Here is a 72,089-nt window from a genome sequence, read left to right as displayed (position 1 = left end):
GATGCCGCTTGGATGAAGCCTTCTGCCGGTCCGGATGTCCTCTTCTGCCCCGGATAGGATGAAGACTTCTGCCGGTCCAGATGTCCTCTTCTGCCCCATCGTATGAAGACTTCTGCCCGGATCGGATGACCACTGGTGCCCAGCTGGGTGAAGACGGCTCAAGGTAGGGTGATCTTCAATGGGGTAGTGTTAGGTTTTATTAAGGGGGGATTGGGTGGGTTTTAGAGTAGGGGTGTGTGGGTGGTGGGTTGTAATGTTGGGGGGGTATTGTCTTTTTTTTTACAGGTAAAAGAGCTGATTACTTTGGGGCAATGCCCCTGCCCCGCAAAAAGCCCATTTAAGGGCTATTTGTAATTTAGTATAAGGTAGGGCATTTTATTATTTTGGGGGGCTTTTTTATTTTATTAGGGGGATTAGATTAGGTGTAATTAGTTTAAACTTCTTGTAATTTTTTTTATGTAATTTAGTGTGGAGTTTTTTGTACTATAGTTTATTTAATTTAATTGTATTTTATTTTAGCTAATTGTAGTTAATTAAATTTATTTATTGATAGTGTAGTGTTAGGTGTATTTGTAACTTAGGTTAGGATTTATTTTACAGGTAATTTTGTAATTATTTTAACTAGGTAGCTATTAAATAGTTATTAACTATTTAATAGCTATTTTATCTAGTTAAAATAAATACAAAGTTGCCTGTAAAATAAAAATAAACCCTAAAATAGCTACAATGTAATTAATAATTATATTGTAGCTATCTTAGGGTTTATTTTATAGGTAAGTATTTAGTTTTAAATAGGAATAATTTAGTTAATAATAGTAATATTATTTAGATTTATTTAAATAATAATTAAGTTAGGGGGTGTTAGGGGTAGACTTAGGTTTAGGGGTTAATAAATTTAATATAGTGGCGTCGACGTTGGGGGCGGGAGATTAGGGGTTAATAAATTTAATGTAGGTGGTGGCGGTGTAGGGGGGTCAGATTAGGGGTTAATAAATTTAATGTAGGTGGCGGCGGGGTCCGGGAGTGGCGGTTTAGGGATTAAACACTTTATTTAGGTGCGGTGGGGTCCGTGAGCAGCGGTTTAGGGGTTAATACATATAATGTAGGTGGCGGTGGGCTCCGGGAGCAGCGGTTTAGGGGATAATACACTTTATTAGTTATTGCGGTGGGGGATTGCGGTTGACATGTAGATAGACATTGCGCATGCGTTAGGTGTTAGTTTTTTTTTTGCAGGCATTTTAGGGAGTTACGGTGCTCCCATACTCAGCGCAAGGCCTGCTACGGCTGCATTTTATGGCGAGTTGAAAATGGAGTAAGATTTCTCCATTTTCGCCACGTAAGGCCTTGCGCTGGATATTGGATACCGACTTACGACGCGGTCCCATGTTAGCCTTTGGGAGTAAAAATTGCGGGCGACGGGTGAAATATACGGGCGTAACTTGTATGCTATGCCGTATATGTGATACCAAAACAGTGCAAAAAACGGCGTCGCCGGCTTTTGCGGGTGACGCTGCATATCAAATTGGGCCCTAGGTCTGTAAAGTGACAGAAGAACCTTACTATTTCTGCTGCAAATACCTCTTCCAATAGAAATAGTAAGGTTCTTATGCCCCTTTACAGATCATTTGTTAGGCCTCATCTTGAGTATTGTGTGCAGTTCTGGAGACCATATCTCCAGACGTAAGAAACAAATTGTACTTATTTCCTGTCTGTTAGTATTGAATTGAGTAACCTGACCTACGGCAAATACCACTGCATTAATCTATATGAAATATGACATGCAGATAGATTTTGTTGTATGGTAGTTTTTGTTTTTCTATTTATTTTTTTGGTGAAAAAATTATCAGTGATTGCTGAGATATAAAGATTTACAAAAAGTGAAAAAAAGCCAGAGACAAAACCATAAGCGCAGACGTGCAATAAAGCTATGTGTAAGGGAAATTATTTTTACACCATTTCTATTACAGACTCTAGCTTGATACTTCTTGCACATATTATAAGATTTACCCCCATATTTATTTAGCTGTGTACTACTACGCAGGGGCGGGACTACCATTGATGCCGCAGGTGCAGTGGCACCGGGGCCAAAGGGTTAGGGGGCCCCACAGCAGTCAGTCTATAAATTGGCTTGTGCAGAATGTGAACAATCCTAATACAGGTGAGACTTTTATTAGTGTAGGTTGCAGGTGTAGCTACCTATTTATCTATCTATTTATCTATCTATCTATCCTCAAAATCATTATACAAAGTTACCTTTTGCTGGCCTCAAATAAAAATTTGCCCCACTACTGCTACTGAGTTTGTATGAAAGCTTGCACCAGAAATAGTGAGGATTATTTGCATACAGACGCCTAGATTACGAGTTTTGTGCTAAACAGGGTGCGAAACACCAGAAAAATTGCGTTATTGCACTCTCCATATCGCTGCCATTACAAGTTACTGAAAAGCCTCCTTGTGCTGTGCGTTATGGTGCGTTAAGCTCCATACTGCACAAAAGCCAAGGGCTGAGTTTACGTGCTCGTGCACGCTTTCCCCCATAGACATCAATGGTGAGAGAGTGTTAGAAAAAAAACTAACACCTTCGATCGCGGAATGGAGATCGCCATAACGCAACCCCATTGATGTCTATGGGGAAAAGAAAAGTATGTTTAAATCTAACACCCTAACATAAACCCCTAGTCTAAACAACCCTAGTCCGTCGCTCCCCGACATCGCTGACACTAGTAAAAATGATTAACCCCTATTCTGCCGCTCCTGACATCGCCGACACAAAATAAAGTTATTAAACCCTATTCCGCCTCTCCCTGACACTAACAAAAAATGATTAGTCCCTATTCCGCTGCTCCCCGACTTCGCCGACACTAATAAAAATTATTAACTTCTAAACCACTGCCCCCCCATCGCCAATACTATAATAAAGTATTAACCCCTAAACCTCCAGCCCCCCACATCGTAACTACTAAACTAAACCTATTAACCCCTAAACCACCTGCCCCCCCCACATTACTAAACACTATTAACCCCTAAATCCAACACCCCCCTAACTTTAAATTAAAATTACAATATAACTATCTTAAAATAATTAAAAACTTACCTGTGAAATACATTTTTTTTTATTTTAAACTATAAATTAACCTAACATAACTGCTCTAATAAAGCTACCAATTAAAAAATCTAAATTACAAATTTAAAAAAACCTAACACTACGAAAAATTTAAAAAATCTAAAATTACAAAAAATAATAAACGCAAAATTACAAAAAAATCCAAAAAAATCTAAGCTTACAAAAAATAATAAACTAAACTATCAAAAATAAAAACAATTACACCAATTCAAATCAGCTAATAAGATGAAAGCTTCTGAAATTCTGTTCAAAACAGCCAAAAGTATGAGAGCTACTGAAATCCTATTGGTTGATTTGAACAGCCTATAGGATTTCAGTAGCTCTCATCTTATTGGCTGTATTGTAAAATTTTAGTTATGAGTTTTGTGGAACATTTTTGTTTCGCAAAATCCATAACTACTGGTCTCAGATGACGGCATGGCTCGTGTCGGTATAGGCTGTAACGCAAGCATTTTAGCCGGACCGCAAAACCTGTAATACGGCGCTATGGAAATCCCGCACTCAAACGTCATTATTTTGAGTGCGGAATGGACATTGCTTTACAGTCTAAAATGCTTGCGGTATAGCTATACCGCCACAACTCGTAATATGCGTTCCTGGCCATTCCAGCGTAATGGCCAATTTTTCAGCATTAATAGCCGCCTTGCAAAACTTGTAATCTAGCCGAGAGTTTTTTATGTGGACTTAATTCACCTGGTCCTGAAATGGTCCAAGTGGCTAATGATTTTTTTTATTTTGTATCAAAACATAAAAAAAACAATGGGAATAAATGCCAAAAGTCTGCAAAAAGTGTTAACTCAAATGCCTAGTGGAGTCACTGTTAAGTTAATTTCATCATTCACTAAACATTGGGAAGTTTACAATGTTATAGCAAGAACACAGGGCAGAAAGCAGCATCTACCACTGTAAATTATTTTTTCTTTTACATGAAATAAAGAAAAAAACTAGACTGCAATGTACCTACGAGAAGCGAAGATCAGCCTCTTTTTATTTTACACAACTGATGCACTTTCCTCTTAGCAGAGATTCAGCTTCTAAGAAGCATTTTCTTGACATGGCTGGAAATCATGTGTGCAGTCTAGAGACATTGGCATGTATTTATCAAGCCGTCAACCACAAATACGCTGGAATTCCGCAGCGTATTTGTGGCGAGCCTGATTCGCTTTAGTTATCAAACCCTACAAACCGGCAAAAGCAGAATTTGGTGACGTAACATACGATCCACCGGACTCAGTCCGACACAGATCGATGCTTACATCACTACAGATGTTCCGAACGCAAGTTCAGCACAATCTCACTACTTTTGGAAGTTATCAAATATCTACCAGGTATGTTCGGCACTATTCCGGCCCAGCGTACCTGGTTTTCAATCCGCCGCCCTGGAGGCGACGGATGCCATAGGAATTAATGGAAGTCGGAAAGCAGTGAGAGCTCATGTTCGCTGCTGCCCGATATCCCATTGATTCCTATGGGAACGTGTACACCTAACACCTTAACATGTACACCGAGTCTAAACACCCCTAATCTGCCGCCCCCTACACCGCTGCCACCTACATTATACTTATTAACCCCTAATCTGCCCCCTACACCGCCGCCACCTACATTATACTTTTTAACCCCTGATCTGCTGCCCCGACACCGCCGCCACCTATATAAAACGTATTACCCCATATCCCGCCGCTCCCGGACCCTGTCGCAACTAAACTTATTAACCCCTAAACCGCCGCTCCCGGACCCTGCCGCAACTAAATAAACGTATTAACCCCTAAACCACCGCACCCGGACCCCGCTGCAACTAAATAAACTTATTAACCCCTAAACTGCCGCTCCCAGAGCCCACCGCCACCTACATTATACTTATTAACCCCTAATCTGTCCCCCCTACACCGCCGCCACCTACCTACATTTATTAACCCCTAATCTTCCGCCCCCAACGTCGCCGCCACTATATTAAATTTATTAACCACTAAACCTAAGTCTAACCCTAACACCCCCTAACTTAAATATAATTTAAATAAATCTAAATAAATATTACTATCATTAAATAAATTATTCCTATTTAAAACTAAATACTTACCTATAAAATAAACCCTAAATTCTATTGGCTGTTCCAATCAGTGAATAGAATGCGAGCTCAATCCTATTGGCTGATTGGATCAGCCAGTAGGATTGAACTTCAATCCTATTGACTGATTGCGTCAGCCAATAGGATTTTTCCTAATTTAATATCGATTGGCTGATAGAATTCTTTCAGCCAATCGGAATTGAAGGGATGCCATCTTGGATGGCGTCATTTAAAGGAACCTTCATTCTTCAGTTGGACGTCGTTTGAAGAGGATGCTCCGCGTCGGATGTCTTGAAGATGGAGCCGCTCCGCGCCGGATGGATGAAGATAGAAGATGCTGCCTGGATGAAGACTTCTGCCCGTCTGGAGGATCACTTCTGTCCGTCTGGAGGACCACTTCTGCCGGCTTTGTGGAGGACTTCGGCCCGGTTGGGTGAAGACTTCTCAAGGTAGGGTGATCTTCAAGGGGTTAGTGTTAGGTTTTTTTTAAGGGGGGATTGGGGGGGGGTTTAGAGTAGGGTTGGTTGTGGTTTTAATGTTGGGGGGTTTGTATTTTTTTTTTACAGGTAAAAGAGCTGATTACTTTGGGGCAATGCCCCGCAGAAGGCCCTTTTAAGGGCTATTTGTAATTTGGTGTAGGGTAGGGCTTTTTTTATTTTGGGGGGGGGGCTTTTTTATTTTGTTAGGGGAATTAGAGTAGGTGTAATTTTTTTAAAAATCTTGTAATTATTTTATTATTTTCTGTAATTTAGTGGGGTTTTTTTGTACTTTAGATAATTTGTTTTAATTGTATTTAATTGTATTTAGTTTAGGTAATTCATTTAATTATAGTGTAGTGTTAGGTGTAATTGTAACATAGGTTAGGTTTTATTTTACAGGTATATTTGTATTTATTTTAACTAGGAAGTTGTTAAATAGTTAATAACTATTTAATAACTATTGTACCTAGTTAAAATAAATACAAAGTTGCCTGTAAAATAAAAATAAACCCTAAGCTAGCTACAATGTAACTATTAGTTATATTGTAGCTATCTTAGGGTTTATTTTATAGGTAAGTATTTAGTTTTAAATATGAATAATTTATTTAATGATAGTAATATTTATTTAGATTTATTTAAATTATATTTAAGTTAGGGGGTGTAAATTAAGTTATGGGGGTAAATAAATGTAATATAGTGGTGGCGACGTTGGGGGCGGCAGATTAGGGGTTAATAAATGTAGGTAGGTGGCGGTGGTGTAGGGGTGGACAGATTAGGGGTTAATAAATATAATGTAGGTGGCGGCGGTGTAGGGGGGGCAGATTAGGGGTTAATAAATATAATGTAGGTGGCGGCGGTGTAGGGGGGGCAGATCAGGGGGGGGCAGAGTTGTGGTTGGCTTCGGGTGCGGCGGTTTAGGAGTTAATACATTTATTAGAGTTGCGGTGGGCTCCGGGAGCAGCGGTTTAGGGGTTAATACATTTATTAGAGTTGCGGCGGGGTCCGGGAGCGGCGGTATAGGGGGTAAACAGTATAGTATAGTATGGGTGTTTAGTGACAGTGTACCAATAAAGCTGTAAAAAAGCAGAAGAGCAGCGAGTTCGATGACTTTTAGTTAACAACAGTCCGCTGCTCATTGCACCGTACTTGGTGCACGGCTTTTTCACAGCTTTTTTGGTAACTTTGGAGAGCGTATTCAGGTCTGCGGCAGCGATGTTAGGCGATCTTAGGCAAGCGTATTGGTGCCGTCGAATGCAGGTAAGTTGACGGCTTGATAAATAGATGCCATTGGGTTCAATTCTCTAAAGCCCTCTGGTCTGCCAACATTTTATAAAATGCCTTGTCAGTATTACGAAGCCCATCTTAAAGGCAATTTTTACCCTGTGAAAAATTTTGTGTATTCCATTAGCGGGAGTTCACTAATATAATTTAGGAGAGACACTTACTTTACAATGTATGCTCAGAAAGATAAACTGATGATTTCTCCCTATGCTGGCAAGTCTTTGAATGTATTGGTAGAAGCTCATTTATCCAAGTTCACTAAAAAATATATATCTGTAGATCGAAATTTGGACACTGAATAATACCCATCCTGTAGTAACAAGGTCTGTAATTTGCTGGTTCCACAAACATACACACACACACGCATGCATAAACACCAATGGGTAAAACAGAAAGACTAACCCCTGTAGTCAGAGACACTAGTGAAGCATCATGTCATACACATGATATCAGTGCAGGCAGTGGCAGGTCAACGTTTTTTATTAAAAAAAATAATAATTCTTTTTTGAAGCTGGCCCCCACCCTTGGGGGCCCAGTCGCAATTGCAACCTCTGCGCCCCCTGTAGTTTCGCCCCTGGTTGGCGGGTCTAAAAAAATTCTGCTAATAGGGATATATTGCTGTCTTAGAGGGGCAGCAGGACACAGCTCAGAATCAGGGACTGTCCCTCTCAAATAGGGACAGTTGGAAGGTGTATGTAACATTTAGAGTATATCAATACATACAGTATATTTGCTGTTAAAATCAAAACAATTCAAAATATGATGCAGAATGCCACCCATTAATTCATAGAAACTAAAACTTTTTACTTATTTCTTGAATATTTCCTTCAATGCTAAGCCATTTCACATCCATGCAATAGAGCTGTTTTTGGTTGTTTGGGCCTTATTTGAAAGAGGGGATTATAACCTTTCAAATGAGGGGCTACTTGTCTCTTTAGCACCAACACGGAAGCAGATAAAGCCACCCTTCCCTTTAAGTAAACCGCACTTTACGTCTTGGTACAGCATATTGCCATTTGTATAGCAATCACCAGTATCTTACTGGGATATGTGATTCATTAATTGAAATGAGAGGTCTTTTATGATTGTAAGTGGTCTGGGGACTGATATATAGGCTTTCAAAATTCCCGACTTACAACTTGGAATTCCCTGACTCAACAGAGAGAACCTGGTTTACTTTGCGGGGATATAATGACATCCTCGACAGTCTGGGCTTTGTGGGAAGGATGACATTGTGTTGTCCTTTGCAGTCTAGGGTTTAAACAACTAATATAATAAAAAAAATCTGCATATTATTCTCAGCCTATTTCTTTCTTTCTTGGAATCCATCACATCTAGCATTTTTTTGGTGTTTAGTTACCCATTAACTGTAGTGAAACCAGTTCCTCTGTATGCATTTCTTGTTTCAATCGATCTCAAGAATATCTAATCTATATTCCAGTGGCAGAATCACATGCAATAGTTACGGTTTGCAGTAGGAATGCCGTATAAACAGGGTGTGGCCATTTGGCATTTCTTTGGCTCACCTAAAAAAAACTTTCACCAACGTGAAGGAGAGGAGGAAGATTTAAAGTTCAAGGCCAAGGAATGAAAATAAATATAGAGAAAAACCTGCTCACAGTTGGAATATTAAGAAAGTGACACATTTATTTTAACTCAGAAGATTTAGGATCTTCGTGCAGTTATTATTATTATTATTTTAATTTTTTTTAAAAAGATGCTCATATTTTTTTTTTTATAAACAAACTTTATTTGGGGATCAATTTTGGGACATTTTTTCAATTAACCAGAGGTCTGGCCACTAGTTAATTTTGCTTAGTGGAAAGTTTTACCGCAAGCTTGTGGTAGCATTAACCAGGCACTTGTAATGACTGTTTTTTTTAATGTGCACACGTAAACGGGCAGATTTGCCACTATACGGGCGCACATTAAATAGCGCTTCACTTGTAATCTAGCCCAAAGTGTTGTTTTAAAATGAGGAATGTCTCTCAACAAGTGTTAGTGCTGCCATGACAGCTGTAATTCTAAACAAATAATTATTTAAAGTCAGTTCTTGGAGATTTATTTTTTTGTTATGCTGCATATAATTATGTATGCAAATGTACGCTAATGAGCATGGTTGGTATTTTTCTTACAAGAAAGTTGGCAAGCTTAAATAGGGCCCATCAGCTTGGTGTCAGTATGCTCTTATGGGAAATTTCAGCTCGCTGCACCCTGGTTGGGTATAGCTAGCTGACATTTCCCATAAGAGCATACTGACACCATGCTGATGGGCCCTATTTAGGCTTGCCAACTTTCTTGGAAAAACATTGGGGGCCTCTTTTCATTCTTGAACCAAGGCAGCACAATGTTTTGAGTCACTTACTGGTGAGTATTATCTAGGGATATGAGACAAAATATACCCTACTTTGTATTTTATTCTAAATGTAATGTAAATGTAAGTGTAATGCAAAAACACGAGAGTATAAAACAGGAGGGGAGAACAAGTGTAGAAGGTTGTAAATAAATTGTAAATTGGTTTTGTTTGATATCTGTTTTTGATACTTCACTGCCATCTGCTGGCTGCTTTATGTAACTTCTCTTTTATCTTTAGAACAACTTGTTCCACACTTATGATTCTGACTAATAAGTTTTTTGCAACTTCTGGGCCAGATTACTAGTGGCGCGCTATTTAGTGATTTCGCTCCCGGGGCAAAACATTTACGTTAATCCCTAGAGTTTAAGCTCATAATCAAACGTTACAAAGCAAAGAAATTCCCAACTTAAACTGCCCCCGCCCTTGGTGCTTTACATGACATAATCAATTACATCATTGTTTACATCATGCATGAAATTGTTGATGACATTGTCAATGACATCAATAGTGACATCACCTATGACATCATCCTACAGATCAGAGATTTTTTTTTAAAATCATCAATGACATCACTAGTGACATCAATTATGACATCATTAGTGGCATCACTAGTGACATTACCCATAACATCATCCTACAGAAAGAAATTATATTTTCTAAATCATCAATTACATCACTAGTGACATCAATTACATCAGTAATGACATAACCCATCAAATCATTCTTAAAATCAGAAAAAAATCATATTTTATAAAAGTATAACTCACTAACAGCCACCACAATACACAGCAATTTCTTCCTGCTTTTTAACTCTGTTTTCCTCACCCTAGCCTCATCTGTATACACAAGCATTTTATGTACCTGTAATCTGCTGACTTACCCTTCCCACACTAGTCTGTTTTTATCCCTTCCTCCTTCTTTTTCTCATACAATGTCATTCTCATCCTTTCCATTAATCATGTTGTCTTTCTCACCCTCTCATCTTTCTCTCTTATGCACATTAGTCTTCTCATCCTCAAACCGATCTGAGATATACATCCTTTACACTTTCTTGCCCTTATTTCTCAAGCACACATTCCTCTTTTGTCCTCTTGAATTTCCTTGCACAACATCCCTTGTTTAGTTTTCTTAAAGGGATACTAAACCCACATTTTTTTCTTTCATGATTCCGATAGAGCATGCAATTTTAAGCAATTTTCTAATTTACTCCTATTATCAATTTTTCTTCGTTCTCTTGCTATCTTAATTTAAAAAAGAAGGCATCTAATCTAAGTATCCAGCCAATGTTTGGTTCAGAACCCTGGACAGCACCTGTTTAATGGTGGGTAGATTTAGCCACCAATCAGCAAGCACAACCCAGGTTGTGAACCAAAAATGGGCCAGCTTCTAAACTTACATTTTTGCTTTTCAAATAAAGATAGCAAGTGAACGTATAAAAAGTGATAATAGGAGTAAATTAGAACGTTGCTTAAAATTGCATGCTCTATCTGAATCATGAAAGAACAAAATTGGGTTCAGTGTCCCTTTAAGATCACCCTACTTCCCACAGCATTTTTCTCCTGTTCCTTAACATAGAGCATCCTCCTAACCCTCTTACACCTATCATACATAATTTGTCCTTACACAGTTAACACATTTCACACAATCTAAGAAGTCAATACAAACAACATACTAAATATCTTGCTACATTGATACACATTGCTGTACATTATATGTCATGTCATAAACAATATTGCACAGTGTTATCTAACATACATTGAAATACATGTTTTCCTGTATTTCACATTTTTGTAATGTGTAGGATTTTGGCATGAGTTATCTCACTACTGATACCATTGATGATGTCATAGGTGATGTCACTAGTAATGTCATTGATGATTTAAAAAAAGATAATTTCTCTCATCTGTAGGATGATGTCATGGGTTATGTCATTACTGATGCCATTGATGATGTCATAAGTGATGTCACTAGTGATGTCATTTATGATGTCATGCAAAGCACCCAGGGCAGGGGCAGTTTAAGTTGGGAATTTCCTTACTTCTTAACATTTGATTATGAACTTAACTTCTAGGCATTCATGTAGGATTTCTTGTCTATTCATTTCCTATTTTTTTCCTAAGAAATTAAATCAAAGAAGCATATTTACTATATATCTTAGATTAGCTACCTTGCAGTAACAACCAGCAATTAGCTAATGGGCCATATGCAGCCGTTTGTTCATTTTGTTGTGGCCCTCCATCAGAGTCAGATTTCTCAATAGGCCTCACAACGGCATACTGCTCATGGCCTTGGGTCGGCATCCAGATAAAGACACATCTGAACAGCAGACTCCTCCTTCACCCTCCTATTCTACTTTAGGAGTGGTAGTTTGTAACCACTAATTATGTTCAGACTGATCTAGGACCAGCAATGTTGATCTGTTGATGGAAATGTAGTCAAAGCATTCAGGGAGCTGAAACACAGAGCCCCTGAATCAGAGCATGAGGTAAAATTACCCACGTCCTCTTCTCTTCCTTCTTCTGTTTCCTCTTACTTATCTTACCCCTCCCTATCTCTCACTCTCTCTTTAACTCTCCCTACCTATCTCTTACTCTCACTTTCTACCTCCCTATCTCTCTCTCTCTCTTCCTCTCTTCCTCTCTTCCTCTCTTCCTCTCTACCTCTCCCTCCATATCTCTCTCTAAATCTTCATGAATATATCTCTCTCTGACTCTCCTTGCCTATCTCTGACTCTCTAAAAATCCTAACCTGGGGGAACTTCCAGGCAGCGGCCATGATTGGTCGCATAGCTGCATGCTGCTACAGTTGTTTTCTAATAAATTCAGAAATTCACCTTTAAGGCAGAATGATTTGTATAATATTCTACTAGAGCTGACTTACACTTTAGACACTGCATCTATTTTACCTAGTTTTGCAAGAATTGCTGCTGGCATTGGCGCTTGGAGCTGTTACAAGACCTCGGCCTACATCATGCCCCCCCGGCAGGGTACCTTTGGCCCTGTTGTTACGCAGCACTCATAGTGCTACAACTTATAGCATATAGCCTACCAAGCTGACTGATTCAAACATAAGATAGAGTTGCACACATGGGAGACTGAGATGAGGCATCTACTACAGTCCCACTTTGACAAGTTGGGGTATGCTATGTTTGGGGGGGGGAGAGACCCCCTTCGCTACCAACAGAAACAATGGAAGGTCTACTATGAGACGGTCACTCCACAACACTGCAAAGTGATAAGGTGATGCAAACAGAGGAGACATGTGAACTATTCCCGGAGACTGTATTTACTACGCCACCAGACCCTATTGTGCAGATGACATCCCTTGCTGCACCAACTGCCTACATGAGAGCACCCTCTGTAGTATCTTACCTGTGGGAAAAAATGGAAACTGACAAGCCTACATGGGAGGAAGAACTCCAAGCAAAGTCTAGATCAAAGAACTCTCTCCTTTGTCTGACAGTCTTGCATATGTCACAGCAGAATGCAGGAAATTGGATTTTGGGCCGTCCATTGCAGGCGACAGATTGCATGTACAACAGCAAGTATAATTCTGTAGCTGTTCCCCATGGCATTACTCCTGAAAGCATCTTGGTGAGAACTATCCTAAATAAAATAGGTGTCGACTAACTATCCTCTGTGAGTGGGATCACTAAAGAGAACTTGGGCAAGATAGCACTTGGGCAGATAGTTGTTTAAGGAACTATCTCTATGAACAGTTCGGTTGTCTCTATTCATATGTCACACTCCTGTGAGCTGAATACCTATAATGTTTGCATCTCTAGTATTTTGAGTTCTATACATATACGTATGCCTTTCAATGTTACAAGTTATATATTTTCAATTTAATGTGCACTATTGAATGTCACTGGTACCTTCTAACCTATCACTGTCAGTATGTAAACATATGTTTTTATAGGATTCTATATATATTTTTTGTTGCTTCTATGTCTGGTGGACCCACATGTCATATCATATATTACTCTTAATATTGGCTCACTATTTTGCTAAACTTTGTTGATACAAATACACCTAATATTACTTCAGATAGCATTTACTTAAAGTATGATTGTATGCCAGGCCTCCAGTTAAACCTTGAAGTTGGGTTAGCATAAATTTTGAGCAATACACTGCTGACACAAGATTCTATGACAGTCACTGACCTGACATTTTTATCTAGTACTATGGGAATTTACCTCTGCACCAACAGTTTGTCAGGGTTTTTTCCCTGATCTGTTTGCCATGTGCTGCTGGCAGCCATTTTACTCACCTCTCGTCCTGACTCTGGTGCATACTGTGTGATGCTGCTCATTTCCTGCACTTCCTTGTATGGCCAGACTGGTGTACATCATCCGTGTGAGACAGGAAGCAGTCTCAGAATTGTGATGTCATCACTTATTATTTAAAGGGCCTCTGATCAGTATGTTTTGCCCTTGTGTTGTCTCAGACCTGTTTGTGAGAGCTCCTGTGTATTACCTGGCTGTCTGACATCCCTCCTGGTTCCTGATCCCTGGCTTGTTCCTGACTCTGCTGTTCTACTTGTTCCTGATTCCGGCTCGTCTGACTATTCGCTTTGGCTCCTGACTCAGCTCGTCTGACTACCAGTTCTGGTTTTGATTCCTTGCTTGTTATTTGACTTGTGGACTTTTTATTATTTTTTACTATTAATAAAGGTGTGATTATTTTTGCACTTCTTGTCTCAGTCTGATTCCTGGCACCCTGACATTACGCAAGGGCCATGAATCCTGATGGTGCTAATAATCCACCTTTACCAGCCATAATTGTCAGGATGGATGAACAGGATCACCGTTTGGATCAATTTGCACTATCCCTGCAAACCCTGCTGACTTGCCCTGCACATTTGGACCAAAGTGTCCCGCAAGTTATGGCTGCTCCTGTTTTCGCTGCTGCACCTAGTCCTACCAGGAGCATGTCCGGTTCTGCACCTCTACCTCAGCGATATGGAGGTGATCCTAATCAGTGCAGAGGGTTTTTGAACCAGGTGGGCATTTACTTTGAGATGTTACCTCAGGCGTTTCCCTCTGACAGAGCTAAGGTGGGATTTCTCATCTCGTTACTCTCTGACACAGCTCTTGCCTGGGCTAATCCCTTGTGGGAGGCTAATAAACCTGTGATTTTAAATTACCCTGAATTTGTGGCCTCCTCTTGAAGGGTATTTGATTTTCCGGCTCGCTCCTTCTCTGCTGCTTAACGACTCATGTTCATTCAGCAAGGTACAAGATCTGTTGCTCAGTATGCCAATGAGTTCTGTACACTTGCCACAGAGGTAGGTTGGAACAATGAACCCTTGTTGCCTTCTTTCATGGGCTCTCTGATGCGATTAAGGACGAAGTTGCTGCCAGAGATTTACCAGAAGATCTGGAGGCATTGGTGTCTTTTTTGATCCTAATTGACATCAGACTAAGTGAGAGGCCCTCTTTCAAGGAGCGCTTGTGGAAGCATCCTGTTCCATTGTCTCCTACATGTTCGTCCCCATCCATGCCTCCCTCTCCTCCCATGCCTCCTGGTCCCGAGTCACCAGGTACTGCTAAACCGATGCAGTTGGGATTCACGCGTCTCTCCGTGGAGGAGAGGGCCTTTAGGAGGAGGGAGGGGCTCTGCCTCTATTGTGGGTTAAAGGGCCACCTTTTGAAGTCTTGTCCTACACGGCCGGGAAATGCTCACACCTAAGGTCCTGTCAGGGGCAGACCTTGGGTGGTTTATCCTCGTCCCTGGAACTGCTAAAGGAGAAACCTTTGGTCACGGTTGTCCTTTCCTGGGTGGACTCCTCCATAGTCACCCAGGCTCTTGTTGACTCAGGTGCTGCAGGCTATTTCATTGACAGTGCTTTTGTAGCAAAGCACTCCATTCCTGTTTTGCCTCGGTCCATTCCGCTTGCTATTGAGGCCATTGATGGCAGGCCCCTTCAGCCTGCACTCGTTACTCACAAAACTGCTCCGTTATCCATGGCTGTTGGGGCTCTCCATTTTGAAACCCTCCAGTTCCGGTTATTCTGGATTATCCCTGGCTCCAAAAGCACAATCCCAGTCTTGACTGGCGCAGGTCCGAAATTTTGTTGTGGTCTCTGCAATGTATTTCCACTTGTCTTCGGAAACAAGTTAAAGTCTGTGCATGTCTTCGGTATCTCAATTGCCAGAGGAGTACCGAGACTTCCTAGACGTTTTTGACAAGGTGCGTGCCGGTATGTTGCCTCCTCACCGGTCTTATGATTGTGCCATAGACCTGCAACCCAGAGCCATTCCTCCTCGGGGTCGGGTTTACCCTCTGTCTGTTGCGGAGAATTGTGCTATGGAGGAGTATGTTGCCAACGCTCTGTCGCGGGGGATCATCCGCAAATCCTGCTCTCCTGCAGGGGCTGGCTTCTTCTTTGTGAAGAAAAAGGGTGGCGAGTTAAGACCATGCATCGATTATAGGGGTCTTAATCATCTTACCATTAGGAATGCTTACCCTATTCCGCTCATTACGGAACTCTTTGACCACCTCAAGGGAGCTAAGGTCTTTACTAAACTTGATTTGAGAGGAGAATACAATCTCGTTAGGATCAAGGAGGGCCACAAATGGAAATTAGCATTTAACAGCAGGAGCGAGCATTATGAGTATCTTGTAATGCCCTTTGGCCTATGTAATGCTCCTGCTGTTTTCCAGGAATTTATTAATGATGTCCTACAAGATATGTTGCAACAGTGTGTTGTGGTGTACTTAGACGACATCCTCATACACTCACCCACACTTGAGGCTCATCGTTCTGATGTTACACGGGTTCTTCAGAGACTACATGAGAACGGCCTGTCTTGTAAACTCGAGAAATGTGAGTTCCATCAGACTCAAATAACCTTCCTAGGTTATGTTATCTCCATTGCAGGGTTCTCCATGGATCCTGACAAGTTATCTTCAGTTCTGCAGTGGCCTCGCCCAGTTGGTCTTCGGTCTATTCAACGTTTTTTGGGGTTCACCAATTACTATAGAAAGTTTATTAAAAACTTTTCTTCCTTGGTCAAACCTATCACAGACATGACCCGTAAAGAGAATGATCCACTCTATTGGTCACCTACTGCCATTAAGGCCTTTGATAGTCTTAAGACTGCCTTTGCTGCCGCTCCAGTTCTGGATCATCCTAACCCTGTCCTGCCTTTCATTCTTGAGGTCGATGCGTCTGAGACTGGAGTCGGTGCCCTCTTGTCTCAACGTCCTACACATGATGGTTCCTTGTATCCGTGTGGTTTCTTCTCTAAGAAATTGTCTCCAATGGAGTGCAATTATGAAATTGGCGACAGGGAATTACTGGCCATAATTTTGGCACTCAAGGAATGGAGGCATCTTCTCGAGGGTACTAGTGTGAAGCAAAACGTTTGTCGCCCGACAGGCCAGATGGGCACTATTTTTGTCTCGGTTTAATTATGTGGTCTCCTACCTGCCTGGTAGTAAGAATGTTAGGGCTGATGCCCTCTCTCGACAATTTTCTCCTCTGTCCAAGGAGAAGTCTGTACCTACTCCAGTTATACCTCCTGACCATTTTTTGGCTACCATACATACTAATTTGACTTCTCCCTTGGGGGAGGAGATCCTGGCTGCACTAACCAATGCACCTCCTGAGAAACATAGTGTTTTGTTCCTGAGAATCTTCGAACTAAACTTTTGCGCACTTACCACTATCCTAAAGACGCAGATCACCAAGGCAAGAACCAAATGATTTGGTCTGTCACTCGACAATTCTGGTGGCCAGGTCTTCGTTCTGATGTTGCTGCATATGTTGCCCCCTGCTTAGTTTGTGCACAGAATAAGACTCCTCGACATCTTCCTGTGGGTCTTCTTCAACCTATTGCTAATGGTGAGCGTCCTTGGACACATCTTTCCATGGACTTCATTGTCGAGCTCCCTGTTTCCAATGGCAATACTGTTATCCTTATGGTGGTTGACCATTTTTGTAAAATGTCACATTGCATTCCCTTGAAGAGGTTGCCTACCGCTCAGGAGCTTGCTTCAATTTTTGCCTGGGAGGTCTTCCTTTACATGGGTTACCCAAGGAGATAGTGTCGGACCGGGGTAGCCAGTTTGTCTCCAGATTTTGTCCTTCCTTTTGTGCTCAAATGGGGATCCAGCTTTCCTTCTCCTTGGCATATCACCCTCAATCCAATGGGGCTGCAGAATGGTCTAATCAAGCTCTGGAACAGTTCCTCCGTTGCTGTCTCAGATCACCACAATAATTGGTCTGAACTGTTACCTTGGGCAGAGTTTGCTCGTAATAGTGCTATTAATGCTTCCTCCAAGTTATCCCCGTTCATGGCGAATTATGGGTTTTAACCATCCTTGTTGCCCAATTCATTCATGTCTCAGGGTATTCCGGCTTTGGAGGAGCATCTCCGGCAACTCCGTTCCACGTGGGTGCAGATTCAGGATTGCCTTCATCGTTCTATGCAGCGCCAAAAGTTCCAGGCTGATCGTAGGCATCTGCCCGCGGCTTCCTACCAGGTTGGTGAGAGAGTTTGGCTGTCCTCCCACAACTTGCCTTCCAATAAACTGGCTCCCTGTTATGTTGGTCCTTTTCGAATACTCAGACGGGTTAATCTTGTTGCCTACGGTCTTGACCTTCCTCCTGCAATGCGCATCTCCAATGTTTTTCATGTCTCCCTCTTGAAACCATTGGTTTCTAATCGGTTTACCACTGTGTTGCCTCGTACCCGCCCTATCTTTGTTGAGAACCATGAGGAGTATGAGGTCAGCAGCATTATTGACTCTCGTATGTCCAGGGGCCGCGTACTGTATTTGGTTCACTGGAGGGGCTACGGTCCAGGGAAGCGTTCATGGGTTCCCTCCTCTTATGTTCATGCTCCCGCCCTCCTCCGTGCCTTCCATGCCCGTTTCCCCAATAAGCCTTTTGTCCTCCCGTAGGGGAGGGGTCTTCCTGACTCTGGTGCATACTGTGTGATGCTGCTCATTTCCTGCACTTCCTTTTATGGCCAGACTGGTGTACATCATCCTTGTGAGACAGGATGCAGTCTCAGAATTGTGATGTCATCACTTATTATTTAAAGGGCCTCTGTTCAGTATGCTTTTCCCTTGCGTTGTCTCAGACCTGTTTGTGAGAGATCCTGTGTATTACCTGGCTGTCTGACGTCTCTCCTGGTTCCTGATCCCTAGCTTGTTCCTGATTCTGCTGTTCTCTTTGTTCCTGATTCCGGCTCGTCTGACTATTTGCTTTGGCTCCTGACTCGGCTCGTCTGACTACCAGTTCTGGTTTTGATTCCTGGGTTGTTTTTTGACTTGTGGACTTTTTAATACTTTTTGCTATTAATAAATGTGTGATTATTTTTGCACTTCTTGTCTCTGTCTGATTCCTGGCACCCTGACACAGTTTCACGTAAGGCTCCAACCTACAGCTTATAGAGATAATTGCAAGCTTCAACACGCTAGTCTTAATATAATCTCACACCTCAAATACAACTAATTATATTTAGGTACACTAGTGTTGTTAGACTTTATACATCTCCTTTTATATTAATATAGGTTTATATGTTTGTGCCTCTTTAAGCCCCCTTACTTTTTCTATATAATTAACTTGGTATTTACTTGGACAACATGCTTGGACATAATTTAAAAAGGTAATCTACTTTCAACTAAGCCATTGGGCAGGAATTTTCCCTAATCTCCAGTTCTCGCCATTAGCGGCCAAAGATGTGAGAACATAGAATTAAAGTAAACTAATAGTTCTCCCCAATTTACACCAGATTAATTACGTGGATAGGTGAGTTTCCTCTCCTTGTTTACACTATATTACATTGTCACTATAGAAATAATTTTTGCAGACGTGATGACTCTTAACATAGGCACCACCCTTCTATACCTATTTTGGCTTGTGTATTATGTGGTTACCTATGACATGGTGGGATCCCATATAGATCTTTTTTTCTCTTTTATTCTCTATCATCTATAAATAGTATTCAATGCCATGTTGGCTTCGGATACTTGGGCGTATTTGCATAGTATATGCTGACTTGCAGTTAATGTAGGACACAATAGCTTCCAGTTTGTGTTCTGTTTTGAAAAATTGGTGTGGACAAATTTTGTTATTATTTTAAATGTTTACTACCTATATTATATAGATAACAAAAAAAAAAAAAAAATGGAGGTTCGCCAATTGAGATCCAAGAGTGGTCTCCTTTTATTTGGGACTACTTCCTGTAGATTGGTACCCTCTACATTACTAGGAGTTCCAAGAGTGGCCTCAGATATCATCCAGAAGGTATACAGTTTTGATAGGCAAATTATATATAATCCTAAATTTCCATAACATGTCATATAAATAAGTAAACAATTATTCTTTGTATTTTCTAATGACATATACTTGTATGTATGCCTGAAATTAAACCTTAATAAAAAATAAAAAAATAAAAAAACTATCCTTGCCTATCTATAACTCTGTCTCTAACATTACCTGCCTACCTCTTGCCAACTCTCTACCTCTCCCTCCTGATCTCTACCCTTCTTGCTACCTCACCCTCCCTATCTTTCTCTCTTTCTACAACTTCCTTCCTATATTTCTCTTTCTTACTCCCACCCTCTTTCTTTCTCTACTCTACCTCTCCCTTTATATCTTTCTCTACCTCTCCCTCTATATTTCTCTATTGCCTCCTCTCTTACTCTCTCTCTCTCCCTATATCTCTCTCTCCCTACTCCCTCTCTCACCTCTCCCTACCTTTTCCTCTCACTCTACTTCTCCCTCCCTTTCACCCTCCTCTATCTCTTTACCTTTACAACCATATTTCTCTCTCTCTACATGAAAGTATGTGATATTTACATATATGGGGGGGTTCTCCTATTTCTCCATCCCCATCACTCTTCCTCCCTATTTCTTTCTCTACCTCCCTATTTCCCTTTATACCTCTTCTTCCCTATCTCTCTCTGTCCCCCACTCCTTTACCCTTCCTGTATTACTCACAATCTCTACCTCTCCCTCACAATCTCTTTCTTTCATATAGGTGGCGAGAGTCCACAAGCTAGTTTACTGATGGGATATACATTCCTACCAGGAGGGGGCAAAGTTTCCCAAACCTCAAATGCCTATAAATACGCCTCACTCATACCTCAGTTTTAAAAACTTTGCCTCCTTAGGAGATGGTGAAGCATGATGTGTTTGATTTCTTCAGTGAAAAGCACTTCTAAGCATATTGAAGCCCAGTTCCTCTCTAAGTGTAGTGTTTGTCTGAGGAATGTGAAGCGAGTATTGCCTGATGATACCATGTTTTCGCCTATGGGAAAAATTTTCATAAGTCACTCTGTAAATTGGTTGCAGGGATTCATCTGCTGCCTCCCTTTATAGATCCACAATATATTCTTGTACCATTACCTCTGCTGATATGTTTAAGTACTGGTTTGGCTGTCTGCTATATGTGAATGTGTGTCATGGTAAGTATATACTTTAATTATATATAACACTCTCAGCTATGAATTGGGCACTTTTTAAAGGGACATAATACTCATATGCTAAATCACTTTAAACTGATGCAGTATAACTGTAAAAAGCTGACAGGAAAATATCACCTGAGCATCTCTATGTAAAAAAGGAAGATATTTTACCTCACAATTTCCTCAGCTCAGCAGAGTAAGTTCTGTGTAAAAAGTTATACTCAGCTGCAGCCCAGCTGCAGGTAAAAAAAATAATAAATTAAATGAACAGCAGCCAATCAGCATCAGCATTGCTGAGGTCATGAACTCTTTTACTGTGATCTCATGAGATTTCACTTAACTCTCATGAGATTTCATAGCAAACTTCCTTTAAACTGAATAGGGAAATAAGATGAGAGTGCACGTAAGCTCGCCCCTTCCACTGTCCTGGGACAGACATACTAATATGCTGCTTAGAAATCCTTTACAATGGATGTGGCTACTGAGAAACGTTTGAGGTAAAATATCTTTCTTTTTTACCTAGAGATGTTCTGGTGATATTTTCTAGTCAGATTTTTACAGCTATGCTGCATCACTTTCAAGTGTTTAAACATTTGGGTATTATGGCCCTTTAAGTAAAGTTGTTGTATATTATTTGTATACATCCCTTGAGTCAATAATTCAGTGCTCTTTTTTAGCAACTTTAATTAGTGGCTAAATGTTTGTCATGGTAGAGTCTGTGAAACATACAGGTTGTTTTTTTTGAGCTAGTAATCCTATTATATAAAAGGCCAAGTGTGTTTGTCTGAAGCAGTCATGCACAGTAGAGACAGCACGAGGACAAACACACCTGGCCTTAGAGTTCCTACCTGATCTGCTGTTTGCAGCCAGTGCGGGCAGAAGTGGGCATGACCGGACGTGAGCGGGGGGGGGGGGTGACTGGGCATGACAGGGGCGGAGCTGGGTGTGACAGGGGCGGAGCCGGGCGTGGTCGCACACGTGAGATATAGGGGAGAGAGATAGAGAGGGGGGAGAGATAGAAAGAAGGGGATAGAACAAAAGTGATGGGAAAGAGCTAAAGATAGGATAAGAGAGGGTAAAGAGCAAGAGAGGGGGGAGAGAGAGCAAAATAGAGGGGGAGAGAGAAAATAAGAGGGGGAAAGAGAGAGAGCAAAAGAGAGGGGAAAAGAGAGAGCAAAAGAAAAGGGGGAGAGAGAGCAAAAGAAGAGAGGGGGAGAGAGGGGGGAGAGAGAGGGGGAGAAAGAGAGGGGGGAGATAGAGAGAGAAGGGTGAGAGAGAGAGGGGGGAGATAGAGAGAGGGGGGAGAGAGAGGGGGGTAGATAGAGAGAGGGGGGAGTTAGAGAGAGGGGGGAGTTAGAGAGGGGGGGAGATAGAGAGAGGGGGAGAGAGAGAGGGGGAGAGAGAGGGGGGAGAGAGAGGGGGGAGAGAGAGAGAGGGGGAGAGAGAGAGGGGGGGAGAGAGAGGGGGGAGAGAGAGAGAGGGAGAAGAGAGAGGGGGAGAGAGGGGGGAGAGAGAGAGAGGGGGGAGATATAGAGGGGGAGATAGAGAGGGGGAGATAGAGAGAGGGGGGATAGAGAGAGGGGGGATAGAGAGAGGGGGGATAGAGAGAGGGGAGATAGAGAGAGGAGGGAGATAGAGAGAGAGGGGGAGATAGAGAGAGAGGGGGAGATAGAGAGAGGAGGGAGATAGAGAGAGAGGGGGAGATAGAGAGAGAGGTGGAGATAGAGAGAGAGAGGGGGAGATAGAGAGAGGGGGGGAGATAGAGAGAGGGGGGGAGAGAGAGAGAGGGGGGAGATATAGAGGGGGAGATAGAGAGGGGGAGATAGAGAGAGGGGGGATAGAGAGAGGGGGGATAGAGAGAGGGGGGATAGAGAGAGGGGAGATAGAGAGAGGAGGGAGATAGAGAGAGAGGGGGAGATAGAGAGAGAGGGGGAGATAGAGAGAGAGGGGGAGATAGAGAGAGAGGGGGAGATAGAGAGAGAGGGGGAGATAGAGAGAGAGGGGGAGATAGAGAGAGAGGGGGAGATAGAGAGAGAGGGGGAGATAGAGAGAGAGGGGGGAGATAGAGAGAGGGGGGAGATAAAGAGAGAGGGGGGGGAGATAGAGAGAGACAAATTTTGGATCTGAAAACTTTAAATCGTTTTAGTCCCAACTTTCAAGATGGTGACTATAAGGACTATTCTGCCTTACGTTCAGCAAAGTCACTTCATGTCCACAATAGACTTATAGGAGACTTACCTTCACATTCCGATTCATCCAGATCACTATCGATTTCTGAGATTCTCTTTTCTAAACAAGCATTACCAATTTGTCAATCTTCCATTTTTCCTTGCAACAGCACCAAGAATATTCTCAATACTTCTAGGTGCTCTTCTATCTGTAATCAGAGAGCAGGGTATTGCAGTGTTTCCTTATTTGGACGACATCTTGGTACAAGCTCAATCTTTTCATTTTGCAGAATTTCACACAAAACAACTTCTCTTGTTTCTTCAAAAACATGGTTGGAGGATCAATTTACCAAAGAGTTTCTTGATTCCTCAGACAAAGGTCACCTTTTTAGGTTCCCAGATAGATTCAGTGTCCATGACTCTATCCCTAACAGAAAAGAGACGTTTGAGATTGGTTTCAGCTTGTCTAAACCTTCAGTCTCTATCATTCCCTTCAGTGGCTAAGTGCATAGAAGATTTAGGTCTCATGATTGCAGCATCGGACGCCATACCTTTTGCACGTTTTCTTATGAGACCTCTACAGCTTTGCATGTTGCACTAATGGTGCAGGGATTATACTCAGATATCACAACTGATATACTTAAATCCCAACACTCAACTCTCTCTAACTTGATGGTTAAACCATCACCTTATTGTTCAAGTGGCCTCCTTTGTTTGTCCTACCTGGACTGTGATCACAACAGATCCAAGTCTCACAGGTTGGGGAGCTGTTTGGAGGTCTCTGACAGCACAAGGAGTTTGGAATTCTCAAGAGGCGAGGTTACCAATCAATATCTTAGAACTCTGTGCTATTTTAAGAGCTCTTCAGGCTTGGGCTCTATTAATGTCAGTGGTTGGTTAGAATATGTTATATTGATTTCTGTATACCCTGAAAGAGATAGATACACTTCCAATTAGGATTGTGAACCGCAACTGTAGATTTGGTGTTTTTTATATAGTTTGGGTAAGTAGAACCCCAATGTAGTTAAAGAAGTGTGGTAGTACTCCTGCTTACTGGCACATATAGATTGAGTTATGTTAGAATTATATATAACATATGAAGCAGAAACACTCCCTTAATTTAGGTGTTACTCTATACTAGACCTCTATGGCTGTATAGGTGGCAACATTCATGATACGGCAGAGGCTTATATGAGATACACCGTTAGATATAATATGGCATACGTTTGTTTATAAAGCTCAAATCATAAATGCTTACTGTGATGTAAATCTGTGTAAACAGAGCAGTAGGTGTTTGTAGTGGAAAGTAGTTTTGGCGACACGCAACAAGTCACGGGCAAGCTGTTCATGGATGATGTGGATCCTAAATGCAAGCATTAATACATAAGTCCCAAAATCATACACTTCCAATTAGGATTGTGAACCGCAACTGTAGATTTGGTGTTTTTTATATAGTTTGGGTAAGTAGAACCCCAATGTAGTTAAAGAAGTGTGGTAGTACTCCTGCTTACTGGCACATATAGATTGAGTTATGTTAGAATTATATATAACATATGAAGCAGAAACACTCCCTTAATTTAGGTGTTACTCTATACTAGACCTCTATGGCTGTATAGGTGGCAACATTCATGATACGGCAGTGGCATATATGAGTAACACAGTTTGTTATAATATGACATACGTTTGTTTATAAAGCTCAAATCATAAATTCTTACTGTGATGTAAATCTGTGTAAACAGAGCAGTAGGTGTTTGTAGTGGAAAGTAGTTTTGGCGACACGCAACAAGTCACGGGCAAGCTGTTCACGGATGATGTGGATCCTAAATGCAAGCATTAACACATAAGTCCCAAAATCATACCTTGCTGGGGAGAGCTGAATGATCCGTCTAGAAGCAAATGGACTCACCGGTGTTCTGTGTCGAGTTCGGATGTCGGCGAGTGACGTCACTGTGACAGATGAAAGCTTCAGACGAGATTCTCGGTTAGCTGTAGCAGAGTTGGAAGTAATGGAGTCTGTTTTTTTGCAGCAGTAAGCGGAATAGAATTCCTGGAGTTTTAAGTTCAATGGCTCAGGGGAAAGTAATACTTCTGGGAAAGTATCAATACCAAGCTCTGATTAGAAGATGAGATGAACCTTTATACCAGTTAAGAGGTTAGTGGTACCTCCCCTTAAAGGCATACAAGAAATTATTCATATGAGTATTAGAAGATAAGAGTCTTATATGTTGTTAAATAACAATGGATATGACAATTAAAGAGAGAATTGTATATGTCAATCATCAAGGGTGATTTGCAGTCCCCTAGTAATGAAAGAAGTATCTCTAATATTTTCTTGGGCAGAATCCAACTCACTGCGATTCATATAACAGGTGAAGACAATTGAGAAGAGGATTATCTCAGCCATCAGACTCTACATCCGCGGGAGTGGTCTCTCCTTCCAGATGTATTCTATCAGATTGCACAGATGTTGGGTCTTCTAGACATAGATCTTGTCTAAGCAAGAAACTTCCCAGGTACCTCTCCAAGTCCAGGGATCCTCAGGCAGAATTGATGGATGCTCTAGCAGTTCCTTGATTTTACCAACCTGTTTAAATTTTTCCGCCTCTGGTTCTTCTTCCAAGAGGGATCTCAAAGATCATAATGGAACAATCTTATGTGTTTCTGATAGCACCAGCATGGCCTCACAGGTACAGATCTTGTCCAAATGTCAAGTTGCCAACCTTGGTTACTTCCTTTAAGACCAGACCTTCTGTCTCAAGGTCCGTTTTTTCCATCCGGATTTCAAATCTCTAAATTTGAAGGCATGGAAATTGAACGCTTAGTCCTTAGTCATAGAGGTTTCTCTGACACTGTGATTAACACTATGATACAGGCTCGTAAGCCTGTTTCAAGGAAAATATATCACAATGTTTGGAAAACCTATATTTCATGATGTTCCACTCATGGTTATTCTTGGCATTCTTTTAGAATTCCTAGGATTCTTCAGTTTCTTCAGGATGGTTTGGATAAAGGTTTGTCTGCCAATACTTTGAAAGGCCAAATCTCTACTCTTTCTGTTTTATTTCACAGAAAGATTGCTAAGCTTCCTGATGTTCACTGTTTCATAAAGTCTTTGACTCGTATAAAACCTGTTATTAAATCTATATCTCCTCCCTGGAGTCTAAATTTGATATTAAAGACTTGGCAGGCTCCTCCTTTTGAGCCTATGCATTCTTTGGGCATTATTCCTCTTGGCTATCTCTTCTGCTAGAAGAGTTTCTGAATTATCTGCTCTTTCTTGTGAGTCTCCTTATCTGATTTTCCATCAAGATTAAGCTGTTTTGCTGACTTCGTTTAAATTTTTGCCTAAAGTTGTGAATTCTAACAACATTAATAGGGAAAATTTTGTTCCTTCTTGTGTCCTAATCCTAAGAATACTCTTGAAAGTTCTTTACATTCTTTGTATGTGGTAAGCGCTTTAAAATAATATGTTGATGATTCTAAAGATTTCAGAAAGACTTCTAGTCTATTTGTTATTTTTTTCTGGTTCCAGAAAAGGTCAGAAAGCCTCTGACATTTCTTTAGCATCTTGGTTGAAACTTCGGATTCACAAAGCTTATTTGGAGGCGGGGCAGTCTTCACCTCAGAGAATAACAGCTCATTCTACAAGATCAGTTGCCACATCTTGGGCATTTTAAGAATGAAGCTTCAGTTGGTCAAATCTGCAAAGCAGCCACTTGGTCTTCTTTGCATACCTTTACTAAATATTACCATTTTGACATTTTTGCTTCTTTGGAAGCAGCTTTTGGTAGAAAGGGTCTTCAAGCAGCTGTCTCAGTTTGATTCTAGTGCCTATGATTTTAGTTTTTTGAATTTTTTTGGGTAACAAAATATTTTTTTGGATTTAATTTTTCAGCGGAAATAAGTGTTTATATTTTATCTCTCCCTCTATAGTTACTCGTGGACTTCCACATCTTGGGTATTATATCCCATCAGTTACTAGCTTGTGGACTCTCACTACCTATATGAAAAAAAACATAATTTATGTAAGAACTTACCTGATAAATTAATTTCTTTTATAGTGGCGAGAGTCCATGAGACCCACCCATTTTTTTTGGGTTATGATTTTTTTGTATAAAGCACATTATTTATCCTGTTCCCCTTTTTTTTTGCTTTTACTCCTTATACACCTCACTATCTTGACTATACGTTAAACTGAGGTATGAGTGAGGTGGGAGGTGTATTTATAGGCATTTGAGGTTGGGGAAACTTTGCCCCCTCCTGGTAGGAATATATATCCATCAGTAACTAGCTTGTGTACTCTCGCCATCATGAAAGAAATTAATTTATCAGGTAAGTTCTTACATAGATTATGTTTTCTCACTATCTCTCCATCCCTATCCCTCTCGCTACTTCTCCTTTTCTCTCTCTATACTTATCTTTCCCATCCTCTCTCTACACCCTCCATCTCCCACTCTCTTTCTCTTTATCTCTCCAACAATGTTTCTCTCCATATACATACTGACACACATACAGGGGTCAAGTCCTACAAAGAAAAGTGTGTGAACTCCCTAACGGAGATTAGGGTTTATAAGTATAATGTAGATTATGAGTTTTACGGTAAGCTGAAAAAGCCGCGTTAGCAGGTCCTAACGCTGCTTTTTCACTACCGCTGCTATTACAAGTCTTGCAGGTTAAGGGGCACCACACACGTTTTTGGCCTTATCGCAAACCGTCTTACCTAAAGTTCATAAACTCTTTCCCATAGCGCTGGTATTGTCCTGGGAGGCCAAAAAGTGGGCGGTACACCCTCTACCTCCAAGATTCCTAACGTATTCTAAAGTCAGTAGTTATGAGTTTTACGCTACAACGCTGTAGCATAAAACTCATAACTAAAGTGCTAAAAAGTACACTAACACCCATAAACTACCTATTAACCCCTAAACCGAGGCCCTGTCGCATTGCAAACACTAAAATAACATTTTTAACCCCTAATCTTCCGCTCTGGACATCGCCGCCACTAGAATAAACATATTAACCCCTAAACCGCTGCATTCCCGCCTCGCTAGTTAAATAGTCAAACACTAGTTAAATATTATTAACCCCTAATCTGCCGCCCCTAACATTGCCGCCACCTACATTATACTTATAAACCCTAATCTGCCGCTAGTTACATTGTAGCTAGCTTAGGGTTTATTTTTATTTTACAGGCAAGTTTGTATTTATTTTAACTAGGTAGAATGGTTATTAAATAGTTATTAACTATTTAATAACTACCTAGCTAAAATAAATACAAATTTACCTGTAAAATAAAACTTAACCTAAGTTACACTAACGCCTAACACTACACTACAATTAAATAAATTACCTAAATACAATTCAATTAAATAAATTAAATTAGCTAAATCACAAAAAAACCAAACACTAAATTACAGAAAATAAAAACAAATTACAAGATATTCAAACTAATTACACCTAATCTATCTTCATCCTTCCGGCGCGGAACAGGTCCATCTTAAAGACATCCGACGGACTAACGACAAATGAAGATACCTTTAAATGACGTCATCCAAGATGGCGTCCCTTAGATTCCGATTGGCTGATAGAATTCTATCAGCCAATCGAAATTAAGGTAGAAATAATCCTATTGGCTGATTGGATCACCCAATAGGATTGAGCTTGCATTCCATTATCTGATTGGAACAGCCAATAGAATGCGAGCTCAATCCTATTTGCTGATCCAATCAGCCAATAGGATTGAAGTTCAATGCTATTGGCTGATTGCATCAGCCAATAGGATTTTTTCTACCTTAATTCCAATTGGCTGATAGAATTCTATCAGCCAATCGGAATCTAAGGGACGCCATCTTGGATGACGTCATTTAAAGGTACCTTCATTCGTCGTTAGTCCGTCAGATGAAGAGGATGCTCCGTGTCGGATGTCTTGAAGATGGACCCACTCCGCGCGGGATGGATGAAGATAGAAGATGCCGTCTGGATAAAGACTTCTGCCCATCTGGAGGACCACTTCTGCCCGCCTGGAGGACCACTTCTGCCGGATTCATTGAGGACATCTTGCCACTTGGATGAAGACTTCTCCCAGTAAGCGAATCTTCAGGGTTAGTGTTAGGATTTTTTTAAGGGTGTATTGGGTGGTTTTATTTTTTAGGTTAGGGCTTTGGGCCTGCAATAGAGCTAAATGCCCTTTTAAGGGCAATGCCCATCCAAATGCCCTTTTCAGGGCAATGGGGAGCTTAGGTTTTTTTAGTTAGGCTTTTATTTGGGGGGTTGGTTGCGTGGGTGGTGGGTTTTACTGTTGGGGGGGTTGTTTGTATTTTTTTTTTTAAAGGTAAAAGAGCTGATTTATTTGGGGCAATGCACCGCAAAAGGCCCTTTTAAGGGCTATTGACAGTTTAGTTTAGGCTAGGGTTTTTTTTATTTGGGGGGGGCATTTTTTTATTTTGATAGGGCTATTAGATTAGGTGTAATTAGTTTAAAAATCTTGTAATTTGTTTTTTATTTTCTGTAATTTAGTGTTTAGTTTTTTTGTGATTTAGCTAATTTAATTTAATTTATTTAATTGTATTTAATTTTGGTAATTTATTTAATTGTAGTGTAGTGTTAGGTGTTAGTCTAACTAAGGTTAGGTTTTATTTTACAGGTAAATTTGTATTTATTTTAGCTAGGTAGTTATTAAATAGTTAATAACTATTTAATAACTATTCTACCTAGTTAAAATAAATACACACTTGCCTGTAAAAAAAAATAAACAATAAGCTAGCTACAATGTAACTATTAGTTATATTGTAGCTAGGTTAGGTTTTTTTTATAGGTAAGTATTTAGTTTTAAATAGGAATTATTTAGGTAATAATAGTAATTTTTATTTAGATTTATTTAAATTATATTTAAGTTAGGGGGTGTTAGGGTTAGACTTAGGTTTAGGGGTTAATAAGTTTAGAATAGTGGCTGCGACGTTGGGGCGGCAGATTAGGGGTTAATAAGTGTAGGTAGGTTGCGGCAACATTGGGGGTGGCAGATTAGGGGTTAATAAATATAATGTAGGTGTCGGCGATGTTGGGGGCAGCAGATTAAGGGTCAATAAATATAATGTAGGTGGCGGCGGTGTCCGGAGCAGCAGATTAGGGGTTAATAAGTATAATGTAGGTGTCGGTGATGTCGGGGGCGGCTGATTAGGGGTTAATAAGTGCAAGATTAGGGGTGTTTAGAATCGGGGTTCATGTTAGGGTGTTAGGTGTAAACATAACTTTAGTTTCCCCATAGGAATCAATGGGGCTGCGTTACTGAGATTTACGCTGCTTTTTTGCAGGTGTTAGACTTTTTCTCAGCCGGCTCTCCCCATTGATGTCTATGGGGAAATCGTGCACAAGCACATATAACCAGCTCACCACTGACTTAAAGAGACACTGTACACAAATTTTTTCTTTCGTGATTCAGATAGAGCATGACATTTTAAGCAACTTTCTAATTTACTCCTATCATCAAATTGTCTTCATTCTCTTGGTATCTTTATTTGAAATGCAAGAATGTAAGTTTAGATGCCGGCCCATTTCTGGTGAACAACCTGGGTTGTCCTTGCTGATTGGTGGATAAATTCATCCACCAATAAAAAAGAGCTATCCATAGTTCTGAACCAAGAAAAAGCTTAGATGCCTTATTTTTCAAATAAAGATAGCAAGAGAAGGAAGAAAAATTGATAATATGAGTAAATTAGAAAGTTTCTTAAAATTACATGCTCTATCTGAATCACGAAAGAAAAATTTTGGGTTCAGTGTCCCTTTAAGCAGCGCTGGTATTGAAGTGCGATATGGAGCTCAATTTTGCTCTATGCTCACTTCTTGTCTTTTAACGCCGGGTTTTTTAAAACACGTAATACCAGCGCTGCAGGTAAGTGAGCGGTGAGAAAAAACAGCACGTTAGCACCGCACAGCTCATAACTCAAACTCGTAATCTGGCCATATGACTTTCACCCCACTCCCAATTAATATTGTTTTATACATACATACATACACACACTGTATTTATGTGTATAAAATCTATGCACCTTTTTTTATGACAGCAAATTAAAACCAATGAATGGTTAAATAGTTGCCTTTTGGCCTGAGACTCCTCTGTCACAGAGTCTCACCCACTTAAGGTGCAACAGTCCTGTTTCTGCTGAGGGGAGCTAAATAACCCCAGAGCAAGCATTTTGTGTATTGTAGGAAGTGTTACCGCCCATTACTAGATGATCTCACTATCCCTCTAACTAGACTGTGCTTCAGCTCCTCCCACCAGCAGTAGCAGTGTTTACTGAAGTGTTCCTGTTCTTTGTCCAAAGGGAACTTAGTTTCACCTGCAAAAATAGAGCAGGAACTCTGTTCCCATGCGTTCCCGCCCGACTTGACCCCTGCACAAATACACACTCACACATACAAACTGTATATACACACTGCATATACACCCAGTGCATACAGGGAGTGCAGAATTATTAGGCAAGTTGTATTTTTGAGGATTAATTTTATTATTGAACAACAACCATGTTCTCAATGAACCCAAAAAACTCATTAATATCAAAGCTGAATAGTTTTGGAAGTAGTTTTTAGTTTGTTTTTAGTTATAGCTATTTTAGGGGGATATCTGTGTGTGCAGGTGACTATTACTGTGCATAATTATTAGGCAACTTAACAAAAAACAAATATATACCCATTTCAATTATTTATTTTTAACAGTGAAACCAATATAACATCTCAACATTCACAAATATACATTTCTGACATTGAAAAACAAAACAAAAACAAATCAGTGACCAATATAGCCACCTTTCTTTGCAAGGACACTCAAAAGCCTGCCATCCATGGATTCTGTCAGTGTTTTGATCTGTTCACCATCAACATTGCGTGCAGCAGCAACCACAGCCTCCCAGACACTGTTCAGAGAGGTGTACTGTTTTCCCTCCTTGTAAATCTCACATTTGATGATGGACCACAGGTTCTCAATGGGGTTCAGATCAGTTGAACAAGGAGGCCATGTCATTAGATTTTCTTCTTTTATACCCTTTCTTGCCAGCCACGCTGTGGAGTACTTGGACGCGTGTGATGGAGCATTGTCCTGCATGAAAATCATGTTTTTCTTGAAGGATGCAGACTTCTTCCTGTACCACTGCTTGAAGAAGGTGTCTTCCAGAAACTGGCAGTAGGACTGGGAGTTGAGCTTGACTCCATCCTCAACCTGAAAAGGCCCCACAAGCTCATCTTTGATGATACCAGCCCAAACCAGTACTCCACCTCCACCTTCCTGGCGTCTGAGTCGAACTGGAGCTCTCTGTCCTTTACCAATCCAGCCACGGGCCCATCCATCTGGCCCATCAAGACTCACTCTCATTTCATCAGTCCATAAAACCTTAGAAAAATCAGTCTTGAGATATTTCTTGGCCCAGTCTTGACGTTTCAGCTTGTGTGTCTTGTTCAGTGGTGCTCGTCTTTCAGCCTTTCTTACCTTGGCCATGTCTCTGAGTATTGCACACCTTGTGCTTTTGGGCACTCCAGTGATGTTGCAGCTCTGAAATATGGCCAAACTGGTGGCAAGTGGCATCTTGGCAGCTGCACAGTTCAGTTCATGGGCAGTTATTTTGTGCCTTGGTTTTTCCACATGCTTCTTGCAACCCTGTTGACTATTTTGAATGAAACGCCTGATTGTTCGATGATCATGCTTCAGAAGCTTTGCAATTTTAAGAGTGCTGCATCCCTCTGCAAGATATCTCACTATTTTTTACTTTTCTGAGCCTGTCAAGTCCTTCTTTTGACCCATTTTGCCAAAGGAAAGGAAGTTGCCTAATAATTATGCACACCTGATATAGGGTGTTGATGTCATTAGACCACACCCCTTCTCATTACAGAGATGCACATCACCTAATATGCTTAATTGGTAGTAGGCTTTCGAGCCTATACAGCTTGGAGTAAGACAACATGCATAAAGAGGATGATGTGGTCAAAATACTCATTTGCCTAATAATTCTGCACTCCCTGTACACAAACTGTATACACACACATTGCATACACATACTATATACACACACTCACAAACAGTATACACACACATTGCATACACAAACTGTATACACATGCACACTGCATACACACACTCTATACACACAGACATTGCATAGTTCATACAGTTCTGCAGTAGCTTTATAGCAGTTTGAATTGAATAATAAATGACCACCTATATAGTAGAGACCACATTAATAATAGGAGGGTGTGCCACAAGATTAATTGCATGCAGTGGTTATAAAAATAATTTAAAAACAAACCTGCATTTATGCAAGATAAGAGTTGCAGTATACTCATTTTCTGCTCATAGCATAAAGAGAAATTATATTAATAATTTCCCCTTTTATACCATAGGTGGCGCTGTAGCATGATAATTGCTGTAGTTGCTACTATAAACAGAGGCAGAAAGTCAAGTCTTCCAAGAAATGTAACAACTGCTTTGTGAAAGGAACAAAATGTTACTTTACAACACCATGGTTTGACTTGAGTTTTCAACTATGCACTTAGGGCTCGATCCGATAAAAATCGTCGCCCGCAAAAGCTGGCGACGCCAATATTTGCGCGGGTTTGGTATCCTATATACGGCCTAACCTAGAAGTTACGCGCGTATATTTCTGCCGTCGCCCGTAGTTTTTTGGGCCATAGGCAGGTATACCAAACCAGCGCAGTTTGGTATCCAATATACAGCGTAAGGACTTACGTGGCGAAAATGGAGAAATCTTACTTCATTTTCACCTCGCCACAAAAAGCAGCCGTAAGAAGCCTTACGCTGACTGTTGGAGCCCCGTAACTCCCTAAACTAGCTGCTAAATAAACCTAACACCTAACGCATGCGCAATGTCTATCTAGCTGTCAACCGCGATCTGCTAAATAAAACCTAACGCATCCGCAATGTCTATCTACCTGTCAACCGCGATCCCCCACCGCAAACCCTAATAAAGTATTTAACCCCTAAACCGCCGCCATCTACATAAACTAACCCCCTACTGTGAGCCCCTAAAACCGCCACCATCTAACTGATCTATCCCCTACTGTGAGCCCCTAAAACCGCCACCATCTAACTGATCTATCCCCTAATGTGAGCCCCTAAAACCGCCACCATCTACCTGATCTATCCCCTAATCTGACCCCTTACACCGCCGCCAGCTATATTAATATTATTAACCCCTAATCTAATATCCATAAAGTAATAAGCTCTATTAGCAGCCCTTAAAAGGGCCTTTTGCGGGGCTTTGTCCCAAAGTTAACAGCTCTTTTGCCCTATAACCTGCCCTCCCTACACCGCCGCCACCTATATTAATGGTATTAACCCCTAATGTAAGCCCCTTACACCGCCGCCATCTATATTAAAATTATTAACCCCTAATTTAATCTACCTACCCCGCCGCCAGCTATATTATCTATATTAACCCTAAGTATATTATAGTTAATATAGTTATTACATTATATATATTAACTATATTAACCCTAATTATATTAGGGTTAATATAGTTAATATAGTTACTATAGTATTTATATTAACTATATTAACTCTATCTAACCCTAACACCCCTAACTAAATTCTTATTAAATAAATCTAATTTATATTATAAACTAAAATATTCCTATTTAAATCTAAATACTTACCTATAAAATAAACCCTAAGATAGCTAAAATATAATTAATAATTACATTGTAGCTATGTTAGGGTTTATATTTATTTTACAGGTAAATTGTTAATTATTTTAACTAGGTATAATAGCTATTAAATAGTTATTAACTATTTAATAGCTACCTAGTTAAAATAATTACCCAATTACCTGTAAAATAAATCCTAACCTAAGTTACAAATACACCTACACTATTAATAAATTAAATACACTACAAATATCTATCTAAAAATACAATTAAATAAACTAAACTAAATTAAAAAAACAAACACTAAATTACAAAAAATAAAAAAAGATTACAAGATTTTTAAGCTAATTACACCTATTCTAAGCCCCCTAATAAAATAATAAAGCCCCCAAAATAAAAAAAAATCCCTACCCTATTTTAAATTAAAAAAAGTTCAAAGCTCTTTTACCTTACCAGCCCTTAAAAGGGCCTTTTGTGGGGGCATGCCCAAAAAAAACTGCTCTTTTGCCTGTAAAAACCCCCCACAATACCACCCCCAACATTACAACCCACCACCCACATACCCCTAATCTAACCCAAACCCCCCTTAAATAAACCTAACACTACCCCCCTGAAGATCTCCCTACCTTGTCTTCACCACACCGGGCCGAACTCCTCATCCGATCCGGGCGATGTCTTTATCCAAGCGGCAGCAAAGTCTTCTTCCATCCGGCAGCATCTTCCATCAAACGGCATCTTCAATCTTCATTCGTCGCTCCTCCGACACGGAGCATCCAATCAGCCAATCAGATTGAACTTGAATCTGATTGGCTGATTCAATCAGCCAATCAGATTTTTCTACCTTAATTCCGATTGGCTGATAGAATCCTATCAGCCAATCGGAATTCGACGGACACCATCTTGGATGACGTCATTTAACGGTACCTCAGTTGTCGTTCAGTCATCGGCCGGGATGGATGCTCCGCGTCGGAGGAGCGATGAATGAAGATTGAAGATGCCGTTTGATGGAAGATGCTGCTGGATGGAAGAAGACTTTGCTGCCGCTTGGATAACGACATCGCCCGGATCGGATGAGGAGTTCGGCCTGGTGTGGTGAAGACAAGGTAGGGAGATCTTCAGGGGGGTAGTGTTAGGTTTATTTAAGGGGGGTTTGGGTTAGATTAGGGGTATGTGGGTGGTGGGTTGTAATGTTGGGGGGGTATTGTGTTTTTTTTTTTCAGGCAAAAGAGCAGTTTTCTTTGGGGCATGCCCCCACAAAAGGCCCTTTTAAGGGCTGGTAAGGTAAAAGAGCTTTGAACTTTTTTTAATTTAGAATAGGGTAGGGAATTTTTTTTATTTTGGGGGGCTTTATTATTTTATTAGGGGGCTTAGAATAGGTGTAATTAGCTTAAAAATCTTGTAATCTTTTTATTTTTATTTATTTTTTTTTTTTTTTATTAAGATTCATTTTAAGGCATACAGTGCTGAAATGTCAGAACAGAGTAAATAAAGAGGCAATTTCCAGACATTCAATCCATAAACAAATGAAAACAAGAAAAATAAGGTTACAAGACATTTGTATAATCAAGATATGTGGATTACCTCTCTTGGATCTCTCAATGTTATAGGAAGTATATTAAGATAAAGAGGGCTATTAGAAACTGTAAGAGACCGCCGCTGGGTCTCAGTCAGTGAATCTTATTTTTTCTTATTGTAAGGGAGGGGATTATCAATTTTCACTATGGTTAAGCGTATATTTGAAAGCTTAGGGACATAGAAAAGTTGTGTTGAACTTTATTTTGATAGGGGGAACCATCATTGCTGACCTTGGTAAAGTAATTAGTTGTATAAGGTGCTATATTATAGTGATTCAGTAAGATGCAGAATCCTGCCATGGTGGGTATGAGATAAGATCTTCATAAATATTTGTGTGATTTGGTCAAACTAGATATATGGCTGCTGTTAATCCAGAGTTATGCAGTTAAAGGGTCATGATACCCAATTTTTTTCTTTCATGATTTAGAAAGAGCATGTCATTTTAAACAACTTTCAAATTTACTTCTATTATCTAATTTGCTTCATTCTCTTGATATCACTTGCTGAAAAGCATATCTAGATATGCTCAGTGGCTGCTGATTGGTTGCTGCACATAAAGGCCTTGTGTGATTGGCTCACACATGTACATTGCTATTTCTTCAACAAAGGATATCTAAAGAATTGAGCAAATTAGATAATAGAAGTAAATTGGAAAGTTGTTTAAAATTGCATGCCCTATCTGAATCATGAAAGTTTAATTTTGACTAGACTGTCCCTTTAAGCTCTAGGGAGTTAGAGCCATAGGGTGCTCCGTGTAATGTATAAGTATGTCCCTGAGTAATTACCTCTCTCTATCAATAGACTATAAAAGTACCATCTCGGCCGCAGACAGTACATCAACAGTAGGTAGTTATTTATATTACTCTACATTAGCAAGATATAGGTATAACAGGAAACATCAGTCATTATGCTCAAATTCAATACTCATAAAAATTATGCACAGAAATATAGATCTGGTAGTCTATAATTTGTCACTCTATGTAGCAAGAGTTGTGACTATACCACAACCCTTGCAAGGTGTATGGGAATGTTAGTGTGATTATAGCATATCAATATATTAGTAAACCATAAGATTCCAGCTTGCCTAAATCGCAATTGAGACTATGAGGCATAAGTACCTTACAGGAGGATGTTAGGCAGAGGCATATTAACAGCCCTTGGCATAATCAATTTAACAGTAAACACACATATTGTTTCTAGAAGTGTAAATAAACTTACTTTAGCCATCAATGAAGTTTCATATTTCAGTAACCTTACAGTTATGATATGTCTCAAAATAACTGAGCAGTAGGCATAGATTCGATGCACATTTATATTAGCTATACACCAACTGGACATGGAAAGATCTCTACTCCCCTCTAGTGGAGATAATCTGTCACATCATCAGCTCACACGTAAAAATATTGAATGAGCTGTCTAATGGTATAAAACGTCTCTTAAACTAGACAGAACATTGTATATAAACAGAAAGAAGCTTATTTAGGCTATTGTGTATGTTGCTAATTAAGTATTTCATAAAATAGGAAAATACTCCTTATATGAGTAACGAATAACTAATTGCTAGTGACAGAATTAAACAAATATCTCCTCCACAAACTTTTCTTAAATAGACTAGCAGAAAACTAATGCCTATAAACATGCAATATCTAGCAATATTAACTGCTTCACATGCAAATCATAACCTTCAATTATATGCAGGGGAGGAGAATATGTACCCACGTAGAAATAGTCAGGACCACTAAATCTAACTCAGCGCGGGGTGCAATACAGAGTTAAATGTCCCAACATTTACAGTCACTCCTGTCTCAGGCTTCAGTGCCGCCCTTAAAGTTCATGTATACTAGATTTTAACAAACAAATAGAATGTAGCTGCAAAGTAAAGAGTTCCTATGAAAGGATGATTATAGAAGAGCAGTCCCAATATCGATCTGTAGGCAGCTAAAAGAACATTAAAATACTTCTCTTCCAGCAAATTCTATCCAGAGGTTACTGGCCATTAAAAGTCCGTAGATGGTGTACTAACCGATCCCTCTCTTTTGGATATATGTCTCTGGGCCGGTCTGTACCTTGCGGGCAAAAGTCCCCAGTGTAAGTAGAGTGCCTTTGATAAAAGCATTGAAGTAGCGCAGCACCAGATCAGATGAGCCGCTTCTGCAGCCTCGCAGCCGGTCTTGAGTTCCTGTTTGTCCCTCAGCAGGATCTCTCCAGGTAAGTACAGCTGCTGTATGCGTGGGATTCTTAAGTGGCCGAGTGTGGATCCCTTGTGTAATTTTGCCGCTTACCATGGAAACCGCACCAGCATTGCAAGAGTAAGCCGGGTGATCATCGCCCGCCATGGCAAACAGTGAGCACGGTCTCATCGCACGGTCGTCTGTGTTCCTCTGACCTCTGGTGCCAGTGTCTCCCTCCCTCTCCTGAGGGACTATGTAACTCGAGTCTCCCCTCGGTGCTGTACTTCGGAGCATTGGCTTCAATAGTCTGTGCAGATCGCACACCAAATCACAAAGGAAGCTGTCTAGAGTAGCTTGCATATAATGTTCCCATGTATCCAGTGCCGCCATTTTGGGAAAAGACAGCGGTAAGATGAGTGCTTCAATAAGGAGACTGTCTGAGGTTCCCCAGAAATAAATGTCAATCTTGAATAAATTTTTGATGTGCCAAGAAGTATCTGTGTACTTTATAACCCAGAAACCTGGGGGGGGGGATCTGTGCAGGATCCTCAGCTGCGCGCCTCTCGTCGATAAGTCAGATATGGCCTAGCAACAAAAAGTTGCGCGCTGCTTACTTGGAGAGCATAGGTCAGGCTTGTCAGTTTATCAGCTCCTAAACGCTGGTTAAGTGTAGTAGTAATTCCTACTTCCAAATAGATAAGTAATACTATAGCATGTTCCTCTGTAGTCAGCCAGAAAGCAGATTTTAGCAAAATATAAGCAGGAGCTTCACAGAGACACGTCCTGCCGCTCCAAGTGTAGGCTCTGCCCCCCTTGTAATCTTTATTTATTTTTTGTAATTTAGTGTTTGTTTTTTTTTGTAATTTAGTTTAGTTTATTTAATTGTATTTTTAGATAGATATTTGTAGTTTATTTAATTTATTGATAGTGTAGGTGTATTTGTAACTTAGGTTAGGATTTATTTTACAGGTAATTGGGTAATTACTTTAACTAGGTAGCTATTAAATAGTTAATAACTATTTAATAGCTATTATACCTAGTTAAAATAATTAACAATTTACCTGTAAAATAAATATAAACCCTAACATAGCTACAATGTAATTATTAATTATATTGTAGCTATCTTAGGGTTTATTTTATAGGTAAGTATTTAGATTTAAATAGGAATATTTTAATTAATAATATTAATATTAGATTTATTTTAATAAGAGTTTAGTTAGGATGTTAGAGTTAGATAGGGTTATTATACTTAATATATATAATATAATAACGATATTAACTATATTAACACTAATATAATTAGGGTTAATATAGTTAATATATATATAATATAATAACTATATTAACTATATTAACCCTAATATAATTAGGGTTAATATAGTTAATATAGCTGGCGGCGGTGTAGGGGGATTAGATTAGGGGTTAATACATTTATTATAGGTGGCCGCGGTGTAGGGGGATGTAGATTGTAGGCAAAAGAGCAGTTTACTTTGTGACACAGCCCCGCCAAAAGCCCTTTTAAGGGCTGGCAAAAGAGCTGAATTCTTTGGGGCATGCCCCGCAAAAAGCCCTTTTAAGGGCTGGCAAAAGAGCTGTTACTTTGGGGCAATGCCACGCAAAAAGCCCTTTTCAGGGCTATTTGTAGGGTTTGACTTAGGTTTAGTGGTAGGGATAGTTTAGTATTTTAGGGGTTAAATAATTTAATATAGATGGCGGCGGGGTAGGGGGATTAGATTAGGGGTTCATTTTAAAATAGATGGCGGCGGGGTAGGGGCTCACTTTAGGGGGTAGGTAAGGTAGATGGCGGCGGTGTTAGGGGCTCACTTTAGGGGGTAGGTAAGGTAGATGGCGGCGGTGTTAGGGGCTCACTTTAGGGGGTTATAGATTTAATATAGCTGGCGGCGGTTTAGGGGTTAATAACTTTATTAGGTTGCGGCGGGGTTTGGGAGCGGCGGTTTAGGGGTTAATACTTATTTTATTGTTAGGCTAGTGAGGGGGGATAGCACTTTATTTGGACCAGGATCCTGAGACAAAGGGAGCTCGTAATTCCTCACTCTGCAAAGGAGAAGATCAGTTGCGGAGCTGAAAGACAGTGATTGGCTGGAATCGGTCATGTGATCGGACACACATCCCCATTGGATTTGGATGTCGCTACAAGTGGTGAGTCTGGATGCAGGAGACCACAGCACGGAAGCTATCGAGCAGGCACACAGAGAACGGTGAGTGGGCACAGCCATAGGCTGTTTTAGGCACAGGCTGCTCTAGGGGTTCCACTCCCACAGGTGTTTGTATGTGATAGATACATGCCCAGCAGAGAAGGCGGGTCTTCTAGCGTGGTTACGGATATACACGAACCAGAAGGAACTGTTAGTGTGTATCCCATAGCATCTATTGACTAACACTGTACACCCTGGCATAGCTTTTTAACTATTCAGTCCGATAAGCTCACTGAGGGATCTCGGAATTGACCCAGATAAGGGTACATTGAGACTATGCATAGTGCAATACTCTACATTTTGTGTTTACTTTACAACAAGATATACAAAGTTACATAGATATATCAATTAAACTAAAAGATACTTGAACTCTTAGTTTTATTATAACTCACATGTTAGCAATGTGTTTATAATAAAGCTTGTGATTACATATTTAGTTAAAGGATCACTCAATGCAGTAGAATTTCATAATTAACAAGTACATAATAAAAAAAGACAAGGCAATAACACCGACTCTAAATTTCAAATAAGCAGTAGATTTTTTTCTGACAAATGTATTTTTTTCCCCATTTTCCGGCCCCCTGTATCATGTGACAGACATCAGCCTATTACAGGCTAGTATATGCATACCCTGTGAACTTGTGCACATGCTCAGTAGGATCTTGTTCCCCAGAAAGTGTGACTATAAAAAGACGCTCTTTCCGAATCATAAAAGTTTATTTTGACGTGAGTGTCCCTTTAAAAAAACATCAGTTGATGATGTGCGTAAACAAATGTAGCTAAATGTGTAGATTTCAGGTTAAAGTTGAACTTAGTGTCATTAATGTATCATTAAGATCATTGCCAGCAATACTTGTTCTGTGATCCAATCTTATCTTAATGTCTCTTGTCGGTAATTAGCTCACCCCTTCCCTTTTCCACTTTATTCCAGTAGTTGCTCTCTGCTCACAATAATATTTTTTTCCATGTTGTGGTATGCTTGCAGTAAATGTTTTCCATGTTGTGGTATGCTTGCAGTAAATGTTTTCCATGTTGTGGTATGCTTGCAGTAAATGTTTTCCATGTTGTGGTATGCTTGCAGTAAATGTTTTCCATGTTGTGGTATGCTTGCAGTAAATGTTTTCCATGTTGTGGTATGCTTGCAGTAAATGTTTTCCATGTTGTGGTATGCTTGCAGTAAATGTTTTCCATGTTGTGGTATGCTTGCAGTAAATGTTTTCCATGTCAGAGTTACCTGCAGGTGCCTGTATCAACTATCTATCACTAGCAGCTGTCTCCAGGCCTGGGAAACTTATTTACTTTATACAAAGCTTAAACCTTTCCTGACAGAGTTAAACAAATTGAAATAACACTATTGTTTATACGATCGTGTGATTTCAATGATGGGGGGAGTGCCTATGCCGCTATGGCTTCAGGCCAGGCAAACGGTTAGGATGTTCCAAGCCGTCCTAACGGCGCTAAAGCCCAGCGCAGTTAGGACAACATATAACGTCCTAATGGCAGGAAAGGTTTAAGGAATGAGAACAGTATCAAGAACAACAAAATGAAAACAGTTCTCCATTTGATGCACAAAACATAAATGTGAATTTACATTAGACCCTTTGGCAACCCAATCTGAACAGCAAATATCTAAAATAATTCAAAGATATTGATCAATTTCTGGTTACATAGAAATGTGGACTAATTCTATATGTTTTATAGATTAGGGCCTCGATCCGATATGCAGCGTCGCCCGCAAAAGCCGGCGACGCCAAATTTTGCGCTGGTTCGGTATCACATATACGGCGTAACCTAGAAGTTACGCTCATATATTTCTGCCTTCGGCCATAGTTTTTTGGCCCATAGACAGGTATACCAAACCAGCGCAGTTTGGTATCCAATATACAGCGTAAGGACTTACGTGGTGAAAATGGAGAAATCCTACTCCATTTTCACCTCGCCACAAATTGCAGGCGTAGTAAGCCTCACGCTTTGTATTGGAGCCCCGTAACTCCCTAAACTACCTGCAAAATAAAACCTAACACCTAACGCATACGCAATGTCTATCTACCTGTCAACCGCGAAATGCTAAATAAAACCTAACACCTAACGCATGCGCAATGTCTATCTACCTGTCAACCGCGATCCCCTGCCGCAATCCCTAATAAAGTGTTTAACCCCTAAACCGCCACTCCCGGACCCCGCCACCAGCTACATTATCTATATCACCCCCTAATCTGAGCTCCCTACACCGCCGCTAGCTACATTAAATGTTTTACCCCCTAATGTGAGCCCCCTACCCCGCCGCCACCTACATTAACTATGTTACCCCCTAATATGATCCCCCTACACCGCCGCCACCTATTTAAACTATATTAACCCCTAATGTGAGCCCCCTATACCGCCACCACCTATATTAAATTATTAACCCCTAATCTAATCCCCCTATACCGCCGCCACCTATATTAAATTATTAACCCCTAATCTAATCCCCCCATACCGCTGCCACCTATATTAAATTAATTAACCCCTAAAATACTAAAATATCCCTACCACTAAACCTAAGTCTAACCCTACAAATAGCCCTGAAAAGGGCTTTTTGCTTGGCATTACCCCAAAGTAAACAGCTCTATTGCCAGCCCTTAAAAGGGCTTTTTACGGGGCTTTCCCCCAAAGTAATCAGCTCTTTTACCAGCCCTTAAAAGGGCTTTTTGCGGGGCATTGTCAGAAAGTAATCAGCTCTTTTGCCTCTAATCTAAATACCCCTACACCTCCGCCACCTATAATAAATGTATTACCCCCAAATCTAATCCCCCTACACCGCCGCCACCTATATTAACCCTAATTATATTAGGGTTAATATAGTTAATATAGTTATTATATTATATATATTAACTATATTAACCCTAATTATATTAGGGCTAATATAGTTAATATAGTTATTATATTATATATATATTAAGTATAATAACCCTATCTAACTCTAACACCCCTAACTAAATTCTTATTAAAATAAATCTAATTAATATTAATATTATTAATTAAAATATTCCTATTTAAATCTAAATACTTACCTATAAAATAAACCCTAAGATAGCTACAATATAATTAATAATTACATTGTGGGGGCGGAGCCAACAGCCGAGATAACCAGAAGTGCAATTATCGAGCTCCTATGCCCAAACTAAAAATAATCCTTATTTTCAACAAAGACAGATCTGATCTTATATGTGGATATTTACAATTTAGCCCTTACCCTAAGGACAGCTTGCCTGAGCTAGCTTCTGGGGCTAATTGGGTGATTAACGGCTTTTTACTGGAGGAGGATATCTGGGCCTACTCTCCCTGATACGGTCTCTTAATGGAATCTTGGGCTCCTCACAAAATGGAGGAGGATCGTGAACTACTGTGTTCTTTGCTGCAGGGCCTGGACCGGCAGATGACAGACTGTTTTATAGACCTTTCAGACACGCTAAAATCGACACTGAAGGGAACGGACAGTGGAACTCTAATTTACAAGGAGCTTGATGACACACGGGCGGAATTGAATTGGGAGGCTCCACTTACGCTTCCCCAGCCTCCTCTACCAAGTGTTTGTGATACAGACACAGGAGATATACCATTAACCTGCCGTGATCTGCTCCTTGGCGACTACATTACAGTTACCACGCTTATCCCCATAGTACCAGACTGGACCTTACCGAGTGAGGGGGTGCGACAGCCTCCTAACTCCAAGCAGTACCCTGTGTCTTGTGAGGAACATTGCTCATCTTTAGCCTTCCCGGCGGCTCGCGCAGTGAAAACAATCTGCACAACTCGCTTGGACTATGCAGCGCCGCATTCTGGTGCACATTCTCACTAACGGGCATTTTGTCACTGCTGGTCCCAGACCGAAAGTATACCCTCCTTGAGCGCAGACTCCTTCAAACGCCAGAGTTGTCACTCCACGATCAAAAACGCCTGATCCCCATAAGCATTCAGCCACTCCAGGAGACACGACGCCTGTTGCAATACATACCGACTACTTGTCACTCCACTGTGACCCAGCAAGAGATGGGTTTTCGAGAGCATCTCCTCACTACGTGTCTCAGCTCCTATCCAGAGATCATTAGCGGTCTGAAACAGCTTGGGATAGGATACCAATTGCAGACCCGCTGGAACCGGAAAATTGGTGTTGGTTGACCATTGTTATTCATAACTGGGGACTCTTCCACATGTTGCAGTGGAACCTGACTCTTCTCTTTCCCCACAGAGGTGTAGTCCTCTATGAAGACTGTTGTGCTTAGATTTTCGGCTGAGTACTGTTTTTTTTCCCTTTGCAATTAATGTCTATAGCCCCTATTACAGTTGTTTATGTCTATGCCTCTTAGAGTTTAAGACCCCATTTGTATAGAGGGGGGAATAATACTGATGTTTTAGTATTTCTCACTCTAGCTTCTTATTTACTAAATAAATCCTAGGTTAACTGCAGTAGTTACGGAATCAAATCCTATCCTCTGACCGCAAACAACAAAGTGCAATCCCCAGGGGATATGGGCCACTTTACAGTTACACAGCAGGATTTGACTTTTATAAATATATATTTGCACTAGACACCTCCTATACACCCCTTATGTGCCTTGAGATAATATCGTGTTGTAGTACCAGCATATATATATCTCTCAGTAGCTTATCTAAAACGCATAACAGCTGCATGTTAATAAAGTTAGAACTTGTACATCTAAATATTATTCAGCTCTCAGACAGTTACGTTGCTACAACGCCCTATTTTGAATTGCACTGCTCCCTGGATGAAGACCTATATGTCTGAGGATGAAGATTGCAGTGTATCTCATAAATTATGGCATTTATGACTATCACCCATTCATATTATATATTGCTGACCATGTTGCCTGTTGATATGTGTTAGTTGTTGAACATTATAATCATATACTACTGTTTTCCTATTTTATACTTAGGGCACAAGAGGGACTATATATCCTTGGTTTTAATCTTGACATTGTGCATATATTCAAGTTATTTATCTTCATATGTTCATATGGGTTCAGTATTGGTTATGTGTGATAGATAATGAATCGCTAATATATTTGTGCTCACAATAGATATTAACATATATGGCTTAGGTTTGCTACGTATAATTTAATATTACGTATTATACTATTTGTTACTTGTTTGCATCTGCGGTCATGGTAGGGGTTGTGTGGTATAAGCACTTAGTTTCTTAGCATGAGCTTGATTAGTTGAAGTTTTAGAGTATAGATATGTCTATAATACAACCTAGCATATGTAATAGGATTTGGTCTAATGAATCCTTTGCGCTCAAATATAGCTCATAACCTAGGGTTACTATATACTATAGTTATTTTGTAAACTACTATGTCTATTTAAAGGATCATGCTATATATTGTATGTATACCATTCCTGCTTATGTTTTATTGTATGACTCTGCAATTATCCTCTTCTTTATGTTATAGCAGATACATCTTCCTGCCGAGGTCTTTGTATAATACTAGAGTGTCCCAACATTCTTTATATGTATATATAGGCAGCCATTATGAAAGTGATTTCATCTTCTATAGTCATGAGATGTATTGCTATTCAGATGTATACTTTTATGCAAACTATATTTACTCTGTAAATAGGGGTCTTTTTGATATGCAAGAATACTGCATCTTACAATCTACTATAAATATGCTTATATATCTTAAGTATAGAATTCTACTTTCTATATTATTTTGTGCATAGATGCTATATTCTCTTTCAATATGATTTTAATAATGGCTTTATACCTGAACACCCACATTGAGTTTTTCATAACATGGCTAACCCTTAATAGTATTTATTTAACAGTTTATCCATAACAAATAGAAAGGTTGGCTGCCTACGCCTACTAATGTTAATGGATCCTTGAAATACGGAGGATGTACCACTTAGTAAATGCTTATTACAACCGTGGAGTATTATACTGTGCAGGATACAAATGAGCAAGTTTATGATACATGACACTTTACAATGAGAGTCAAGCCATTGCCGTGCCAGTATTTTCACCTACATATTATAACTCATATAGACGTAGATTTGGAGTTTGGCGTTAGCCGTGAAAACCAGCGTTAGAGGCTCCTAACGCTGGTTTTAGGCTACCGCCGGTATTTGGAGTCACTCAAAATAGGGTCTAACGCTCACTTTTCAGCCGCGACTTTTCCATACCACAGATCCCCTTACGTCAATTGCGTATCCTATCTTTTCAATGGGATTTTTCTAACTCCGGTATTTAGAGTCGTTTCTGAAGTGAGCGTTAGACATCTAACGACAAAACTCCAGCCGCAGGAAAAAAGTCAGTAGTTAAGAGCTTTCTGGGCTAACGCCGGTTTCTAAAGCTCTTAACTACTGTACTCTAAAGTACACTAACACCCATAAACTACCTATGTACCCCTAAACCGAGGTCCCCCCACATCGCCGACACTCAAATAAATTTTTTAACCCCTAATCTGCCGACCGCCACCTACGTTATCCTTATGTACCCCTAATCTGCTCCCCCTAACACCGCCGACCCCTGTATTATATTTATTAACCCCTAATCTGCCCCCCTCAACGTCGCCTCCATCTGCCTACACTGATTAACCCCTAATCTGCCGACCGCAAAGCGCCGCCACCTACGTTATCCTTATGTACCCCTAATCTGCTGCCCCTAACACCGCCGACCCCTATATTATATTTATTAACCCCTAATCTGCCCCCCACAACGTCGCCTCCACCTGCCTACACTTATTAACCCCTAATCTGCCGAGCGGACCTGAGCGCTACTATAATAAAGTTATTAACCCCTAATCCGCATCACTAACCCTATAATAAATAGTATTAACCCCTAATCTGCCCTCCCTAACATCGCCGACACCTAACTTCAATTATTAACCCCTAATCTGCCGACTGGAGCTCACCGCTACTCTAATAAATGTATTAACCCCTAAAGCTAAGTCTAACCCTAACACTAACACCCCCCTAAGTTAAATATAATTTACATCTAACAAAATTAATTAACTCTTATTAAATAAATTATTCCTATTTAAAGATAAATACTTACCTGTAAAATAAATCCTAATATAGCTACAATATAAATTATAATTATATTATAGCTATTTTAGGATTAATATTTATTTTACAGGTAACTTTGTATTTATTTTAACCAGGTACAATAGCTATTAAATAGTTAAGAACTATTTAATAGCTAAAATAGTTAAAATAATTACAAAATTACCTGTAAAATAAATACTAACCTAAGTTACAATTAAACCTAACACTACACTATCAATAAATTAATTAAATAAACTACCTACAATTACCTACAATTCGAGGGATGCCATCTTGGATGACGTCCCTTAAAGGAACCGTCATTCTTCAGTTGGACGTCGCCGGAAGAAGATGGGTCCGCGGTGGAGGTCTTCAGGATGGAGCCGGTCGTCATCGGATGAAGATAGAAGATGCCGCTTGGATCAAGATGGTTGCCGGTCCGGATCGCCTCTTCTTCCCGGATAGGATGAAGACTTGGAGCCTCTTCTGGACCTCTTCAGCCACCGGATGATGGATCGCCAACCCCCGCTTGGGTTGGATGAAGATTTTGGAGCCAGGACGGATCGGTGATACCTGGTGAGGTGAAGACAAGGTAGGATGATCTTCAGGGGCTTAGTGTTAGGTTTATTTAAGGGGGGTTTGGGTTAGATTAGGGGTATGTGGGTGGTGGGTTGTAATGTTGGGGGGGGGTATTGTATGTTTTTTTTTACAGGCAAAAGAGCTGAACTTCTTGGGGCATGCCCCGCAAAGGGCCCTGTTCAGGGCTGGTAAGGTAAAAGAGCTTTTAACTTTAGTAATTTAGAATAGGGTAGGGCATTTTTTATTTTGGGGGGCTTTGTTGTTTTATTAGGGGGCTTAGAGTAGGTGTAATTAGTTTAAAATTGTTGTAATATTTTTCTTATGTTTGTAAATATTTTTTTATTTTTTGTAACTTAGTTCTTTTTTATTTTTTGTACTTTAGCTAGTTTATTTAATTGTATTTATTTGTAGGAATTGTATTTAATTAATTTATTGATAGTGTAGTGTTAGGTTAATTGTAGGTAATTGTAGGTAGTTTATTTAATTAATTTATTGATAGTGTAGTGTTAGGTTTAATTGTAACTTAGGTTAGTATTTATTTTACAGGTAATTTTGTAATTATTTTAACTATTTTAGCTATTAAATAGTTCTTAACTATTTAATAGCTATTGTACCTGGTTAAAATAAATACAAAGTTACCTGTAAAATAAATATTAATCCTAAAATAGCTATAATATAATTATAATTTATATTGTAGCTATATTAGGATTTATTTTACAGGTAAGTATTTATCTTTAAATAGGAATAATTTATTTAATAAGAGTTAATTAATTTCGTTAGATGTAAATTATATTTAACTTAGGGGGGTGTTAGTGTTAGGGTTAGACTTAGCTTTAGGGGTTAATACATTTATTAGAATAGCGGTGAGCTCCGGTCGGCAGATTAGGGGTTAATAAGTGTAGGCAGGTGGAGGCGACGTTGTGGGGGGCAGATTAGGGGTTAATAAATATAATACAGGGGTCGGCGGTGTTAGGGGCAGCAGATTAGGGGTACATAAGGATAACGTAGGTGGCGGCGCTTTGCGGTCGGCAGATTAGGGGTTAATTATTGTAGGTAGCTGGCTGCGACGTTGTGGGGGGCAGATTAGGGGTTAATAAATATAATATAGGGGTCGGCGGTGTTAGGGGCAGCAGATTAGGGGTACATAGGGATAATGTAAGTAGCGGCGGTTTACGGAGCGGCAGATTAGGGGTTAAAAATAAAATGCAGGTGTCAGCGATAGCGGGGGGCGGCAGATTAGGGGTTAATAAGTGTAAGGTTAGGGGTGTTTAGACTCGGGGTACATGTTAGAGTGTTAGGTGCAGACGTAGGAAGTGTTTCCCCATAGCAAACAATGGGGCTGCGTTAAGAGCTGAACGCGGCTTTTTTGCAGGTGTTAGGTTTTTTTTCAGCTCAAACAGCCCCATTGTTTCCTATGGGGGAATCGTGCACGAGCACGTTTTTGAGGCTGGCCGCTTCCGTAAGCAACTCTGGTATTGAGAGTTGAAGCTGCGTTAAAAATGCTCTACGCTCCTTTTTTGGAGCCTAACGCAGCCTTTATGTGGACTCTCAATACCAGAGTTATTTTTATGGTGCGGCCAGAAAAAAGCCGGCGTTAGTTTTTCGGGTCGTTACCGACAAAACTCCAAATCTAGCCGATAGTTTATTAATCTCTTGTCATAATATGTCTGGTCTATTGCTCTGAAATATGACTACGGGTTGCATTTCACTCCCAGATTACCGAGTATAATGTATTATTGATTATATATGTTAATTAGCTATATATGTAAGCTATCCTCAATGGGGCTCCCCTCGACCTATAAGTAATAATCCCATATACCCCACACATTATTCTATGATAACTAATTGACCTAGTCAAATAACATTTTCATGGTCTTCTGCCCCCCCATTGCTGTTGACCATTGCTATTTACATTGTTGCTTTTGTTATTTTCATCATATAACTCAAGTACCTATTAATATTGTTACATAGAAAAATTATTTATATAGCGGTGCTTACCCGCTGATACTTCCCCAACTTCCTCCTTGCTCTATATTTTGTTCTTGGTATCAAGACCCTTTAATAATAAGAAGCATTCAACTCTTAGACGAACGAGATATTTAAGTTCTTAAGAAGTTCATAATCAATTGGGTCTTCTTAGTAGCTACAGTGCTCCTTCAGAATGTGCTTTAGCACAATGGCCTGGAATAATAGCTACATTCATTATGATATAAAAAACATAAAAGGAGGTTTTCAATTATATTTTGACACTTATTATATATTTCCTTTCTTTGTCATATTATTGTTGAGACAATCATTGCTATGTACTGTAATATTCTTATGTCATATTTTCATGTTGTCATTATAAAAAACCCTCAATAAAAAAATTAATTAAAAAAAAAATAATTACATTGTAGCTATTTTAGGATTTATATTTATTTTACGGGTAACTTTGTATTTATTTTAACCAGGTACAATAGCTATTAAATAGTTAAGAACTATTTAATAGCTAAAATAGTTAAAATAATTACAAAATTACCTGTAAAATAAATACTAACCTAAGTTACAATTAAACCTAACACTACACTATCAATAAATTAATTAAATAAACTACCTACAATTACCTACAATTCGAGGGATGCCATCTTGGATGACGTCCCTTAAAGGAACCGTCATTCTTCAGTTGGACGTCGCCGGAAGAAGATGGGTCCGCGGTGGAGGTCTTCAGGATGGAGCCGGTCGTCATCGGATGAAGATAGAAGATGCCGCTTGGATCAAGATGGTTGCCGGTCCGGATCGCCTCTTCTTCCCGGATAGGATGAAGACTTGGAGCCTCTTCTGGACCTCTTCAGCCACCGGATGATGGATCGCCAACCCCCGCTTGGGTTGGATGAAGATTTTGGAGCCAGGACGGATCGGTGATACCTGGTGAGGTGAAGACAAGGTAGGATGATCTTCAGGGGCTTAGTGTTAGGTTTATTTAAGGGGGGTTTGGGTTAGATTAGGGGTATGTGGGTGGTGGGTTGTAATGTTGGGGGGGGGTATTGTATGTTTTTTTTTACAGGCAAAAGAGCTGAACTTCTTGGGGCATGCCCCGCAAAGGGCCCTGTTCAGGGCTGGTAAGGTAAAAGAGCTTTTAACTTTAGTAATTTAGAATAGGGTAGGGCATTTTTTATTTTGGGGGGCTTTGTTGTTTTATTAGGGGGCTTAGAGTAGGTGTAATTAGTTTAAAATTGTTGTAATATTTTTCTTATGTTTGTAAATATTTTTTTATTTTTTGTAACTTAGTTCTTTTTTATTTTTTGTACTTTAGCTAGTTTATTTAATTGTATTTATTTGTAGGAATTGTATTTAATTAATTTATTGATAGTGTAGGGTTAGGTTAATTGTAGGTAATTGTAGGTAGTTTATTTAATTAATTTATTGATAGTGTAGTGTTAGGTTTAATTGTAACTTAGGTTAGTATTTATTTTACAGGTAATTTTGTAATTATTTTAACTATTTTAGCTATTAAATAGTTCTTAACTATTTAATAGCTATTGTACCTGGTTAAAATAAATACAAAGTTACCTGTAAAATAAATATTAATCCTAAAATAGCTATAATATAATTATAATTTATATTGTAGCTATATTAGGATTTATTTTACAGGTAAGTATTTATCTTTAAATAGGAATAATTTATTTAATAAGAGTTAATTAATTTCGTTAGATGTAAATTATATTTAACTTAGGGGGGTGTTAGTGTTAGGGTTAGACTTAGCTTTAGGGGTTAATACATTTATTAGAATAGCGGTGAGCTCCGGTCGGCAGATTAGGGGTTAATAAGTGTAGGCAGGTGGAAGCGACGTTGTGGGGGGCAGATTAGGGGTTAATAAATATAATACAGGGGTCGGCGGTGTTAGGGGCAGCAGATTAGGGGTACATAAGGATAACGTAGGTGGCGGCGCTTTGCGGTAGGCAGATTAGGGGTTAATTATTGTAGGTAGCTGGCTGCGACGTTGTGGGGGGCAGATTAGGGGTTAATAAATATAATATAGGGGTCGGCGGTGTTAGGGGCAGCAGATTAGGGGTACATAGGGATAATGTAAGTAGCGGCGGTTTACGGAGCGGCAGATTAGGGGTTAAAAATAAAATGCAGGTGTCAGCGATAGCGGGGGCGGCAGATTAGGGGTTAATAAGTGTAAGGTTAGGGGTGTTTAGACTCGGGGTACATGTTAGAGTGTTAGGTGCAGACGTAGGAAGTGTTTCCCCATAGCAAACAATGGGGCTGCGTTAAGAGCTGAACGCGGCTTTTTTGCAGGTGTTAGGTTTTTTTTCAGCTCAAACAGCCCCATTGTTTCCTATGGGGGAATCGTGCACGAGCACGTTTTTGAGGCTGGCCGCTTCCGTAAGCAACTCTGGTATTGAGAGTTGAAGCTGCGTTAAAAATGCTCTACGCTCCTTTTTTGGAGCCTAACGCAGCCTTTATGTGGACTCTCAATACCAGAGTTATTTTTATGGTGCGGCCAGAAAAAAGCCGGCGTTAGTTTTTCGGGTCGTTACCGACAAAACTCCAAATCTAGCCGATAGTTTATTAATCTCTTGTCATAATATGTCTGGTCTATTGCTCTGAAATATGACTACGGGTTGCATTTCACTCCCAGATTACCGAGTATAATGTATTATTGATTATATATGTTAATTAGCTATATATGTAAGCTATCCTCAATGGGGCTCCCCTCGACCTATAAGTAATAATCCCATATACCCCACACATTATTCTATGATAACTAATTGACCTAGTCAAATAACATTTTCATGGTCTTCTGCCCCCCCATTGCTGTTGACCATTGCTATTTACATTGTTGCTTTTGTTATTTTCATCATATAACTCAAGTACCTATTAATATTGTTACATAGAAAAATTATTTATATAGCGGTGCTTACCCGCTGATACTTCCCCAACTTCCTCCTTGCTCTATATTTTGTTCTTGGTATCAAGACCCTTTAATAATAAGAAGCATTCAACTCTTAGACGAACGAGATATTTAAGTTCTTAAGAAGTTCATAATCAATTGGGTCTTCTTAGTAGCTACAGTGCTCCTTCAGAATGTGCTTTAGCACAATGGCCTGGAATAATAGCTACATTCATTATGATATAAAAAACATAAAAGGAGGTTTTCAATTATATTTTGACACTTATTATATATTTCCTTTCTTTGTCATATTATTGTTGAGACAATCATTGCTATGTACTGTAATATTCTTATGTCATATTTTCATGTTGTCATTATAAAAAACCCTCAATAAAAAAATTAATTAAAAAAAAAATAATTACATTGTAGCTATTTTAGGATTTATATTTATTTTACGGGTAACTTGGTATTTATTTTAACTAGGTACAATAGCTATTAAATAGTTATTTACTATTTAATAGCTACCTAGTTAAAATAATTACAAAATTACCTGTAAAATACATCCTAACCTAAGTTACAATTAATCTAAACTAAAATACAATTAAATACACTAAACTAAATTACAAAAACAAACAAACACTAAATTGCAAAAAATAAAAAAAGATTACAAGAATTTTAAGCTAATTACACCTATTCTAAGCCCCCTAATAAAATAACAAAGCCCCCCAAAATAAAAAAATTTCCCTACCCTAATCTAAATTACAAAAGTTAACAGCTCTATTACCAGCCCTTAAAAGGGCTTTTTGCGGGGCATGCCCCAAAGTAATCAGCTCTTTTGCCTGTAAAAAAAAACACAATACCACCCCCCAAAATTACAACCCACCACCCACATACCCCTACTCTAAACCCACCCAAACCCCCCTTAAAAAAACCTAACACTAAGCCCCAGAAGATCTCCCTACCTTGAGTCGTCTTCACCCAGCCGGGCCGAACTCTTCATCCAATCTGGGCGATGTCTTCATCCAAGCGGCAAAGAAGAAGTCTTCCATCCGGGTGATGTCTTCATCCAAGCGGCAAAGAGGAAGTCTTCCATCCCGGCGATGTCTTCATCCAAGCGGCAAAGAAGAGGTCCTCCATCGGGGCGAAGTTTTCCTCCAAGCGGTATCTTCAATCTTCTTTCTTCCGACCTCCGACGCAGAACATCCAGCTGGCCCGACGACTGAACGACGAATGAAGTTTCCTTTAAATGACTTCATCCAAGATGGCGTCCCTCGAATTCCAATTGGCTGATAGGATTCTATCAGCCAATCGGAATTAAGGTAAGAAAATCTGATTGGCTGATTCAATCAGCCAATCATATTCAAGTTCAATCCGATTGGCTGATCCAATCAGCCAATCAGATTGAGCTCACATTCTATTGGCTCTTCCGATCAGCCAATAGAATGCGAGCTCAATCTGATTGGAAACTGGATGAAGACATCGCCGGGATGGAAGACTTCTTCTTTGCCGCTTGGATGAAGACATCGCCCAGATGGAAGACTTCTTCTTTACCGCTTGGATGAAGACATCGCCCAGATTGGATGAAGAGTTCGGCCCGGCTGGGTGAAGACGACTCAAGGTAGGGAGATCTTCTGGGGCTTAGTGTTAGGTTTTTTTAAGGGGGGTTTGGGTGGGTTTAGAGTAGGGGAATGTGGGTGGTGGGTTGTAATGTTGGGGGGTGATATTGTGTTTTTTTTTACAGGCAAAAGAGCTGATTACTTTGGGGCATGCCCCGCAAAAAGCCCTTTTAAGGGCTGGTAATAGAGCTGTTAACTTTTGTAATTTAGATTAGGGTAGGGAAATTTTTTTTTATTTTGGGGTCTTTGCTATTTTATTAGGGGCTTAGAATAGGTGTAATTAGCTTACAATTCTTGCAATCTTTTTTAATTTTTTGTAATTTAGTGTTGTTTTTTTTGTAATTTAGTTTAGTGTATTTAATTGTATTTTAGTTTAGATATTTGTAGTTTATTTAATTTATTGATAGTCTAGGTGTATTTGTAACTTAGGTTAGGATTTATTTTACAGGTAAATTGGTAATTATTTTAACAAGGTAGCTATTAAATAGTTATTAACTATTTAATAGCTATTGTACCTTGTTAAAATAAATATATATATATAAATATATAATATAATAACGATATTAACTATATTAACCCTAATATAATTAGGGTTAATATAGTTAATATATATAATATAATAACTATATTAACTATATTAACCCTAATATAATTAATACAGGTGGCGGGGGTTAGGGGGATTAGATTAGGGGGTAATACATTTATTATAGGTGGCGGCGGTGTAGGGGGATTTAGATTAGAGGCAAAGAGCTGATTACTTTGTGACAATGCCCCGCAAAAAGCCCTTTTTAAGGGCTGGTAAAAGAGCTGATTACTTTGGGGCAATGGCCCGCAAAAAGCCCTTTTAAGGGCTGGCAATAGAGATTTTACTTTGGGGCAATGCCATGCAAAAGGCCCTTTTAAGGGCTGGTAATAGAGCTGATTACTTTAGGGGGATTAGATTAGGGGTTAATGTATTTAATACAGGTGGCGGGGGTTAGGGGGATTAGATTAGGGGGTAATACATTTATTATAGGTGGCGGTGCAAAAGGCCCTTTTAAGGGCTGGTAATAGAGCTGATTACTTTAGGGGGATTAGATTAGGGGTTAATGTATTTGAATACAGGTGGCGGGGGTTAGGGGGATTAGATTAGGGGGTAATACATTTATTATAGGTGGCGGCGGTGTAGGGGGATTTAGATTAGAGGCAAAGAGCTGATTACTTTGTGACAATGCCCCGCAAAAAGCCCTTTTTAAGGGCTGGTAAAAGAGCTGATTACTTTGGGGCAATGGCCCGCAAAAAGCCCTTTTAAGGGCTGGCAATAGAGATTTTACTTTGGGGCAATGCCATGCAAAAGGCCCTTTTAAGGGCTGGTAATAGAGCTGATTACTTTAGGGGGATTAGATTAGGGGTTAATGTATTTAATATAGCTGGCAGCGGTGTAGGGGGATTAAATTAGGGGTTAATAATTTTAATATAGCTGGTGGCAGTGTAGGGGGATTAAATTAGGGGTTAATAATTTTAATATAGCTGGCGGCGGGGTAGGGGGATTTGATTAGGGGTTAATAATTTTAATATAGCTGGCGGCGGGGTAGGAGCTCACATTAGGGGGTAGTTAATGTAGGTGGCGGCGGTGTAAGAGGCTCACATTAGGGGGTAGTTAATGTAGGTTGCGGCGGTGTAAGGGGCTTACATTAGGGGGTAGTTAATGTAGGTAGCGGCGGGGTCCAGGAGTGGCGGTTTAGGGGTTAATAACTTTATTAGGTGTGGCGGGGTCCGGGAGCGGCGGTTTAGGGGTTAATACATTTATTATTAGGAGAGTGAGGGGGGATAGCGGATAGAGGGGTATACATGTCGGGCTATGTTTAGGAGGCATGTTAGACAGTACAGGAGATTTAATAACTTAGTCAGGTTTTGTAGGCGCCGGCAGTTTCTAAAGTGCCGTAAGTCACTGGTGACTCCAGAAATTTGTACTTACGCAGATTTCTGGACATCGCTAGTTTGTCCGACTTACGGCACTTTAGCAATTGCCGGCGGGGTATATTGGATAGCTTGAGTTGCGAGCTGAAACTACGGGCGGCAGGGGTTCCCTTGCTTGCTCCGCAAACTACGATGTATATCGGATCGCGCCCATAGTTTAACCGAGTTGTACATATAGAATAGCTTTGAATTAGATCATGATTTTGATGATGATGATTATCATTGTTAGTATCATTAAAATCATCCTCTTCAGTGAACATTAGTATGCAAAGTACAGAACATTGATATGCAAGTATGGAAGAAACTAAATTAAATCTATCTATTTGTCTGCCTAATGTATATTTCAAATATTTTTTTTACAGATAATTTATTTCCATAATTATATTATTCTACCTTATATATATATATATATACACACACAGTATGTACAGTATATATATATATATATATATATATATACACACATATATACACAAACATATATATTTATAACATAAATTGACCACTTGTATACCAGAGTAACCCAGGCAGCACAATGTCTTGAGCCAGCCCTGCATATACACACACATGCATACACACACTCACATATACACTCACATACATATACAGAAACATACGCATATAAACACACATGCACACACACACATGTGCACACACATGAGCATGCACGTATGCACACACATATACACATGAGCTCATGCACACACACACATGAGCATGCACACATGCACACACACACATATATACACACACAAGCGCATGCACATACACACACACAAAAGCATACACACAGGGGCGAAACTACCGGTGATGCAGCAGTTGCGGTTGTGACTGGGACCCCAGGAGGTCCCCCATCAGGGGGCCCCAGCTTCAACACAATTTCTTTTTCTTTTTTCAATTTATTTAACCCCCCGAGCCCCCCTCCCCCTGCGGAACCCTCCCTCCTTCATCTGCTGTCTACTCCTAGTCCTCCTGACAGTTTTAAATCAGAGCGTTGGCTTGGGTTACCATGGCAATGCTCTGAAACATTTCCTGCTTAGTGGGAAAGAAGGAGCTGTGTTGCAGGCAGGAGACATGCAGAGCTGCCGCTGACAACACCAAGCAGTCACCACATTGCCCAGCGTTACTGGTAAGACTGTCATTTACAGGGCACTTCACTTACTTCAAGCTGATTCTACTTCACACTTTCACTAGTTCTCCTATGACAGGCAGCTGACACTGAGTAGTAGCACAGTATATGAGATGCATCTCCCGCTCTTGATGTGCCACGCTCTCTTACAACCGTGTTAATTGGCACATGTTCTAGAACACGCACAAACTATCACAAATTCATCTTAGTCTAAAAAAATACTTATTAAATTTGATTACATTATATGACCACAGTCCTAAATAAACTTATTAAAGTATATAGTGTACATTTATTTGATATATTTATATTTATTGATTTGTCTTAGATCACTTACATTCTCCAGATAATGATTTTAATTGCTCATTATTTATTAAACATTCCCATATGACTTTACTTACATCACTGATACATTTAATTGTATTGCAATAATTCATGTTATATTTAGAGCTGCTGTTGTGGGCTATTTTAGAGATCTACAAAAACAGGAGTAGCATCACATACATGTACAGTACATCTTTAGAATGTTGTTAGAAATAAAATAAAAAATGTTCCCTGAGTATTATTTCCATTAACATTGATCTGAAGTTGAAGCCTAATGATTAGGTCATATTAAGTCATACAATCTATTTTATATAATAAGTCATGGCATAGTGTATAAAATATAATTTACCTAGCTGCAAGTAGCATTGTGTTGAACAGATCAGAGCATTTCTTGATTATTGCATTGTAATAGTTTGTATGTACAGGTGGGTTACAGATTAAGGAGAAGGGGCCTATTTATCAAATGTCAGCGGATCATGTCCGACAGACATCGCTGAATGTGGACAGCATTACGCTCTCCGCATTCAGCATTGCACCAGCAGTTCTTGTCAACTGCTAGTGCAACGCCGCCCACTGCAGATTCGCGGCCAGATTGGCCGCTAGCATGTGGTGTCAATCAACCCGATCGTATTCGATCAAGTTGATTTCTGATGATCGCTGTCCTCCTCAGAGCAGGCGGGCAGGTTATGGAGCAGCGGTCTTTAGACTGCTGCACCATAACTTGTGTTTCTGGTGAGCCTGAAGGCTCGCCAGAAACACGGGGCTTCAAGCTTCATACAGAGCTTAATACATAGGCCCCGAAGTTACAGTAGTTCTGCCGCAGCTAAAGATTGCAAGAGGTGATTTTTGCCAGAAAAAGTAGTGTAACATTCAGCAGCTGCAGCTACCCCTGGCTTTCACCTTCTCCTTTGGGGATAATTTGTAAATGCTTCTGTCAAGCTACATCTGTATTTCAGCTGCCATACTATCAATACACGTTACTTAGTTCCCAGAGGTATGGAGAATGATACTAGCAGACTGTGTGAGTGCAGCATGTCAAATACTGTATGCCAGATTTTTTCTTTCACATTAAAATTGCTGTTAAAGGGACAGTAGACACATACGGCTAGATTACAAGTTTTGTCGGTAAAAACTTGCGGAGCTAACGCTCCTTTTTTTCCAGCGCTCACTTTAAACAACACTGGTATTACAAGTTTTCTGAATGATTGCGTTAGCCTCAGAAAATTGAGCGTTGAGCAAATTTAGCGCACTTCTACCTGTAATACCAGCGTTGCTTACGGTAGCGGTGAGCTGGCTAAACGTGCTCGTGCAAGATTTCCCCATAGGATGCAATGGGGATGAGCTGGCTGAAAAAAACCTAACACCTGCAAAAAAGCAGCGTTCAGCTCCTAACGCAGCTCCATTGTTTCCTATGGGAAAACACTTTCTAAGTCTACACCTAACACGCTAACATGAACCCCGAGTCTAAACACCCCTAAGCTTACACTTATTAACCCCTAATCTGCCGCCCCCGACATCGCTGACACCTTCATACTATTATTAACCCCTAATCTGCCGCTCCGTAAACCGCCGCCACCTACATTATACCTATGAACCCCCAATCTGCTGCCCCTAACATCGCCGACACCTACTATATAGTTATTAACCCCTACTCTGCCGCCCCCAACGTCGCCGCCACCACCTAACTACAATTATTAACCCCTAATCTGCCGACCAGACATCGCCACCACTATAAAAAATGTATTAAGCCCTAAACCTAAGTCTAACTCTAACCCTAACACCCCCCTAACTTAAATCTATTTTTATTAAATCTAAATAAAACAACTATAATTAAATAAATGAATCCTATTTAAAACTAAATACTTACCTATAAAATAAATCCTAATATAGCTACAATATAACTAATTACATTGTAGCTATCTTAGGATTTATATTTATTTTACAGGCAACTTTGTATTTATTTTAACTAGGTACAATAGCTATTAAATAGTTAATAACAATTTAATAGCTACCTAGTTAAAATAATTACATAATTACCTGTAAAATAAATCCTAACCTAAGTTACAAATACACCTAACACTACACTATCAATAAATTAATTAAATAAATTAACTACAATTATCTAAAAAAAAATACAATTAAATAAACTAAACTATATTACAAAAATAAAAAAATATTACAAGAAGTTTAATCTAATTACACCTAATCTAAACCTCCTAATAAAATAAAAAAGCCCCCCAAAATAACAAAATTCCCTATCCAAAACTAAATTACAAAGTAATCAGCTCTTTTTCCAGCCCTTAAAAGGGCTTTTTGCGGGGCATTGCCCCAAAGTAATCAGCTCTTTTACCTGTAAAAAAAAGAAATACAATACCCCCCCCCAACATTACACATATATTATATACACAAGCATGCACTCATACACACCTTGTTCTTCAAAAAAATTAAGATTATTAAATTTATGTTAATCCTGATACAGCCACAGGGGTGTATGGTGCCAAATGAAAAAGGAAGTCAGAGAACGAACAGATGCCAGAAAGTTTTGAGAACTGAAAATCCTCATATGATCTGGCACATCTTTAGTTGGTTGTCCCGCTTAGCAGATTGGTTTTTAGAAAAACATGTTTGCCTAGATTGAAAATAACATAAATTATGCTTACCTGATAATTTTCTTTTCTTCTGATGGAAAGAGTCCACAGCTGCATTCATTACTGTTGGGAAATAAGAACCTGGCCATCAGGAGGAGGCAAAGACACCCTAGCCAAAGGCTTAAATACTCCTCCCACTCCCCTCATCCCCCAGTCATTCTGCTGAGGAACAAGGAACAGTAGAAGAAATTTCAGGGTGAAAGGTGCCAGAAGAATAAAATAAGGAAATATGGGTCGGGAACTGTGGACTCTTTCCATCAGAAGTAAAGAAAATTATCAGGTAAGCATAATTTATGTTTTTCTTATTAAATGGAAAGAGTCCACAGCTGCATTCATTACTGTTGGGAAAACAATACCCATGCTATAGTGGACACTGAATGCCAAGACAGGAGGGTAAAATAGGCAGCCCATTCTGAGGGCACCAAGCCTGAAACCACTGCCCCCAAAAAACCCTGCTTTGTCCGAAGCCAAAAAATCTTTGAAAGGAAAAGCCCGTGGACACTGTCCCGCAGGTAGTCCAGAGCCTTGCTAGAAACCGCAAAATCAGACTCAACTGAGCCAACAGGCCTCCAGGAGACACCATCGCCCAACAGTCGGTCCCTCCCCACTCACCCTTTACTAAGAAGGGAACACCAGCCTAAACTCCCAAAGGGAGAGGGCCAAGAAGAACTGAATGAAAAAAACGAAAGGTCGCAAGATCCATAAAAGGAAAAACCCCAGAGCGAGCCCAGCTCACAGGGGCCCAAATGGGTCCCGACAGACAAGGGGAGACTACACCTAGACCAGGGGAACCAGAGGTATAGGGCCAGGCATAGAAACAGAGAAAACTTTCTCTCAAACTTCGTGCAAAAGCACCAAAAGACAACAGAAGACAGAGTCCTCACATAGTCTGAACTTGGAATACTGAAGTATTCCGCTTCAAAAAACGTGTAACAGACCCAGACGAAAAACCTTGAGTCAAGAACACGCCCCCATCCTCAGGATGACTCAGGGAATACTTGCTGAGGGCAAAAGCGGCCAGCAAAAGAACAGATTGCAAAAGACAACTCCCATACTCCAGGCAATCCAAGCCGCAAGACCTACCCACAGGTCCTCCAAAAAAGGGGTAATATAACCTCCACAAGGTCCCCCAAGAAAGAGAAGTGACACCCCGACCTGAGGTGAAGCAATCCTAGACCCTCTGCTTGTAAGCTTAGGGAGCCAGCTTGCTACTATGCCCACCTAGATTTTGAAGATGACAATGTCTCTCAGAACCCACTCCCAGCTGGGCCAGCCCAAGCAACGGCAGGTCTGAAACAGGGGAACAGAAGAACCCCAAAACAAGCTAAAAAATGAGCAGAAGAATGGCCACAGCCAATCCAACAGAGCACGGGTGCAACCCAACTCCTTAGAACAGACAACAGGGCCGTAGACCCAAAGGATCTAGCAAAAAAGTCCAACTTAGTCTTGACACGGAGCCAGGAAATGGAAATTAACCCAGAGAGAAAATCTCTCTCAGCTAGGGAGCTCACAGGTCCCAACTCCTGCAGGAGAAGCCTTAAGAAAAGGACCACATTTCCAGAGAAAGGAGACTAAGCTCTCACCCAAGAAGGGGAAAGGTTGAACAGGCAGCACCTTCCACATGTTACGAAGCCACAGGTTAAAGGAGAGATCAATCCCCAACTCAAAAGCCCTGTTGAAAGTGATTCCCCTAAAAACTAGCCTGCTAATTTGCAACCAATGTGCAATAGTAGCAGCAGGGACACTGCAAGTCCATTCACCTGCAGAGCTGGGATTTCAATGGATACTACAGCAAGCTGACCAAGGGAAACTGATTAAGGTGCAACACAAGCCCAAAGAGCAACGACACTCAGAAAACCTGGCCACCCAAGACCAGGTCATGAAAACCGAGTAAAAGGACATAGCCCAAGTTTCCAAGAACTGGGGAACCCCAAACCAACCCTGGAGCCTAAACGTCCGGTAAAACCCACAATGGGATCCACAAGGGAAAATGCTGAATGAAGCCCAGCAACTGGAAGCCCCAGGGAGAACAGGTCCGAACCCCCAACTGCTTAGACAAACAAAACCCTCAAACTTAACATCCTGTCTGAATAACAACCCAGACTATTGGGGATACTAATGCAATATCCAGAACAACTCACAGGTCCCGACCTAGGACCATCCCTTGCCAAAGTCCCACTCTCCAAGGAGCCAAGGTGGAAAAAGTTGTACAACGAGGCTAGAGCCTCTAGACTCACTAACAGCCTCAGGACAAAAAGGCAAGGGGATACCTCGAGGTCAAAACCACTTGAGCAAAGGCTAGTCTCCACATCACCTCCATACAAGTGGATGATCACAAGGAGAAAGTGGTGCAAACCAACCCCGGTCCAGGAGGAACCCCAATCAAACCCAAGGAGACCACGCCCACTGTCCCTAACAGGGAACAAACATCTCCCAGGCCCCTAAAAGGAGACCTAACAAGGAGACCAGAAAGGAAGACCAAAAAGTCTCAGAAAAACAGTTAGACAGTACACAGTCGATGTGCAATAGCTGCAGCTGATTACGTTCTGCAACCCTAACCGCTGCAAGGAAGCTGAACTACCCTTCAAACTACTAGCTGCTGAGGACCAAGTCCAAAGACAATCCTCAAGCCTCAAAAGAAAAATGCTAAACCACTCACTCAGCAGGAAGAAGGCGCTAAGCCCTCCAATTCTCCATGGGAAAGGAACACTAGGGTCCAGCAATACCAGACGCCAAGAAAATGACACAGCGTAAACGCCACTGACCCAGTCATCCAAATTGAAGGCTATAAGGACTGAGAAAATCCTTCCTGCCTTGTAGACCCACAGTTTCTCTAGAATGCTTATTTGAATGTAAAACAAATGATAACATGAGCACTCGGCACCTTGACCGGACCAGCCAATCAGAACAGCGTCACGTGTCTGAACAGCCACAAGACAGAACCAAACCCAACAGGACCAGCCTGCCTTCGGGTCCTAACCGTCAAGCTGCATAAATCTTCCCGTATCCGAGAAGAATAGGATCATTCAATAACTGAAAAACATGTCTGAGTAAGACGCGAAGACGTGCCACTCTATAAGGAAATGCACAACACTCAGGGACAGTTACACCCACAGGGAACTGTACAGGCCCTCCCCAAGGTAGTAGACCTGGGACAATAGGGCACGAGCACAAACGCGCATAAATGTCTGGACTCTGCAGACTAATGATCGCCAAAAATATGTGGAAGTGAAAACGTGCTGCAACCTCCAGGGGAAACACGCCGCCCTGCATGGAGGAATAATCATAAACTGGGTTACCCGCATGTGTAGAGGTATGGAGCGGTAGGAAACTCACCTCTCTGAGGAGGGAACCCCCAGAGTCGGATGGCTCAGCTGTCCCTTGATTCCCCGAGTCCGAGGAACAAGGCACTCTCATATGGCATACAGAACAAAACTGGTTGACATATGTCAACAAGGCCATTCCGGATTCTTCATCGGACGCAGAATCTGAATCTGAAATTAAAATGGTCTCAGTATCAGAATCCTCCATAACTGAATCTGAAAATTGCACAGTCTCAGCATCAGAATCCTACATAACTGGATAGAGGATATGCAAATATGGACTAAAGAAGTAAAACAAAAACGGCACCTGACACCCACAATGGCTGGGGCACTCACCACTTCCTATCACCAGACCCTTGCAGACTAGAATTTCTCCTTCGCCACATGCTAAGGAATGGGAAAATTGAAGATGGAGCGTAACCATGCCCGACCACAGGGTGACCCGTATAGTCCAAAAAAGCACGCCCAACCATAAGGTTGCGTCACTTTCACTTCCAAAGGCCTCAATGTTCCAAACACGAGCCTCGTAAACACCACACATAAGCAGGTTGAATCACATAACAAAGATTATTATAAACCCCCTTGTTCAATAACCCCCCTCAGGAGATATTAACCCTTGATTCCAATATACTAAAGAAGATTTACTGAGACCCTTATGTTAAGTTAGTCCCGCAAGGTGGTAGCCTCTCGGGAACGCATTTTTAGTACAGTACATTCATTAAGAAAATGAAAACGATCTTACCGGAATCTACGCTGTGGAACAGGAACACGGCCCTTCAAGTGTGACGGATAGTAGCATTGCCTCCGCCATGGACTTGAGAGAAGAAAACAGGCAGCGGTGCGAAGTTCAACAACGCTGATGGCTTGAAGAGCTGTTAACATGAGTCGGGATGGTTTCGCAGAAAGACTCTTCCTGCATCTCCGGACTCTAACTTTCATCCAAGCCTTCACTGAGAGACTTACAGGATTACTTAAAACTCCTGTCCCATGCCAAAGAGTACTACCCTCCATAAGAAACAAAAAAAAATCTGACACTTCTCTGCAAACCTCCTGGGACAAAAGACAAAGAATGACTGGGGAATGAGGGGAGTGGGAGGAGTATTTAAGCCTTTGGCTGGGGTGTCTTTGCCTCCTCCTGGTGGCCAGGTTCTTATTTCCCAACAGTAATGAATGCAGCTGTGGACTCTTTCCATTTAAGAATAAAATATTATTGCTGGCATCTGAGTGTTTTCTTATTATCCTCTTGCATTGAATATGAGTCTTTAAATTAACTAAGTTATCTAGCAATTTCAGGAGTGTTAGTGTGAAGAGTTGGGGAGTAATTATCATTTACACACAGAATGAGTGAAGCATATTCTCTATGTGGGGTCTGTATTCACACTACCCATCAAATTGTCTGATTTGGAAATAATTTATTTTCAAATTATGGTGGAAAATAAGTATTTGGTCAATATCAAAAGTTCATTTCAATACTTTGTTATATATCCTTTGTTGGCAATGATAGAGGTCAAACGTTTTCTGTAAGTCTTCACAAGGTTGTCACACCCTGTTCCTGGTATGTTGGCCCATTCCTGCATGCAGATCTCCTCTAGAGCAGTGATGTTTTGGGGCTGTCGCTGTGCAACACAGACTTTCAACTCCCTCCAAAGGTTTTCTATGGGGTTGAGATCTGGAGACTGGCTAGGCCACTCCAGGACCTTGAAATGCTTCTTACGAAGCCACTCCTTCATTACCCGGGCAGTGTGTTTGGGATCATTGTCATGCTGAAAGACCCAGCCACGTTTCATCTTCAATGCCCTTGCTGATGGATGGAGGTTTGCACTCAAAATCTCACGATACATGGCCTAATTCATTCTTTCATGTACACGGATCAGTCATCCTGTTCCCTTTGCAGAGAAACAGCCCCAAAGCATGATGTTGCCACCCCCTTTCTTCACAGTAGGTATGGTGTTCTTTGGTTGCAACTCAGCATTCTCTCTCCTCCAAACACGACGAGTTGTGTTTCTACCAAACAGTTCTACTTTGGTTTCATCTGACCATATGACATTCTCTGAAACCGCTTCTGGATCATCCAAATGCTCTCTAGCATACTTCAGACGGGCCCGGACATGTGCTGGCTTAAGCAGGGGGACACGTCTGGCACTGCAGGATCTGAGTCCCTGGCGACGTAGTGTGTTACTGATGGTAGCCTTTATTACGTTGGTCCCAGCTCTCTGCAGTTCATTCACTAGGTCCCCCCGTGTGGTTCTGGGATGTTTGCTCACGATTCTTGTGATCATTTTGACCCCACAGGGTGAGATCTTGTGTGGAGCCCCAGATCAAGGGAAATTATCAGTGTGCAGATTCAGTCTTCCCAGCCTGGTGCAGGTCTACAATTTTGTTTCTGGTGTCCTTCGACAGCTCTTTGGTCTTCACCATAGTGGAGTTTGGAGTGTGACTGTTTGAGGTTGTGGACAGGTGTATTTTATACTGATAACAAGTTCAAAGAGGTGCCATTAATACAGGCAATGAGTAAAGGACAGAGGAGCCTCTTAAATAAGAAGATACAGGTCTGTGAGAGCCAGAAATCCTGCTTGTTTGTAGGTGACCAAATACTTATTTTCCACCATAATATGAAAATAAATTCCAAATCAGACAAAGTGATTGTCTGGATTTGTTTCCACATTTTGTCTCTCATAGTTGAGGTATACCTATGATGAAAATTACAGGTCTCTCTCATCTTCTTAAGTGGGAGAACTTGCACAATTGGTGGCTGACTAAATACTTTTTTGCCCCAATATATATATATATATATATATATATATATATATATATATATATATATATATATATATATATATATATATATATATATATATATATATATATATATATATATATATATATATATATATATATATATATATATATATATATATATAAAAACACAGAAATGGACCACACCCTCAGACTGGACAGGGTACACATCCCGAGTCACTGTGAAACCCACAGCCCTGAATACTTACAGGCAGCTGCACAGATCCCAGCAACCCAGGCAGTTAAACCCTGAGCAGCCTGGGTGACAGGCCCAAAAGGAGACTTACAAAAATTAAAAAAAACTCACAGAAAACTGGGCAACCACTAGCAAGCACACATTAATATTTAAAAGCAAAAATTGGAGAGTCAATTGCATTTGGCACCAAAGGAATACATTTTTTAATAATGTGTTTAAAGGTACAGTAAAGTCAAAATTAAACTTTAATAATTTGGATAGACACCAATTTTAAACAATTTTTTTATTTACTTGGGTTATAAAATTTGCTTTGATCTCTTGGTATCTTTTATAGAAAAGTAAAACTAGGTAGGCTCAGCAGTGTTTTGCAACATTGTATAACAAAACTACAAATAATGTTGCAAAACACTGCTGCCATAGAGTACTAAAGACTCATGCACACTTCTGAGCTCTTATGATCCTACCCAGTTTTACTCTTTAATGAAAGATACCAAGAGACTAAGCAAATTTGATAACAGAATTAAATTGGAAAGTTGTTTAGAATTGCATGCTCTATCCAAATCATGAAAGTTTAATTTTGACTTTACTGTCCTTTTAACTATGTATTTTCTGTAAATATTTCACATTCCATATTTAGGTTTTGTACTGCCCTAGGCACTCAAAATTCTGCTGCCCCTACCCCCTGAACCCCCTTCAAGGTTTTTATTCCTTTGTTGTTCACCTGGGCTTGCAAAACACTTCCACACTGTCAGGGTTTTTTCCTTGTTTTGTTTGCTATGTGCTGCTGGCAGCCATTTTACTCACCTCTCTTGCTGACTCTGGTGCATACTGTGTGATGCTGCTCATTTCCTGCACTTCTTTTTATGGCCAGACTGGTGTACATCATACGTGTAAGACAGTATGCAGTCTCAGAATTGTGATGTCATCACTTATTATTTAAAGGGCCTCTGTTCCGTATGCTTTGCCCTTGCATTGTCTCAGACCTGTTTGTGAGAGCTCCTGTGTATTACCTGGCTGTCTGACGTCCCTCCTGGTTCCTGATCCCTGGCTTGTTCCTTACTCTGCTGTTCTCCTTGTTCCTGATTCCGATTCGTCTGACTACTCATTTTGGCTCCTGACTTGGCTCATCGGACTACCAGCTCTGGTTTTGATTCCTGGCTTGTTATTTGACTTGTGGACTTTTTATTATTTTTTGCTATTAGTAAAGGTGTGATTATTGTTTCAAAAATTATGACAAAGTTTGTATAACGCTACCCAGTGGGTAAAATACTTTGTAAGCATCGGAATGGTGTATACCAGGATACATATAAGGATACATATAACACTACACAGGTGAGATTAATGCAATCTAGCAATTTGTAACAAACACTTGACACGGCGGTCTTATCACATACTTCACCCGCACACTCGCATTCACCTTAGCCCTTCTTTACCTTTCCGTGAAGGCGGAAGTCTTCCACTTCTCTCGGCTAGGCTCACCTCTGTGTAGACGAAAGGGTAGTCACGCTGTGAAGCACGACCATCACTCTCTCTCCAACTCCGGTTCCACTGCAAGCGTGTGCGGGACTTACCGATCGGATGTGACGTCAGAACCTCCTTCACATTCTCACCGGTCTGTATCCAATCCGTGCTTTTGAATAGGCCAATGCTCCTCTGTATGCCGATATACTCTGGGACTTAATGGAGAGAGTTCCTCTACTCTCAAAGAAAGTATCAAGAAAAAATGTAGCAAAGTCCCAGTTGTGGATAAATAAAAACAGAACTTTATTAGTATCGGATTAAAACATGGAAAAATGTTTGTAAAAACCTAGAAAGGTCTAACGCGTTTCGGCTAGCTCTTGCCGTAATCATAGACCATGTCTAATGTATGTTTCACAGAGGCTTAAATAGGTGTCGAATTACATGTGAACCCAAATCAGCTGAATACTTAACCCTATCTAGCAATATGGATAGCTGCTCTCCATGGTAGACTGTTCACCATATCTGAGATACAATCTCTCTTTATCTTAATCAATTAATTAACTCCATATATGTGTCTAGGAATATGTTACATATAAATATATGCAATTATCCTTAACTCTCATATTATTAACGTTTACATTCTATGAGAATATATAATCAACTAATAAACTTTAGTATGTTATATATATATATAAATGATCTGTTGAATATTGTATTGTAGCAAAATTTAACTTATAGATATTCTTATTACAGAAAATACACTTAAATGAATATTGGAGGTTATAAACAAAACAGAACATGGGTAATAATCTACAACATCGGGGACCATATAGCATATGCAGATATGTGGACATACAGACTGGATACTTATAGTGAACTTTCTTATTCAAACAAAATTTTGTATATACCAGTAATTATTATAGGTCTAGATGAATATACACATATCATGAAACTTTTTGTTTTGTAATTTAAATAACTATTCCCAAAAATTTACCAGATCGAATTCTGAATTAAAACCGTTAGGAATCTGGGTTTTTAGTCTAAAGATCCAATAGACTTCCTGTCTACCTAATGTTTGCGACCTATCTCCTCCTCTAGGTGGAGTTTTAATTGCTTCTATTATATTCCTACTAAATGAATGAACTGACTGGTTATGGACCTCAATAAAATGACGACTTAGCTCAGAACAGGGAATTTTGTTTCTTATATCTCCCAGATGTTCTCTGATACGTGTCCTTATATCCCGTGTAGTGAGTCCTACGTACTGACCCTTGCATAAATTACATTCTACCAAGTATATCACAAAATTTGAGCTACAATTATGACAACCATGTATCTGAAAGGTTTCTCCTGTTGTATATGATTTGAATGTGCTAGTAACATTATGGTAGTCGCAGGCTTTACAGCGAGTGCTGCCACATCTATAGCTGCCATTACATCGTAGCCATGAGCTTTCATTGGTTTGTATCTGTGTATTCTTTAGCACGCTAGGTGAGAGTGAATTAGCAAGTGTATCATTTTTCTTATAGACAAATTTACATCCGTCACCAATTACTTCTTTCAATATTTCATCCCCATACAAGATAGGGAGGTATTTCTTTACAATATTGCATATATCATTGTATTGATTCGAATACTTGGTGACGAATGTAGGTCTATTATCTGTTTTGTCCTTCCTTTTAGGGGATAGTAAATCCTCTCTGTTGTATCTATCAACTTCTTTTTTAATTTTTATAACCTCAGTTTTAGAGTAACCTCTGGCTATTAGCCTATGTGCTAATTCTTCACTTTCTTTAATGTAATCATTATTAAGTGAACAATTACGTTTAACTCTCATCATCTGTCCTTTGATAATGCCTTTAAAGACATGTTTTGGATGTCCACTGGTAGCATAAAGCAGTGCATTACCTGCTATGGGTTTACGGTAAAGTGCTGTGTTTACAGAGTTGGATTTAGAATTCCCATATAGTGTAATGTCTAAGAAATTTATCTCTATTTTATTCCATTCTTTGGTGAAGTTTAATCCCATTTTATTATTATTTAGATGTTGAACAAATTTATCAGCTGATGTTTCATCTGTCTTCCAAACTATTATAAGGTCGTCAATAAACCTATTATATTGAGTTATATGTTCACGGTAGGGATTTGTATCACCATAAATGTAGGTTTCTTCAAACCAACCCATCACGAGATTTGCGTATGAGGGCGCAAATTTCGCCCCCATCGCCGTCCCTTGTTTTTGTATATAGTGATCATTTCCAAACACAAAACTATTATGTTCTAACAGAAACCTAATAATTTTAAGTACATAGTTTTTAAAGTCTACATTTAAATTACCATCTTTGTCTAAATAAAACTCTATTGCTAATAAGCCTACAGAGTGTGGTATTGAGGAATATAACGATGTGGCATCTACTGTGAGCCAACTATAGTTATCCTTCCAAGTGAAGTTCTTAAAGATATTGAGTATGTGGGTAGTATCTTTTACATAGCTGTTTAATTTAAGGACATATGGCTGCAGTATGTCATCGACCCATTCGGACAAATGTTCAAGCAGGGAGCCATTGCCCGACACAATGGGTCTCCCCTTGACATTCTCAAGCCCTTTATGAGTCTTTGGTAGATGATAAAACGCAGCAGTCCTTGGATATTCAACATATAAATATTCAAATGTTGATTGATCTATGAACCCATGTCTTCTACCTTCACTCAAGATCTTAAATAGACGTCTCTGAAACTCTATTCGTGGATTGTAACTAACTTTTTCATAGACATTGGTATCATCCAACTGTCTGTGTGCCTCAGCTATATACCAGGTTTTGTCACAGACCACTATGCTGCTGCCTTTATCAGCCCGTTTTATCACGATACTTTCATTTTTCTCTAGGGCTACCAATGCCTCTCTTTCTTTTTTTGTTTGAATAAGAAAGTTCACTATAAGTATCCAGTCTGTATGTCCACATATCTGCATATGCTATATGGTCCCCGATGTTGTAGATTATTACCCATGTTCTGTTTTGTTTATAACCTCCAATATTCATTTAAGTGTATTTTCTGTAATAAGAATATCTATAAGTTAAATTTTGCTACAATACAATATTCAACAGATCATTTATATATATAACATACTAAAGTTTATTAGTTGATTATATATTCTCATAGAATGTAAACGTTGTTAATAATATGAGAGTTAAGGATAATTGCATATATTTATATGTAACATATTCCTAGACACATATATGGAGTTAATTAATTGATTAAGATAAAGAGAGATTGTATCTCAGATATGGTGAACAGTCTACCATGGAGAGCAGCTATCCATATTGCTAGATAGGGTTAAGTATTCAGCTGATTTGGGTTCACATGTAATTCGACACCTATTTAAGCCTCTGTAAAACATACATTAGACATGGTCTATGATTACGGCAAGAGCTAGCCGAAACGCGTTAGACCTTTCTAGGTTTTTACAAACATTTTTCCATGTTTTAATCCGATACTAATAAAGTTCTGTTTTTATTTATCCACAACTGGGACTTTGCTACATTTTTTCGTGATTATTGTTGCACTTCTCGTCTCAGTCTGATTCCTGGCACCCTGACATTATGCAAGGGCCATGAATCCTGATGGTGCTAAT

This window comes from Bombina bombina, chromosome 4 (assembly GCF_027579735.1).
Source record: "Bombina bombina isolate aBomBom1 chromosome 4, aBomBom1.pri, whole genome shotgun sequence".
NCBI classification, from domain to species: Eukaryota; Metazoa; Chordata; class Amphibia; order Anura; family Bombinatoridae; genus Bombina; species Bombina bombina.
This window is presented reverse-complemented; position numbering follows the sequence as displayed.